Below are 72,089 nucleotides of genomic sequence, written 5' to 3' on the forward strand. Positions count from 1 at the left end.
GCGTGGTTATCAGCAAAACCGGAATGAGGCCCCATGAGTACTTTTTAGAAAGATTACTCTCTGAGAGAGAGAGAGAGAGAGAGAGAGAGAGAGAGAGAGAGAAAGAGAGAGACAGAGAGAGAGAGACAGAAAGAGAGAGAGAGAGAGAGAGAGAGAGAGTGAGAGAGAGAGAGAGAGAGAGAGAGAGAGAGAGAGAGAGAGATGATTCTATGATTTGAAGATGGGTTCCTAATATGAGATGGGTTTGCAGATTGCCACATTTGTAGAGTATATGAGTAAACAGGGCTGCCACTCTCTTACAACGCCAGCAATTGGGAGCTAGTGTAGCACAATGTCATGTATTGATTTGGAAACAGAGTTGCATTTGTGTAGCATTAAACAGGTTCAATACAAAATACTTTATATTCATTTGCTTCTATAGTCACATTACTATTATGTGCACGCATGGCTAATCCTCATCTGCGTGTTTATTTTCAGTTTAAGGTATATCAGATTCCTAAAGGTGTAGAGTAGACTGAAAAATATGAAACAGCAACAGAATATACATCTGATGTAACTATAATTTCTTAATGTTGATCTGTTCCCCATCTGTCACTTCTATGGCAGGTCAATCAAAATATAAAAAAGACCACAGTTGATGGATTACATTCTCATTGCTTTGTTTTATTAACTTCATACATCTCAAAACCATTCCAGAAGCATAACAAAAGCCCTTAGAAAGCGTACCAATGGCAAAGCCTGAGCATGCTGGTGGGCCAGTGGTTGCAGACATGTGCTGATGCATATTCACACACTCTTGAGCACAGGAGCACTGGTATTGACTAGCAGAGCACATTCAACATGAGTGTTCGAGGCTCCTCACTTCTTCCACAAGTGGGCTGAAAAGGGCAACTGTCTTCACAGATAACTCCTTTAGACTCCAACAAAACTCGCCTGAGACTGTCTACCCATCAATTACATCCTTTTGCATCCCCAGCATCTTCGGAGGGCAATATCATTACAATAGCAAGGAAAGTGCAAATAGCCCACAGGCATTCATTTTAATACGCCAGCAAATAATATTGGACATCTGGGGTATCCAATTGCAATTATGTGGTCACAAGAGATAGTACACCCACTCCTGCCTTCAGTGCAGCAATTCAATTTGCTCGCCCTGCACTTATGTTCCCCTTTTGAGAGGTCGATATTGTGGGCATACATCTGCATACTTGCTAATTTGCTAATCTGGGCAAACTGTTGTTTCCTGCCCACCCTGTAAACTGTAAGGATGGTTATGATAGGGATATTCGTGGCTTGACTCATGTGTCCAAGCAATTCCGCAACTTCCTGGTGGGAATACATTGACCAGCCTGTGGTGTTCTCCTGTCCATACCTGTGTCCAAATTGTGTATAGCAAATTGGCTCCATGTCTCCTTCCTTCCCTCAGAACAACATGCTTGAGGCCTAGCCAGAACTGGAGCACAGTGTGCCACCAGTCTTCACAATGTGGCATTCTAGCTTTACCGTAAGTTGAGGTGCTGCAAGCCAGTCTGTTAATAGCATTACCGGCAAACATCTGGGGTGGGGTGGGGGGACCAGGATCTAATGGAATGCTAATCGAATGTACCCATGTTATGAATCCTTTGCTTTGACTGCTGTCCATAACTTAAGTTCTTAATAACTGTTGCAGCTCACCCTCCTTAACGCATTATTAACACCCAGAGGGGAACCTTCAGAGAGTGCTAGCCAGTTAAAATGTTAGGCTTCTAGCCAAAAAGTGCTGATATTTTTTTGCCGAGACTAACATTCTGATCTGGCTTACGATCCTGCTATTTCTCTATGGTGATCTGCCCCCATCCGCCCTTACATGTGTCTTGTGCGACTTATGTGCTTCCTGTTCGGCTTTACTTTTTGACTTTCCTCATTCTTCTGACCCACCCATCAGGCACTAAGGATGTGAACAAAGGACGTTGTGTTGCCCTCGTGTCTGGCCACCCAGGTTTACATCACATCTTTGAATGGCATTTTCTTTTCATTTAGGCTCATTACATAACCCACTGTGAACCACCGTGGGCTTTACCGCATAATCATAACATTTACTGCAATGTTAATAGTGTTGCAAGGAATGGTGAAAGACAGCCAATCAAATTTCTCAGAACGAAGGATGAAGCTATTGTTATAGGCACTCCGAGAACTTTCTCAGAACACAGCTCCTTCAAAGCTCTGCCAATGAGCAGAGCCGCAGTCCCTGAAGGGAGGGAAAGAGAGGATGGATGGAGGGAGTGAGGGCCACAGTGCCTCACATGCATGTCATAACCCTGTATAATTAGTAACCTTGCAGGGTCAATAGAGCTAGCCCTTCTTTACTGTTCCTATGTGTCCTTGCCTCCAATTCAGACCCTTGATACAGGTAAGGAACTAACGGCCACTTACCATCATTATTGACCAGCTCCACTGACATGGTCACATTAACGTACTGCACACTTGTATAATGGTTTGAAAAAAAGCAGAATGGGATTTGTTTACTTTAAAAAATAATATGCTGAGACACAGTACTCTTGCCTCTCTTACTTTCTCGGAAGTCAGGAGCAGAATTGCGGTTCAGAACCTTGTATGAGCATTTCTATAGTCTCTGGAGGTCATTTCTAGGTGTGTAGCTCACCCCCAGAGTGCACCCAGTGCTAGCAGCTATTGTTGTTCTCCTTGCAGGTTCCAATTTTATCCGCACACTGTGGAACTGCGCTACCAGGCCTCGCTGCTGCACACCCGAGAAGAGCTGGCCATGGTGGTGGTGGGGCCTCTAAGCTTGAACGCTGCCATGCTTCTGATGGTCCTGATCAGAGGGTGCTGTCAGCTGCTATATGACTCACCCACTCCCTTCCTGTCAAAGATGATCATTGCGATGGGAGTCTGGACTGTACTTGACCCCCTGGCAGTGTTTTTAGTGGATATTCTCCTTGGGGTAAGTTGACTAAAATAACACGGACACGTGCCCTTGATATCCAGGCATTTTATTTTTCATGTTAACAGTGAATGATGTCTTGTTTCAACTTTTGTGATTAAATCCATAGTGATAGCTGCACAATTATGTCTATATATTTAGCTACAACTTGACATGTTGTAACAAAATCTGAAAAGTATTTTTTAGAGTGTATTTGTTACAATATAATTGTTTTTAAAATGTCTCTATGAGTTGAAATATTGTTTGATAAACTTAAAATTATTTAGTAAAAGCCTGACAGTATGTTTAAAAAAACATTCCTGAGCTACTTTAGAACACCGTTCAAAATGTATCTTGTTCTTGCGTTGATGTAGATTCTAATAAATATATCCCATGATTATAACATTCAAAGTAATAGTTGCAGCAATTGAACTATGTTTTCATGCTAGACCCTTTTCGGGAATGATTGCAGAACTTGCTAATGGTTTTGAAAATAGTGATTCCAAAAATGTAATGCAAAATAGTGATCCTTCACTTTACCTGTTTCACACTGCAGTGTTTTTTGTCTCTATGTTGTACCCAACAAACCTGTGCGTCTTTATCTATTTTCTCACTTCTCACTTCGCTCAATCCCTACCACATCTCTTCCTCGACTTGCAACACGTAGATTCCACTAGCGTGCAGGCCTCTGGCAGCAACACATCATGTAAGATGACCTGTTGTGGGGCAGAGGTTCTGGGCCTGTAGCACCAGGGGATTCATGTGTTTCTTTAGTAGGCCTCCACTTGTGTCTTTTAACCTTAAAATCAACCTGCGTGCATTTGCAACTTCGAAATGCCTATTTTGACTTCATGCAGATCACGTGGCTCTCTGTGTATTTGCCTAAGTCAGCAGGTTCCGAATGGGAAAAGAAGTAAGGCTGGGGAGCTAAAAAAAAGTGTCCCACAACATACAAAAGTAGTCCACACAAAGTGTCTCTCATCCTCAAATTCCATAGATTTCTGACATTTTGCAGTAGACTTACTGAGAAGATGGAGATGTTACTACACACTTTTGTTTTGATGTTGATGGGTTCAAGTGTTTACTTTATTAAGCTGCTGCAACATGCAGCAGATCAACCAAGTGTAGCACAGGTAAATGTCCCTGCTACAGAATCAGACATTGTGTGCATTTTTGTGTTTGGCAGAGCCCACTGCTCTGCTGGTAGCTACCAAGAGAAGGACTAGCTCCAACACCAAAACACAAAAATTACATTAACGATAAGCATCATATCTGTCTGATGAGCAGAGTAACCAATGTTCACTGAACAGAGGTGGCATGCAAGGTGGTCACCCGCAGAAGGGTTGTAATGCCTCTCCTTTTGTACTATGGTCGATCATGCATTGCTTTGGGAAAAGCTATGTGTCCCCTATTCATATTTTAGGATATTCCTCGGCGTATCTTTAACACTGAGAGTTTTTTTCCAGCAATAATATGTTTTTGAGACCAAATGAAAGTTCCAAGTTAGGAGTGAATTATACAGCAGTTGTGTATATTATGTGCACAAGAGTGGGTCAGAGTGCCTTGAAATGCGAACTGCTGTACCCCACATAAGTCATTAATACAATCAGGACTGGTTTTAGAACAAACCACTTCCCAGATAGGAAGCATGCTTGGGTGCCCGTCGGTCTTGCTTGCCGCCCTCCCCTTGCAGGATGTTTCTGTGTTAGGCACCCTTGTCCATGCACATTCAGTCTGGCCAGTGAAATCGTCCTCTGTATCAGCATTCACGCTAGTAAGTGAGGAGACTTGTGCAATGCATTATTTTAAAAAACTAAAAAAGAAATGGTAATGGGGGGTGGCCCGCCAATCCCAATTTTTTCACCCTTTAAAACCCATTAAAATTAAACTAAACCCTTGACCTTTAAAAAACATGCATTCAATGCATATTTCTTCGGTGCAAATGCCTTGATGGAAAGGCATTCGATGGTACTGCATTAGATGTAAAGACCAGATACCGATTACACAAACACAAAGTGCCCAGTCTTAAATATTAAAATCGGTAAAATGGGTAATATAGCTGGGTGCTAAACCTGTTGCAGTAATGTTTATGCTCCAGAAATAGCACCATGATCAGAGCCTGCTGGTCTAGGGCTTTTCACAAATAGACTTACATACTCTCCTTTTGCTGATGTTGGTTCCTTAGTTTTTTGGGACAAAATTATGACATGGCACCATTTTAGTTACTTTTTTTTCCTAATAAAGCCAGCAACCCAAAAAGAAATATCGTGAAGAAAATCAAGCTATCATGTGTTCTCCTGTAAGTTATTTTGTGTGTTGTTGCGCACTTAACTGTGCTTTAAGAGAAAGTACAAACCCTCCTGCGTCCTGTCCCCCTTGTGCATAGTGGTGGATGCAAATGTGCTTTAAGAGAAAGTACAAACCCTCCTGCGTCCTGTCCCCCTTGGGCATAGTGGTGGATGCAAATGTGCTTTAAGAGAAAGTACAAACCCTCCTGCGTCCTGTCCCCCTTGGGCATAGTGGTGGATGCAAATGTGCTTTAAGAGAAAGTACAAACCCTCCTGCGTCCTGTCCTCCTTGGGCATAGTGGTGGATGCAAAAGCCTCTTTGTTCAGTTACAGCACAGTCAAGTTGCACAGCAAAGTTGCACACAGTGGGCCAGCCACTCCAGAGTCCTGAGAGTCGGCCAGCCCATATAATAATGCAAGGCCTCAACAGCAAAATAACCCACCAGGATGCAAGTTGTAGCCCTCAACGATGCCACTGAGCATGATCTTAAAGACTAAATATCAACACAGAATAGGCTATATAATGTTGTCTCTCTCGCAGTGTTAGTAAAAGGAATATTAACAAGGCAGCCAGTCACCCTCACACACCTATGCACAATATACAATAAACCATGCACCAGCACACAGAATCATTAATACACAAAACTGCATAAAAATTTGAAGCACATATAGAAGCAGTGTCTTTTTTTTAAAACTGACATTTAGTCTCCACTTGATGGCCTGTGCCAACCCAAAGAAGGAGATCTCGAGCCAGCAGAGCCAAAAGTTGGCCTGACAGTGAGGGTGACAGATGGATGCAGAGTCCATCTCTTTTTCTAACTTACATTTTGCAGTGTCAGACGCCACCAAAGTGAACCAGTAAAGTTGGGCAGGCATAAAAATGAACACATGTAGATGAGATGTCCAGGAGTTTCACCACTGCTCATTTGCCAGACAACATGCTCTGGCTTCAAAGAGGAAAGAGGTCAGCTCTCCCTGACTTCTCTTAAGCATACCCAGGCACTGACACAGAATTATTTTGAAACAGCCCATTTCTAAGGTGTTCAGACTGGCCCATTGTAACTGGTTTTTCATTCGCCACACGGCCAAAGTGCCAGTTTGGCCTGTCCGACCCTGTAAGTCAGACACATTGTGAGCAAATTAATGCAAAAATGCTCTGCAGCAAGACCTTGGGCACGGGAGATGGGCCTTAATGAGTGCCTGACATCCTGTGAGGCACTTCCATGCGCGCAAATCTCTAGCTCATAACAGGGATTGGTATGCATGCAAGAAGAAATCTGAAGTCAGCCATCTACTCACATGCATCAGTAAGCTCATTGGCAGTCACAGGACTTAATAGTAGGGGTTAACCGAAAGTATTCGGCCGAATACCGAATAGTATCATCAAGTATTCAACCGAAGCCAGATATTAAGCTTAATAGTTATTTTATTTAATGAATCATGTTCTAAACTTAAAAAATACACTTTTTAAAAAAGAAATCACTATTTGAAATGTGTGCCTATGTTTCATTATTTCTCTTTATTTTAATAAACCTTTCATCCTCATTTAAAACACAGAAGCCAGAAAATAGCAGATTTAATAGAAGCAGGGGCTATATATATGAAAGGATGCTGCATAGGCACACCCGGTGTTTCTCAGAGTGGCAGACTTTACGAATGAAAAGTGCTAGGTTTCAGAGAACAAAATAGATAATGCAATTTTCAACTGAATTTGCAAATCACACACATTGCAACCTCTTGTGAGTGGCAAACTAGTTATGTGGAAAGTGAATATCAAACGTTCCTTCCAGTTAACATAGACATGTTTAAATGGTTTTGGGCTGCTCACGCAGGACACAAGTTGATGGTACGTGTGCACTTTCCCGGAGAAGCCTATCCAGTTGGAGCAGGGGTAATCACATGTAGGAAAGCCTGACATGTGCATGAATATGCCCAAACCCTGCAATCTCTAAGAACGCACTTGTGTGTTGGGCAGTCACTCAATTCATTTCCAGTTACCATGCTTCCTTCCTATCACACAAGGGGACAGTAGGCTCTTCAACCCACCATCCCACATCACCAGGAGATAGTGCTCTCTAGCTCTGTGTCCACACAGAAAGGTTCTCTCATGCCTTTCCAGTTTGGACAGACTGGCCTATAATAAGAGATTTCCCAATAAGCACATTCTCCTAAGAGGTCAATACAGGATGGGAAACCTCTGCCGCATCTTGTGCTGCCTGACATGTAATTGACTTGTCCCAATCATTATTGATGTAGAAGAGGTAGCCTGTTGTTTGAGGAGATTACGGATTTCTAAACATCCCCCCTCCTACCAATTTCACCAACATAGCATGCAGAGTCCCCACACCTATCTCTATATAATCCTGCTGGCTTATTGGCTCATAGGGAACACGGAGAGTTCCTCATCAGCCTCTTAGGTGGGGACAAAACAATCTATGTGACATAACTGATTACCCCAGCCTTCACGTCTCCACCACCTGATATTAATTAAAGTTTCTCCATAGGCATTTCCTCTCAGAACAAACCATGCTCACTTCTAACTCACCTTTACCACTCATCTCCAATGCACAAACATCAGTGCTTCAGTCATATATTTAATCACAAATGTTTTCTTTCAAATTTTTATTATATTCAGTTTTTCAATATTCAATCCATTTGTGTCCCTGACATAAACACTGCAATAAAATGAGTGGGCCAAGTATTCGGCTTGGGGCCACATAGCAAGAAATTATTAGTCTGGAACCGAATAGCTATTCTCAGCCAGAGTTTGGCCGAATACTTACTCGAAGCTGAGGATTGGTACACCCCTAATTAAAAGACCACTGGCAGGCATGTGTATTCAAATTCCCCTGTTCTCGAAAATGGGTGATCAGTAGCAGGAGAAAGAGTAGATGGACTGCCACAGTCGAAAGTCCATTCCTCTCTCAATCATGGATGCGCTTTCAACTATAGTTCTACTGCTGTCCATAAACAATATTGTAATTGTGTCCATTATCAACATCCTCTCCCCCCCACTTTACTCCAAATTTTAAAAACAAAAGGCGCCGTCATCTGGAATAATATCAGACAATGAATCAAGCAGGAACTTACTGGAAAGAAAAGTGTTGTGGTGGAGTAACGGTATGCCATGCAATTCCTTCAAAATATTCTGCCACATTAAAAAAAGAAAATGCTTTGAAGGAAAATAATGCAAGGGTAATGCACAACACGCCTGCTTTACTCCCAACACCTCCCATTATGAGAAACAATTCATTCGAAAAGGCAAACTAAAAAAAGGAAATGTGTTAGCAGGGTTTCATGGTGATAATTGATTCTTACACCAGATTTACAGAATTCTGTACATGGTGGACTAGGTGCAATAGGAAACATGCATTTGCGAATAAAGACTTGCACATATAGTACATGTGAACATTGTCACAGAAGCATTTCTGGCTAAACTTCCCTGCATAAAGGTATAGCTAAAATGGGTTGGCAGAATTACAAAACATCCAATGATGAAGGACCAAATGACAGTAAGAAGGTTAGGAATTTGAACAGACAGTTGCTTCACTAGGTCCCCGTGGTCATTGAGAGCTGGGGGGCTAGAACGTGCACCCCTTCTAAGGCACAGGATACATGCTTGTTTCATCCTGTATACGATTTCGCCAGTCAATTAATTAAACTCAAGAATTAAAAATGCATTGAGGGGATGAAATAGAGCAAATAGGGTTCTTGGCCAGGGTCGGACAGGGGCATAACATCTGTCCAAGCACCAATGCAAACGTGGCCCACAATCACACAATTCAGTTCATCATCATCCAAAACAGACTGTGTACTATCCAAGGGGGTGTGTTTGGGGAAATGTGTTGCAAATAATGCATTTGGAAATATATTTTCTTAGTAACGTTGGTTAAAACTACTGCAGTAACTTATGAAACTGCCCCACTCTGGCCAAAAAAGTGGCCCATACTTTAGACAAAAATGTCCCATCCTAGAATCATGGACTGACTCTTCGGGCATTGCCCTATTGTCATATAGGCCAGTCTGAGCCAGCTCTTGGGGGTGCTCTTAGGTGAACACACATGTAGCATTGATTCAGTATAGATTATCTGAAGGAGCGTCTTGAAATGGAGGACAGGCTTGCTTTAACTGTGTAGGTGTGCTTTAAACCACCAAAGCAGTGTGCCACCTGCAATTAAAGCAGTGCTGATAGGATATGGCCGCCCATCTCCTCCACCATTGATAGGGCATGTGGAGGAAATGTAACGACCCATCCTTTGCAGTTATCCAGTTAAGCATGTCCTCTGTATTTGCGGCCTGTGTGCCTCAATTAGCCCGCTCCCAATTTTAAAAACATTTGACTCAACTGTTTCGTGCTTTAGGTAATAGGGTAAGAATCTTAAGATGGCACTGTTTCTGTGGCAGTTGTTGATAGCATTTTTGTTGTTATCTGATCGATCGGTTGTATTGTTATTGTTATTTCCCTGTGTACCTACCATAATGTTCACTAAATAAACAATCATGAAAAATAACATTTTCTGGGGGGTAATGTCTTTATAATATCTCAGCAGATGGGAACACAGAGAGGGCCATGCAATGGAGAGTGGAATGAAAAGAGGAGGCAGTGCTCTTCACTTCGAAGAGTCTAATTGACAATGGAGAATGGCGGACTCTAGACACACTACACTATGCAAATACGCCACTGACACTCAAGTCAGTTAAGAATGTTAAGATGGATGTCACTGCAATAAGTACCCTTCATGGCATTCAATAAATGGCAATAGATGTATGCAGTAGTTGCCTGCTGCCTGAAATCTGTGATTTTAAACGGATAAGTCTGAAACATTCCCCAAAGTGGCTTTCAAGCCTCACACTAGCTTGTGCTAGCTTGCTGGGTTATGCTAAATATATGTAGCACATGTGGAAATCATTTTGAATGATTTCTCATTGCATCAACGTTCTGAGCGTTATCAATCGTATGACAGATCAAGTTATTTGCAAATAGCTAGATTTGTATATGTAAAACATCTGGCACATCATATATGATAAATCCAAAGCTTATTGGCCCAACAATAATTCCATCTTACTGACGCGTAGAATGAACTGAATTTGCCAGCACTGTGCCTCACCCTTCAGCCACCCTCTGCATTACCTTGATGATCAGTTTAGCGCCTAGTGCAGAGGTGCTCATCTTTCTTGCATGACTTCTGCGTGACATCATGATGGAGGCTTTACAGAAGCCCTTGTAGAGCCAATGTACAGCTCTGTCTAGCTATATTTCATTGGACTCCTAGTCAACAAACACACTTCAGTTGTTCTTGTACTACTTTTTTCTTCAGATATCATAAACATGTTGGTCCATTTCCCTCTCCTCACAATGTATTTAAAGACTCTGTACTTACTTTAAAAACAACTCCATAAACTTTCTCACTGTTGAGGTCTGGCCGATTGACTGTCACATAGACCTGATTGTTGTTATTAGTACAGGTTTTGGGATCATGCATTGCAGGGAATATTTCAGTCATCCATCAGAGCTTTTATGAGATTAACTAGGTTCTTTTAGGGCTGAGTGTACTGATTTTAAAATAACCAATTGTGCAAGTCATATGCACCCTGCACTCTTGTGTCGGTGACCGTTTCCTTTATATGATACGTAATCATTTTGTTTTTTATATATAAGATGTGCTGTAGGGATTTTGAAAGGGCAAGATGATTTTTTTCTGTCAACCTCAGGCCGAGACAGAAATATATCATTGGCCACAGGGCAATTATTCTTTTAGTGTGTGTCAGCCATCTTTGCTGACATGTGGGTAGAACAAGTTACTTACCCCTAAAGTATTGCGGAAACCTGGCTTGTAAATATTGTTATGTGATGGGATGCCATTTGGCAAGGGTGCAAAACCCCAGGCTTTTTTATTTTTATTAGATAATCCTGTTCTGGAAAGGGAGACCTGCTAAATAGACCTTCCCTTTCATTAAAAGGCCCATGTCAAAAGCATAGTGATACATGCGCCCTTCCCGCAGCAGTGTCCTGATAACTGCCCCACCTGCTCTTCAGTGGTTCAGGGCAAGTTCATTGGTCAAATGTGTATTCCGCCGAATTCCGGACAGCTGTTGTGGCCCCAAATCACGGCAGATAGAGGTTTCATTATAACTTCTGCACCTCTGATTCAAAATAGTATAAATGTTGCCTTATCAGTCTTTTATCGGAGTCCTCGCTAAGATAAAGCCATACTTGGTTATTTCAGGGTGACTGATAAGAGGACACAGTTATTAAAGTCAATACAATTTGATATCATATAAGTGTCAGCTCTGATAAGGCCAGTACACTGGCTTGTCAAAAGGGGATAGGAACCCCTCTCAGGCAGGGGTGGAATGCCTACCAGGGAGAAATCCGATGCCAGTCCTTACACTGAGGAGGATGGTGGCAGTTGAGAATACTCCATTCCCTGGCCACCTTTGTGCCCGAATGTTCTTGTGCAGTACAGGCTTGTCTCATGCCACTCCTTCAAAACAAAAGGTATTTCTATCTCTCATAGGAACAAGGTGCCAGGCCAAGGAAGCGGTGATAACTGAAACAGAGAGCAGTCACAAAGCACCACATGCTCTCCACAGCCAGAACCCGAAAATCAGTCAAGTAGGAACAACACTCTGGCAGCTCAAATAGAAGTGAATGCAGGAGTCAATATTGACAGTAAGAGTGAGGTACAGGAGGCCACAGAAGAACAGCTGAACTGAATGAAAGGCTACAGACCCCCACACAAAGACTCTACTTACCTTAGGAGGACTCGAAATAAGACCCCTATAACATGAAAATAAATACTGCACTGTCTGGCTGCCAGTACTATTCCACGGCGGGCCAGCGTGGGGGAAGAGAGTGGTGCTAAGCCCATGATATAAAATCTTTGCTGTATCTAACCTCTACTGGTTGGACAAAACAGGACCAGACTGCAAGGGGAAAGTGGAGCAATGGAAAAAAGAGGTGTAGCATAAATAGAAGGGCAGGAAGCAGGAAGATGTTGGTTGTTCAGGTGAGGACAGAAGATCAGGAGGTGGAAGATCAAGAGGCCAGCAAGAATAAGGAAGGAGCAGTAGGGTGTGGCGGTTCTTTCTTCAGAAGGTGAGGTATTGGTTAGTGGGAGCAAGTGGTACTCCATTGTGAATGAGAAAGTGTGGCAGGAGTGGTTACGAGAATGAGAGTAGACAGTGAATGCAACGTGATTGTGTGAGTGAAAGGAAGGATGTCTGAGTTGGAGGGGGGATAGAGTAGTAGTTGTAGTGTGGAGGCAGGAGTTGTAGTTTGCAGGAGGGAATTGTAGTGTGGAGGAGGGAGTTCTAGTGTGTAGGAGGGAGTTTAAGTTTGGGAGAAGGAGTGGTAGTGTGGAGGTCGCGTTGAAGTTTCGTGGAGGGAGTTGTAGTGTGGAGGAGAGAGTACTAACATCAAAGGTAGACTTATAAGGAGTGTGATATACGGGAGGGTCAGTGGAGGAAGGCAAAATGAGTAGACAGTAGACAGAATAAGGTGGGTGGAGATGTAGGAGCAAGAGAGTAGTGAGGAAACGCCATCAGGAAAGAGACAGAGAGAGAGAGAGGCAGAGAGAGAGAGAGAGAGAGAAAGAGAGAGAGAGAGAGAGAGAGAGAGAGAGAGAGAGCGAGAAAGAGAGAGGGGCCTAAGCAGGAGTGAAAGTAAGGAGACTGAATTGGGGAGAGTGTCTTTACGGCACATGTAACCCATTTCGAACTCTAGCCACTGGACAGTGTAGGGAGAGTTAGGAAGTCCCTGAATGAGTTCAGCTAGAGAAGGTGAATTGCGTTCAGGTCTGCAAGCCTAGCTTAAGTAAAGATCTAGACAGTAGGATGACATCTGCTGAATATACTAACCTGGTGTATAGGGAAGCCTGCATTAGGGAGAACTGTGCATTTGAGATGAGAGCGCCGGATAGCCATAGATTCCTCAAGAATCTAATAAAAATGTTGAATTATCTCAGAATGTTGGAGTATTCTTCAAGCCATCAGTGCCATGTGGTGTCATCTTGGGATCATGTTGACCCGACACAGAGGTAGCCCACTGCCATTTGAAATGTTGAAGGTAGCAAGAATGACAAACACATTCCTAGACCTCACAAGAGTAACACCAGAATCAAACAGGGCTGACTTATATGGGGACAAAGAAGACAGCATTCCCACACGAGGTCAAGTTGTGGTTTGGACGGATTTAAGTGTAGAGAGAATGCAGGGAACATAGAGTAGAATCATTCCAATGTCTGAGCTGGCCCACAAGCATGTCCTTTAAAGTAGAGCCATCATGATTGACCAGGACTACCAGGGAGAACTAAGAATAATAATGTTGGACCTGGGAAAGTGTAGCTATGTTGTAGGACTAGACCAACCCATCACTCAACTCATCAGTGAAAGAATACTTGTCCCAGAGATAGAGAAAGTCAAGATGCTAGAGCGCACTGAAAGGGATGGCACAGAGTTTGGCCAGATGACAGAGGCACATGACAGCAGAGGCCAGTCATCAGAACCCCTGGGACCAGCTTCCGTTGAATTTACCAAAGCACAGAGATTTGATCAATTTCTAGAACAGGCTAGAAAAAGCTAGTATCCGAAGCTGAGAGCTGAACTCTGGAGACACCACACTACATCGCCAAAATGTGCTTTTATATAGAGTGGATGTGAAGCCCAATCATTTCCAGAAGGAAGTATTGGAGTTGGCTCATGCCAACCTGATGTCAGGACATCCCAGTCTAGAAAAGACTCAGAAGACACTACTGAGCCAATTCTACTGGCCTGGAGTCTATGCTGAGATCAAACAGTTTTGAACCTACTGCCCCATCTTCCAAAAGACCACACCAGACAATGTACCCCAATCACCTCAACTGCCTCTACCATTACATAGATTGGGTTCTTCATGTGTCCTTTGAACTTTCTAAGTTCAGAAATAGATACATCTTTGCAATAGTGGATTATGCGACAGGATACCCAGAAGCATTTCCATTACGAAGCAACACCATCACAGGTACCCTGAACTTGCTCATCCCTTTCTTTTCCATAGTGGGCTTCGCAGCCAAAACTGTTATCGACCAATGGAGCAAATTCATGGCAAAACCCCTCGGCAAGATGAAGACATTAATGTAGATAAATACATTTCAAACACCTGTCTACCACTCCTAGACTAATGGCCTAGTGGAACATTTCAATCTAACCATAAAACACATCCTTAGGAAATGTTGTCCGAAGATGGAGGAAACTGGAGAGATGTATTAACCTGGGCATGTTTGCAGTACAAATACAACACAATCCTATGCAGACTTCTTCCCCCTTTAAGTTGGTCCATGGGTGAAATCCCTTAGATATATTGGACATCATTTGTGTGGAGTGGGAAGGACCTGAGAGTCGTCAGGTGTGCCAAATGGTGAAGACACATCTACAAGAAGCCCAGGTAAGATTGAATAGGGCCTACAACAAGGAAGCAAGACTTTGTGCCTTCCATAGGCGATAAGATGATGGCCCTAACCTTCACAACCCAGACAAGCATTTGACAAGATGGCACATGCCCTATTTTATTACAGAAGTGGTCTCACCATTAATCTACAAAGTAGAACAAGCCGAATACTGGAAACAATTGTGGCTGTATCGCATCAATAAATTGAAGAGTTGAGAAGAAAACAGCAATCCCCACCTATTACTATTATATGTTAACAACACAAAGGAAATGCCCTAACCCATCGAGGTATATGGACTGGTTCTGCCGGTGGGACTGACAACAGTCTAACATCAAAAATAAGACCAGCTAATTAACAGTTATGCTAAAATATTCTCCCTGAATCCTGGACGAGTTACTTTTTATTTTATTTTATTGTGCTCATCTTGCATTTCTGCTGCCAGTTTAAAAATCGAATTTAGGTGTGTGCTCGTCTTGCTATAAGTCTCAACCTCTTGAGTCAGAAAGGCGGGGGAAGACACACAATTCCTTTTTAGTCAGGCGAGAGTACATTGAAGAGAATGGACAGATAAAGAGTTTGGGGGTGTGTTAACACTTTCTCTAGCGGGTGAGTTGAGAGGTATGTCTTGCATTTCTGCTGCCAGTTTAAAAATCGAATTTAGGTGTGTGCTCATCTTGCATTAGTCTGCTGCTAGTTTAAAAAATCGAATTTAGGTGTGTGCTCATCTTGTATTTCTGCTGGCAGTTTAAAAATCGATTTTAGGTGTGTGCTCATCCTGCATTTTCTTGGTACTGCGCTGACTGGTTATCCTTTTGCCCTCTGTTCTGGTCTATTTTCTGTTTCCTCACCCCCTTCAGTTCCCACTGTTTCTTCCCAGTCCTGCTGTGTCTCCTTGTGCACCTGCTACCTCCTTGCCAATTTCCTCCAATGGACCTCAGCTGCTTTGCCCGGGTTAAGTGTACCACACTCTGTGCCCCTCACTATGGTGCTTTCTATCTCTCCTATCTTCTCTATTTCCTATCCTTCACCTCTCACTAAGTCTGGCAGGAGGAAACCTAAGATGGACACACTGGGCTCCATCCCAGGACTGCCGCTCACTGACACCTACGTCACTGCTTACGCCAGAGAGACTCTCACTAACATCCTCCTTGTCTTTCCCTCCTCCAACCTATGGACTCTTCATATGATCGCTGTGCTCTCTCCTTACTCTTCCTCACACATTAATAGTGGCACCAACTTTGAGGTCCTTTGCCTCCTTCTTTGCCTTCAGGGTCATCATAAATGTATATCAAAATGATACCATCCTGGTACAAGGGCCTCAACCAAACCTCTTACTTTTAGATATGCTTCTTCCTCGCCTTATCAACATTCCACTTTCCTCCACAGGGGCTGCTTTGCCATCTGTTTCAACAGGCGCCCAGGCTCCCTTGCCAGCTATGCACATCTTGGCTCCCACTAACCTCACCACATCTCGCACATCTGCTCCCTTGTCACTTGCAAACATACAGGCTCTCTTGCCTACACCCACTGCTCTGACAACCTTGTCAGCTTCCACCACTCTGATTCCCTTGCCAGCCACTGCTGCTACTTGTGGGGCCTCCTTCTCCCTTGTGGCCCCTCCTAACTAGCTCCCTTGCCATCTATGACTGTCCTGGCTCCCGTGCCTACACTCCCCTCCCCAACATCCTTGTCAGCCTCAGCTCCTCTGTCACTTTCTACCTCCATCTCTCAGGTACTCTCGCCGCTTACTGGGGGGACCACTATCCTCTGTACCCCCCCTCATAAGTCTTTCAAAAACAGCAATCTGCTCCATGGTTCTACGCTTAACTCTCGCTCTGCTGTCAAGGCTCCTCTGATATCTGCCACCTCCTCGAACTACTGGATCTTGATATCCTTGCTATTACTCAGACATGGTTCAAGGACAGCTCTGTTACAAGTTTTGACACACTTCTCCCTGAAGTCTAAAAGATCCTCTCTATACCCAGGCTTAATAGGCCAGGAGAGGGAGTAGCCCTGATCTTTCCAGAGTAGATCCCTGTTTCCATCATTCCCACTTAGGTCTACTCTTCCTTTGAATGTCTGGTCTGCAGGCTGTCTCTTTCTCCTGTCTCCTCTCTTACTCTGGCCACCTTCCATTGGCTGCCGGGCCAGTCCACCCTCTTCCTCTCTGAATGGGCTAACGTGGCCTCCTCTCTCCTTTCTTCCTTCCAACTCCTTCTGCTGGGGGATCTTAACATCCAATTTTGATTCTCCTGTCTCTTCAGACCCTTTCCGCAAACTTTGCTACTCTCGTTCTCTCTCCATTCTTCCTTCTGGCCCATGATAGGGGTTTTATCATAGGGCTATTACATAACCTTGGGTGGTATTTTAGTTGTGTGGCAAATTGGCGTTAAAGTGGTGGTAGTTTAGTATTGTGGAATAAAAATGGTGAGTATATTTATATTACTGCCCTATGTGATGAGACCAGCCTTTCCCGATTTGTATTTATATTGTGTCTTAGGGTTGACTGTAAGTACAAATCACTTGACCTTACACTTATAGGAACCTAATAGCATCATCTGTTATGCTGATGACTTATATACAACATCAGCCTACCATTTTTAATGGTTCTGTTCAGCTTCCAGCATGCACAGCTGAACACACACACACATGCATCACAGGTTTTCTAGCTTGCTATCTGGTCCTCCAACATTTACTTTAACTTTAGCGCAGGAAGTAAAAGTTTGACCACCATCGGTTGCACTATGACACCTTCCGATTATTCCCCTCATTCAAAGTAACCAACAGAGACAAAAAGAAATGTACCCCCATCGCTTCAGTTTTTTGTACGATTATTTTCTTTTATGCATGTAGCATTTTGAAATAGATGTTGCAATACATATATTGCACATTCAACACTTTTGTAGAAAATACATGAGCTAGATTATTCACAGTGGAAACATATTTTTTCTTACCAAAACTTGAAACACAATGTGATTACAGAGCGTACTTTCTAAGAAAAAATACACAAACATAGGTAGCACAAACCACTTTTCATTTTTTTCGCTAAGCCACAGTGTTCTCAATTACAATGTGAGAAAAAACATAATTTGTTTGAAACTAATGATCTATTTCTGGCTATCTGACTGCAAAGATAATACTCTCTCTGCACTCTCCTCACTTTACAGATACTCACTCTAAACTTCAAAGCCTCTGCGCTTTATCAGGAAAAGCCCCTCTCTGCCATGGGTTATGAGAAAAAAGAGTGTTGCCCAACTCTGCACTGCTTTTGCGCCCCCGAAGGTCAGCTCACGGCCCCAGCTGCATCTAAATCCTGGACAGCTCGGCTCTCCCCCTGTCTGCTGCTCTCCCCCTCTTCTCCGGACAGTCAGAAGCCAAAGGACTCACACCCTTTCTGCCTCCTACATTTATGAGTGGGCCCTGTCACTCAAGTTAGTTCAAAACCCTTTTGTGATGTTTTCTGTCACCCCATCTCTCTTCTAGAACCATAGCATTTCTCTGTCCAATCACCCAGTGAGGACCTACATGTAACAACTTTGCTTCCTGCACAGGACAATAGCTTTTCTGAATGGAAAACACAGTCCATTTATTTTGCATGCACGCTCAATTTTCACTGAAAAACAAATAGAATATTCCATCTGGGTCACTTTGCATTTCATTGTTAAAAGGGAACACTAATTACACTGGGTTCAATGTTATTAGTAGGGACTTTTTAATGGATTCATCTGGGTTAGTTTTTCAATGCAAAACTACACAGATGCCGAATTCACTTATAACATGAATGATTTTTACATGTGCTCAGTGCATTCAAATCAGCTGTCTTTGCATCAATTTTTCTGATTCCATTGAATGCCTAGTTCACTGCCTCCATGAGCCCAATGCATTACCTCTTAATTTGCTGTCTCCACTTGCACTAAATCATTTGCTGTCTCTTTTTGCACTTATTTCTACTGACTCCACTGAAAAAAATGCAATGTCATGTATTACTCCACATAGGAGTTTTGTAATGCCATGTGTTATTCTACACCCGACACACGCCGCTGGCGACACCTTAGATGCTCTTATCTCTACAGACATCCCTCTCGCTATACATCTCACTACCTCACTCTCCTGGACTGATCATTCTTTTCTCTCCTCCCACATGAATCTCTCTTCTCCTCAGAACAGAAATGGGGATCGTCAGGTGCACCATCTGACAAACTGGCCTGCCGCCTTCTTCAAAGGCAATATAGATTGCATTCACTCCAAAAAATGAGTCTATATTCAAGCCTGCATCTCAGTAGCTTCTAACAACATGGCTGAACTCTTCAAAGTATGCAAGGAACTCGCCAATCCTACTGCAGCCTCTTCCTCTACCGCACCTATCCAGGCCCTTTGCTCACACGTGGCTGCATATTTCACTGCCAAAACTCAGGACACCCTGTCCTCTATCTGCCCTACACCTTCACCTGCACCCACATCTCTTGTGCTCCCTTCTGAAACCCTCCCTTCTTCTCTCCTCCCTCTCCCCTGTCACACCTGAGGAGGTCTCTAGTCAAGTGTGGTCTATTAAAGCCTCCTACAAACAGGTTGACCCATGCCCTCCTAAAACCATTAAGGACAACACTGATTCTCTTGCTCCAGCCTTGGCCAACCTATGCTCTAAAAACCCTCTGCTGACTCTTCTATGGCAGGAAACTATCGCCCAATCTCTATCACTCCCTTCCTGGGAAAAATCTTGGAGGAATTAGCTTTTTCTCAGCCTACCCTCCACACTGAATCTGTTGGTTGTCTCCATGACCATCAGTCTAACGTTAGAGCATCGACAAGCACAGAAACTGCTCTTCTGAACACCGTCGAAGACCTGCTATCAAATCATGACTCTAGCTCTCCTTCTGTCCTCATTCTTCTTAATCTCTATTTTGCCTTCAACACAGTAAACTGCAACATCCTGCTCTCCCGTCTCCGTCATACACTGGGCATCACAGATCTGGCACTGATGTGGCTTGCCTACTTTCTCTCTGACCGTCCTTTCCAGGTGGAACTTGGGTCCTTTCTCTCCTCTATCACTCTACTTGTGGTGTCCCTAAGGGATCTAACCTATCCACTTGGTCTTCAATGTCTACATGGCCACCCTGGTCCACAGGATCTCTACCTTCGCCTTTAACTTTCAGTGCTATGCGGATGACACACTGCTCTCTTTCAGGCTACCCTTGGCCTCTTCCTCCTCCTCACTCATTCATTACCATCTGTCTGCAATTCAGTCTTGGTATGCTGCTAATGATCTCTGCGTCAATGCCGGTAAGACATAGATCATCCTCATTGGGACCCATGATTTTGCTTTCCCAATTTCTCACTGGCCGGCCTCCCTTGCCCCTGTGCCCCCACCTGTTAGTGTAACGCTCACCTGGTTCCCTCGGAGGCGCTGGTCTTGACTGGGCGGTGAAAACGTCTTCAACATTAGGCGTAGGATTCGTTTGGCTCCCGGATTTGACCCCTTCCTCACCGAAAGCTTGACCTGCAGAGTGAGGTGTCTGCAAGTGGAAAATCAAGGTATTAGTGGTTGGAAGGTTGGGAGAAGTTCTTAGCCCCTCTCTCCCTCTCTTCCCGTGGTACTCGGGTGATTGTTGTGCTCACCTTAAGTAAGTGAATGCTGAGCTCTCCATCCTGCGTCTTGTGCAGAGGCGCTGGATCCAGTTACTTCACTGGATGTGAGTTCCGCCTCTTGATTGCAGAGGGTAGTTGAGAGCGAAGCCGCCGTTTGCTGCACGAGCGTGACTTGTAAGTATTAAAGTTCTCTTTAGATTGCTCTCTTCAAATGTCTTTTTCCCTAATGTCTATGTCTTTTACTTTTCAGATGCTGTCGATGCCAAAGAAGATGCTCTCCCCGATTCGTGGCAGAGAGCGTAACAAGAAGATGATGAATTCGAAGGCACGTAAGTAGGAAGGCTGCTTTGGGGCCGTAGAATGCACCTTAATGTCCCCTTTTGTCTCTACAGGTGCTGCAATGCAGTGCGAGCAAGGTTGGAGCAAGCGCAACACAGGTAAGCAGTATTGTAACCAAGCGTTACTAACCAATGTTCTTTGTCTTTGCAGGCCCGATGCCGGACGAGAAATGCAGAAAAAACGTCTTGGATGCTGCTGATGGATCGGGTGAGTTGAAGCGCTAACTTTGCCTTTGTCTAACCTGTGCCTTTTGTTTTGCAGGAGCCGCTGAAGATTGAAGATTGGTTCCCAGCAGGTAATTTTCGTAATTACAGGATCCGGAGCTGAAGATTCGCTGGAGCTGACACGGTGAGCGTCCTGCTGCAGATGCAGAATAACTCGAAGCATGTGGTACCAATCGGGTGTGGTTTAAATAGCCCACAGGAGTGCTTAGGTGTCTTCTTCCACAGCAGCCTCACCCAGGTAAAAGAGTTCCTGCTTCCAGAAGGGTTCCAGCAGCAATGATCCAGGGAGTGGTGCCTGCCCCACCCAGAAGGAAAAGTAGTCCCTGCCAGAAGAGAGTAAAGCATCATCTTGCTGGTAAGTAAGCAGCATGGTCTGCTCCAGGTAGGTTCACCCAAGCACCTTTACACTTGATATGAGCCCGGCGCTTCCTGTGCCGGGACGGATCCTTACTATGAGCCTGGCACCACCGGTGCCAGGACAAGGCCCAAAAGGTCCCTATTGGGACTTGCTGGTGCCGATAAGACATGTTATGAGCCTGCTTCCAAGGATGTTGGGTAGGTCCTGACTCCTTGAAAGCAGTGGTCATGACAGTTAGTGAGGAAAAACATCTGGGGGTCATTTTTCGACTCCACTCTCTCCTTCTCTTCTCACATCTCCGACATCTCCAAAAAGTTCCACTGCCAGCTGCACCTCCTCAGAGGTATTCTACTTTTTCTCACTTTCCCCAAAAGCACATCATCTCTAGAGCTCTCGTTCTCTCTAGCCTCTTTCTAAATCTTCCTACTTCTACTCGCCATCCGATACAACTCATCCAGAAAAGAACTGCAAGACTTATCCTTGGCCTCAAGCCCAGGGACCGCATCTCTCTGGTGCTGAAAAACCTCCAGTAGTTCCCCATCGCTGCTAGGATCAATTTGAAGACCTGCTGCACAGTCCACAAGGTTTTCTGGGGCCGGGGCTTAAACTATCTACAATGCTCTCTTCTTAAATACTCTCCTTTTAGAGCCATCTGCTCTTCCTCCTCCAACTCAATGCCTGCGCATGAGCCGTTTTTCCAAGCAGAGATTTAGGGGGGACACCTTATCCTCTGCAGGTGCCTCCCTCTGGACAACCTCCCTGCCTCTCTCCGCCTTGAGCCGGAGAACTTTAAGTTCTCAAAACTCCTCAAGACCTCAATCTTATCTCCTTCTTTCTCTCTCCCTCTCCCCTGATAACCTCATCTCATTTGCTCTCCTGCCTCAGCCTCCTTCTCTTCCCTAACTCTGTTCAGTTTTTGCTGACTGGTCACCTGGGTCACCTCCAGAGCCTCACAGGACCCAGGCTCCCCCCCCCCCCAGTCTTTGCACTTGCCTTAGGGCCTCTGCACTATGTTCAGCACTACTGCACTTTCAGCTTACGTTCCATGAGAGGGATAACCTCGCAGCACTTAACCCAGGGGTGTGCTGGACTGGGCACACTTGTCCACTCCCCTTTCCCCACACGCCCACAAGTACACATGCATGACCTGAATTTACTTGGCTAGTAAGTTCTGAATTGTTCCCACTTTGTCTCCCCTCCCTAGTTTGGTTGCACCTGAATCACCTCATGCACTTGCACTAGGAGAAATGGCATCAGGCCTAGTACGCTAGTTAATTTTTTGATAGATCATTCAGAAACTTCAAGGCCTAAGAATAACTAGTGTATCCCCTTGCTCCCTTCCCGCCTTGAAGCGCTTTGAAGCACTTCACTTGTGTATAAGCGTTTTACAAATAAACAATTAGAATTACAATTGCTATGGCTGAAAATGTCAATATTTCAATATCTAAAACAAAATAATTGTTTACAATTACATTTTACAAATTTACATTAAAAACATTAGACCAATTCCATTTCTCAGACATTCGGTGTACCAAGACATTTCCTAGTTACAAATATCTAATGATTCCTCAGTGGCCATTGGTAAAACCTTTAGATACATTAAATAGTTCACCACTGCTAGAATCAAAGAAATATGTTGTCCATTAAAAATCATATTCCACAATTCATCTACGGTTAACAATCTAAAATCTGTAAAATATTGATACAAAACAAATCTACTGTGGGATAAAGGCTTTGGACAAAGTACTAACATATGTCTCAATGACTTAGTTTCATTTCTATTCTCACAAAATCAGAATGATCTCTGTTCATCAGACCAATTTAAATGAGTATCCACTACTTCGCCGAGTACTTAAAACAAAGTCTTAAAAACAGCCTATGGTATTTGTGACAGAGACATTTATGTAGACATATAGGAATATGGTTGATTGGTTTAATTACAAAATATCCAATTTTAAACAATGTATATTCATTATATTCTTTCCAAGTGTTTCTCCAGTCATAATACCATAGCTTCAATTTTGCCCGATCTGGGTTTGTCATTAACAATTCTAGCACAATATTGGCAGCTAGCATCACTCTCAAGCAATCCCTCTTTCATACTTCCAAGGACTAATCTGTTTGTTCTCCTAGCACCTGGGCAATTAATGGCAATAAGGAATCTGTGCATTGCTGGCTTAGAAGACAGTTCCTAAACAATGCCAAACTCCACCAATTAACCATAATTCTTAATGACTATAATCCCAGTTCAAACTGGATAATATGTATTGGTAAATTTTGAGGAAGGGATAAAACCCTCTTCTAGTATAAACCCTCAAATCTTTCCTAATCCAGCCTCTGTTTGCCCATATTTGTCTCTGCCCCATAAAGAACCATAGGCACTACTTTTTGCTTATATAATGTAATAACGTGCAAACAGGAGAATTTGTCACATTTCCTGTGAATAATGGAAGCTTGCACCACTGCTATCTCTATCTTGCGCCTTATATCCATTCTATATGGGACTTTGTGAGTGTTGGCATTCATATTCACTCCGAAGTATCTGTACTCATTAAGCACCCCAAGAGGTTGTTAATATATACACTACATCAGTGAGGTTTTCCTGAGCACTTTTCTTTGAGTACGGATTAAAATGTTACATTTTTTCATGTTGATAACTAAATAATTGTTCAGTACATGTTGTTCTGGAGCAGTTAATTTCCCCTGGAGCATTATCAGTGTTTTTTTTTCAAATAGAACTAAATCATCATTATATAACAGCCATGAGATCGGGTGTTCCCTAGTTTTGGAGGAAAAGAGGAGATGTTATTCAAGTGCACCCCATGTCTGTTATAAAAAAAGTTCAAAAGTGTTGGGGCCAAAATACAGCCCTGTTTTAGGGCTGACACGTAAAGTTTTATTTAGCTAGAAAGTCCTATTGACTTACTTTCTTTCACCTGTATGGAGGCATCAGTATACAACTGCAAAATCAATCCTAAAATGTATTTCGGGGAAACTGCATCTCTCATCTTTTTTCATAACAAATCTCTTGGGATTGAATCGAATGCCAAATAAAAGTCGATAAATGCCAGATATACTTGCTAGCCCGATTGGCTTACTCTTTTTTTTATTGAGGATAATATTAGCAGATTTATTGCTGTCCTCATTCCTGGCACAAATCCTGATTGACGTATATTGAAGTACTTTTTTTTAAACTCATCTCATCAGTTCTTTCAATCGTATTTGAGCAAAACATTTTCCTGGGGCGTCCAGGAGGACTATCAGTCAATACGTTTTCAGGTTCTCTCCTTTGGTGTCCCCCTTTTCGAAAATCTAAATAATCACAGATTTTTTCAAAGTTAAACGTATTCTTTTTAAAATTCATTACCTCTCTATAGATGGCGAGCAATATTTTTGCACATAATACCGGATGAGCTGTTAACATTATATTAGTCAAACCAGCGGTTCCTGGGGCTATTGAGGTAATCACAGTTTTTATTTCCAGTAAGATATCATCCTGATCAAACATCATAGCATCACATTTATCACAATCATCCTCTATCTGAGGGTCAGGCATATCCAGCCTGGCAAACAAATTTGAAAAACATGCCTCCCAAACCTCTTCTTGTATTGGTTTAATCATCTAGGGTAGCTGCAAAACATTACTCCCACTTCTAAACAATGATCAGACTTGAGCATTCTTAGAGGCTATGACGTGAAGCATTGCTTTTCCATCGTATTGGAACATTTTGGCATTATGCATTTCCAACCAATTCTTATATTTTTTTAGTCACTTTTTTTAATCAAACTCTGGAATCCTGGGAGGCCAAAATGCTCTTATCTCTTTCCTGCATGGATTTTTCTTATCTTTCACCTCCAAGTCAAAGACATGTTTATGCTTGAATAATGGTCAGGCACCCGACTGAATTTGTTGAGCAAATAAACTAAAGACATCCACATAATGAACTTCCTCACTGGCTTTGCCCCTTTCAGCCCCAGTCTGCAAGCAAGACTTCAAACTTTCTAGCCTTGCTTCTGACCATTTAAATCTATTTCTTCTCCCTCCAATCTCTAATTTATGATGATAGTATGATCCCGGGGTAGAGCTCAAGGGCGAGTCCCAAGTTAGTACTAGGAGTTTGTGATCACTGCTATGCTGGGTTTTCAATCACTGCTGAAAAATGTTTCTCGATACAAAGACGTAATCTCTGGTAACAACCTGGGATAATCATATCCAATTGGGATGAGGAAGACTATCACCTTTAGAGCTCCATTTAGCATTATAAAACCCCTAGTCTCCATTAGATTTAACCATCTTCAATGTTTCGCTCTCCAGATGTTTTGGGTTCCAACTCTCATAACCTCATAACCCCCTACCCATAACCCCCTACCCAGCATAGTCAAGGATGAGGGATGAGGATGATGCCTTCATTTCAAAAGTCAGTACCCCAGCCCCGCGCCATCCCGCAACCCCATTGCTGCCTTAATTTGTGTGTATAAGTACCCCCAGGCCCAGCGTGTGATGGGAATCTCCCGGCTCCCCTTCCTGGTCAGCCTCCCGTCCCTCCCCCACCCCTAATTGGCTGTACCTCTGCCACACCCAACTGTTCCTAATTGGTCCACCCAGGACAGCCCTCTGCGGCTAAGGGCCCAAGGCAAAGGGCGGCTAATACATTAGCGGCTCCACAAAGTGTCTGCAGGTGTCAACAGGGGAATCCAGTGAAGCCAGCAGTGGACAGACACCAACAAAACTGTAAGTGTGGCATTGGTGGGGTGTAGAGCAATAACTCTACTCCAGAAAACCCCTGCCACTCTACCTTACCTTCCCATAATGTAAACTGCCAAATAATTACACCAGGCACACCTAGAGAGAACCGAGCACCAACCTAATTCAATGCTGGACTGTAAATGTTGTCCTGCAAAACTTTCTAACATGCATGCATTAATAACTAGTGCCACTCCCAGGGAAAATAGTGTAAATTAGCAACATTGGGACGGGTGTAACAATGTTAGCATGTCCAACTCTTACCTTGAATTGTGGATAATAGCATGCATCACACTCAGACGGAATTGTGAATGTCGCCATATGCCTCTCCTAGATAGATTTATGACTGGTAGCATATCCCTCACGTAGGTGCATTGTGAATGATAGCATTGTCCCACTCTTAGTTGGAATTGCGAAAGATAGCATGTACCACATTTAGGCACAATTGTGATAAATAGCATGCGCCCTAATAGCGTCACTATGTTAAAGTGGAATCTAGAAAGTGTGCCCTAATAGCGTCACTGTGTTAAATTGGAACTTGGAAAGTGTGCCTAATAGCGTCACTGTGTTAATGTTGAACTTAGAAAGTGTGCCTAATAGCGTCACTGTGTTAATGTTGAATTCAGATGGTATTCCCAACATCATTGAGTGTGCCCTAATTAGCGTCACTGTGGTAAAGTTGAACTTAGAAAGTGTGCCCTAATAGCGTAACTGTGTTAAAGTTGAATCTAGAAAGTGGGCCTAATAGCGTCACTATGTTAAAGTTGAACTTAGAAAGTGGGCCTAATAGCATCACTGTGTTAAAGTTGAACTTAGAAAGTGTGCCCTAATAGCATCACTGTGTTAAAGTTGAACTTAGAAAGTGTGCACTAATAGCATCACTCTATTAAAGTTGAATCTAGAAAGTGTGCCTAATAGCGTCACTGTGTCAAAGTTGATTCTAGAAAGTGTGCCTAATAGCGCCACTGTGTTAATGTTGAATTTAGAAAGTACGCCCTAATAGCGTCACTGTGTTAATGTTGAAACTAGAAAGTATACCCTAATAGCGTCACTGTGTTAATGTTGAATCTAGAAAGTACACCCTAATAGCATCACTGTGTTAATGTTGAATCTACAAAGTATGCCCCATTAGCATGACTGGGTTAAAGTTGAACTTAGAAAGTGCACCCTAATAACGTCACTGTATTAAAGTTGAACTTAGAAAATGTGCCTTAATAGCATCACTGTGCTAATGTTGAATCTTGACACTAGTCCCAACATCACTGAGTGTACCCCAATAGCGTCAGTGTGTTAAAGTTGAACTTAGAAGTATGCTCTAATAGCGTCACTGTTTCAGAATTGAAATAAGTTGGTATTCCCATCATTGAATGCGCCCTAATAGCATCACTGTGTTAAAAGTTGAATTGAGAAGGTATTCCTAACATCATTGTCTGCCTGGTCGCATACACTTTACTGATTACCGCAATATCACACTACTACGCTTACTCTCTCCTATACACCACCATTCAACTAGAACACAGCAGTACTATGACACATTCGGTAAAGGTGTTCCCATAATAACATGACTCATCAAACTTCCCATCATCCTAATAAAACACAGCTAGCTAGCACACACCGGCTATTTTAGGCGTCTCCTCAGGCCTAACGCAGCCAACACTCAGTCTGGATGTCCACCCTCCAGACTGAACACATTCAACTAATCACCTCAGCACCACACCTACCGCTAAGAAGTAGCTATAACGCAACAACCACACCACAACTGCACACATACCTGGTGCGCCCAGGCACTTTATGACTCTCTCTCTCTCTCTCAACTGACTTGAACTGCAGTTCCCGAGGGCGTTCAACCTACCAGCGCTTTGAGATCATACCAATGATACATAAGGCGCTATACAAATGCAAAATAACATAACTTAACATCCAGATGTTCTTGGAGATAGCAAATTGTCTTTTGTAAGCATACATATAATATTCAAATCTCCTGCAATAAATACTGTGCTAATGTTCACATCACCCAAACATAGGTCCAACATGGATTCAACAGCCTGTATAAAACCATCATCAGTAATTGCTAAAGGATTCTGATAAACATTTAAGTTTGCATAATCCTCTATCGGCTGGTCCTTTGTCCTGGGGGATAGAAGCTTTGTACATTGAATAAATGGATTAGGGGAAGCCCATGGCTTAAATGTTAGCCCTATGTCTAACTTACAGGCTGACATCAGGCCTGTTAACCGTCTCCCCTTTACAGCTTTTATAGCTGGCATGCAGAATATAGCATGTCCCTCCCATACAGGCGGGTGAAGGAGAAAAGTTTGGTAAAGTGTTATTATTTTGTGTCAGTAATTGCTTAACGCCCTGAGTATTCCAGGAACTCATTGCCAGCTCTCTACCTCATTAGGTGGGCATCCATCTTGCAGGTAGTTTCTATCCCCTCTTAATGCACCTTGTGACCATTACCAATCTGGAGCCCAGTTTTGACCATGGCAGACTTCCCAAAGGAATTTATTCTCCAAACCAATGCTTCCAATATTGTCCTTGGGGTCGTACTACCACAAGTACAGGAGGGGGAGGAAAACCAGGGCTCAAGTCGAGGGTACACGTGGGTTTTTTCAGAGGGGAACTCAACCCCCCCCAACTAAAATGAGAAAAAACGAATGGCTTCTTTTCGTTTATAAATTAAAGCCGAATTCAGGGATCGAACCGCACCTGTCAGGTTTGCAGGCCTGACACTTCACCACTGATGAAAAATAACAGACTAATGGTGAAATATAACTAATGGTGAAATATCCCATTTCCGTATTGGCTGTGTTTATTTTATGAAAGGCAAATAACGTTCGTCCTGTGCAATTTGGGTGGTTATGCAAAGCCAATTCAATGAAATGTGCAATTTTCACCTTGATATGCAAATTTCTGGCGACGTCACATCGGATTGCGTTTGTTGATGAGTCCCCCCACTTCAATGTTTAGGACTTGAGCCCCGAGGAAAAATCCCAGTATCTTCATCAGTTTGAAACAATTCCCAAGGGGGAAGAACTTTCCCATAGTGAAATTAGAATGCCCTTCCATGAAATGGGCTTTGCCCAGTCTTCGATTGGTCGACAGTTTACATTTGTAACTGGCCATGTTCCTTTTATTTTGGATGTCCAGAAACAAGGGCATAAACCCTCACATCATGAGATGGCTCTTGCCACTGCAACCTTATTCTTTAAAGGTGGAATTACAGGTTGGGATCAAACAAGCTAACATCGATTTATTTTCCTCGTAATCCAAAGTCAGCTAGCCGGCAGGGAAATTAGATGAGTGTTGAAGAAAGGGTTAGAAGAAAGAGTGTAGGTTTGTTGACAGTACCCTGGCCCTGTCAACTCAGTCCGGGTGGGAGGCCTAGCAGGGAGAAATCCGGAGTCAGTCCTTCCACTGAGGAATATGGTTATAGATGAGAAGGCCCAAGTTCCTGTGCCCAACCTTGTGCCAATATGTTCTTATTCAATACACGCATGTCTAAAGCCATGTCTTGTAAACAAAATGCTTGCCAGAGTCATTCTCTCTTAGGAATAATATATGGGGGTGAGGAAGTGGTGAGGACTATCATAGAGTGAGTAGTCACACACCACCACACGATATACATGTGAAGAAGTCAGAGACTGAAAGCCAGCCAACCATGCACAACCCTACGGCACTTCGCACAGCCCTTAATCCAGTATCCAACATGGAGAGTAAGAGGGGGAGGAAGAAGCCACGGGAGAAGAGTTGCATGTATGGCAGGCCAAGGTACGATCCACGGCAGCAACTGCAAATAGCATTGGGCTTCAGACATCCCCCTAGACCAACATGGCCTGAAAGAGAGGCCACACAACCCCAAACAGACTCTCCTTACCTTTGAGGGACCTGGACTATGAACCCTCAGTACGAACATGGACATTGCAGCAATCTCCAGGCTGCCATTGCTATTCCGCGCACGAGGAAAGGGAGCAGGGCTCAGCCCATCACTTAACATCTTTGCTATATTCTAACCCCTATCGGATGAAGCAGACCGTACTATATTGGCCAGGGAAAGTGGAACAATGCAATCAAGAGGGGGGAGCATAAAAAGAAGGGAAGGAAGTTTTGGGTTGTTCATGTGAAGTCAGAGGAGTAGGTGGAAGACTAAGAGATCAGCAGGAGGAAGGAAGGAGCAATACAGTGTGGAGGTGATTTCTTGAGAAGGTGAACTATTTGTTAGTGAGTACAAGTGGTACTGCGTTGTGAGTGAGCAGATGTGGTTGGGGAAGGAGAGTAGAGAGTGAATGTGAAGCGATTGTGTGGAAGAAAGGAATCATGTCTGAGTAGGAGGTGGCTGGAGTGGTAGCTGTGGTGACGAGGAGGGAGTTGCAGGGTGGCAAATGGAGTTTTAGTTTGAAGCGGGATTTGTAGTTTGGAGGTGAAATTTGTAGTTTAGAGGATTGATTGATTATTTATAATGAGCTATATACAATGTTTTTCGAGGCGCAACCAGACAAGAGGGTGGGGGAAGCTAGGAAAACAAAAACAAAAAACGTTTCCTACTAGGCCTTCTGACATTCGGAATTTGCAAGTGCAACAAGAGAAGTGCAGTGTAGAGGTGAGAGGGAAGTGCCAGTCCAGGCATAAGGGCCTGTAGGAAAAGTGGTTGCCAGAGGTGGCCGGGTGTACAGAGCCGGGGAAAGCAGAGCGTGCAGGGGGAGGAAGGTCCACGAGCTACATGTGAGGTAAGGGGCTGTAAGGGATATGATGTAATGAAGATACCTTCCCACATATGAGACTGGAACATGGAGATAAGTTACGTGTTAGTGTATTCCTACGTTATAATCTGGAGATAACACTGGGACGTTCGCCCGGCAAGATGGTCAGGTTCAACTGCTGTCTCTAGAATAGAACCTGACCACACACATAACTATACATCCCAAGCGCCGAGCTCACGCTCCATACACCCAGTGACATGACCTCTGCAACCCCACGCTCCATACACCCAGTGACATCACCTCTGCAACCCCAGAACCAATTATGAAACACCTCCCTCCCTTGCCAACTGGAAAAGAGAAGCAACCTGAACCACGCACAAACTCACACTGCGTACAACGGTGACATCCCATATTCAACCCAGCAACAAAGTGCATAAAACGACTACCTGCATAAACTTGCATAACATCAAAATCACTACATTGTGTACAACGCTTCCACACCTCCAGACAACTACTACGTGCACCGAAAACACCAACAACATAAAAAAAATGGCAACTCCACCAACCCCAAGAAAGCTAAAAACAACAACTGAACTTCAACACTGAAAAACAGAAAGTGAAAGCAAAATAACCACACCACCACTACCGCCAAGGAAACACATCACAGAAACCCAGGAAACCCGAGAACACCACCAAAACGAAACCCACTGAACTTTGTGATAGAAACATCTAAGAATACCCCCAACAAAACCCCTGAAAGTTCCCCAGAACCAATTACAACAGGCTACAAGTGTGCAGGCCCAGCAGGTAAGTGCAGGGGAGGGCCCGAAAGGGCAGTGCAGGTTGAGGCAGAGAGATCCGGGGGGACCAAGTCTAGGGGTAGACTGGAAAGGGGGGGCTGGTGCCCTGAAGTCTCTTGTGGAATCAGACAGCTAGTCAAGAAAAAGACAAGGACATTAGCACGGGCAGAGGAGAGGGAAGGAAGAAGAGAAAAAGAAGATTTCAAGAAGTTTCCTGAACTTAAGGAGATCCGGTTCTAGTTTGAGAGGGGCAGGGAAAGATCTAACCCCCACTGCCTGCTTGGAAAAGCGTCTGATCTGCAGAGAGTGGAAGGATGATGGAAGGACTCTAAGAGACCAGCATATAGGGAGAGAGAGTAGGATGTAAAGAGGGCCTAGTACCTAGAAAGCCTTGTGGATGATGCAGAGAGTCTTGAACTTGATCCTCACAGCAACTGGGAGCCAGAGGAGAGATTTTAGGGCTGGAGAGATGTGATCCTTGGGCTTGAAACCAAGGATAATTCTTGCAGCCCTATTCTGGAATAGTTGAAGGGGGCGAAGGGAGGATTTAGGCAGATTGAGGAAGAGGCTGTTGCAATAGTCCAACATGGAGAGGATCAGAGTGTTGGAGACATCGAGTTTCTGGGGGAAATTGAGGAAAGGTAGAATGCATCTGAGGAGGTGCAGCTGGTCTGTCATGTAAGGAGAGAAGGTGAGAGAGGAGTCAAAGATGGCAGCAAGGTTTTTTGCCTCACAGGAGGGTGAGGGAAGTCGGCCCATGCAGGGCAGCCAGAGTGTGGGAGGGAAAGTGGGAGCAGGGGTCCCAATGCAAAGGATCTCTGTCTTACTGTCATTGAGGCAGAGATTGTTAGCAGAGCACCATGCCTGAACAGTAGACAGGCAGTTAGGAATGAGAGAGGAAGAGGAGGAGGCAGAGGAGGGAAACTTGAAGGAGAGCTTCGTATCATCTGCATAACACTGGAAGTTAGGAGAGAAGGTGTAGATCAAGTGGGCTAGTGGAGCCAGATAGATGCTGAACAGCCAAGGCCAGAGGGTAGAGCCCTGAGGGACTCCACAGGTGGAGAGTGAGATGGTGGGGAGAAAAGGTCCCAGTTTAACCTGGGGAGGTCTGTCCGAGATGAAGGAGGTCAGCCAGTCCAGAGCCAGGTCTGTGATGCCAAGGGTATCACAGAGCCGATTTATCAAGGTAGCATAATTGACTGTATCAAAGGCAGGGGAAAGGTCAGGAAGGATGAGAACAGAAGGAGAACTGGAGTTTAGATTAGAGAGCAGGTCATTGGAGGTGCTCAGGAGAGAAGTGACCATGTCTCTGGCAGCTCTGAAGTCAGACTGGTGGTCGTGGAGACAACCAAAAGATTCTGTGTGGGGGGGATACGCTCAGAGATGGCCAACTTCTCCAAGGATTTTGCCCAGGAAGGGGGTAGTTTACTAGACATGAGGGAGTTATAGTTAGGAGTGGTTAATTGTAGTGTGGAGAAAGGAGTTGTATGTTGGAGGAGGGAGTTTTAGTTTGGAGGAGGGACTTATAATGTGGAGGTTGGAGTAGTAACATCAAAGGGTGCCGTCGAGGCTTAGAATACAAAGTACCTGAGGGACAGTGTGGGAAGACAAAGGGAGCATACGAAGGAAGTCCGGTGGTGTTGGTGGAGGGGGAGAGTAGTGAGGAAAGACCATCAGGCAAGAGCGAGGAGTAAGTGGTTGTGAAAAGTAAGTAATGCAGATCTCCATAACCCCTTTAGAACACTAACTACTGGATAGTGTACAGGGAGCTAGGAAGTCCCTGATGGAGTACAGCTAGAGAAGACAATTGCTGTTAAGTCTCTGAGACTAGCATACCTATGAACCTAGACAGTAGGGTGTAATCTGAGGTATGTACTAATCTGGACAGTAGGCACATCTGGGTTATGGGGGAAGGTGCTTTTAGATGAGAGAGCAAGAGAGTCCCTTCAATAATCCAGTAAATAGCATTGAACCATCATGTAGTGTTGGAGAATTCGTTAAGCCATCTGTGACAGAGCCCAGACCAGGTATATGAGGGAAATGTGTGTTCATGGCAACATGGCTATCTCCACATCAGAGACAATAGGCAGGATGCTGTCTTCCTTTGCTTCCCCCGGATGAATGGTAGCACCTCCCCTCAGGCACCTCAGGCACCTCAGGACCTCGCATAAGATACATCCTGGTAAAGTTAATAAACACAACAAAGGCCAGACTCATACCAGAGTGCGCACACCAAAGAAATAAATGTCATTTACAGAACCTTGAATGGGCATTCTTTTATTTTGGTGTCTTTACATTTTTACTGTTTGGGTTTCTACTTTTATTAGGCCATACCCTCCTGGGGCTTTAGCCTGCTCTCTGCCCACATTGCCACAAAAAGCAAAGGAGGGGAAGCCCAACAGGCTCTGTCTGTTTTACCATTACATTTGGGATCACTGTTAGTTTATTAGTAGTATGGGTCTGAGTAGGGGGTGTCGCCACTACACTTCCTGTTATCTTTATAAAGCATTAGTAATTTCGTCACATTGCATAGCTGATTTCTGACTCCTTCTTAGACGTATAATATGTATGCTACATGCGTCTTGGAACAATCATAACATTTCAATGACATCAATATGGTTGGAAAAATGTATTTGAGTGTCTATAATGTTATCCCAAAATATGTATGGTATTAATTGACTGACCACAAAGCATGTGAAATTCATTTTTATTTAAGTGCACTCTGTGTTTGTATTATTTATACTTTTTTGAATTGCTATGGTGCCTTTGAAATGTACACATGCCTAACAGTAATACATACATGTTCATTTTAATTTTGTCTGCAAGCGAGACGGATGCTAAAAAGCAGGCGTTCACACCGTCTCTGCTTGATTTTACAATATGTGTCGGTTTGGATTCAATTCCTGGATGGAGTGGGGACAGGAAGCATGAAATCCACTCCATCTGTTTGTCCACTCTGTGCAGGAAAACCACAAGGGCCTATGGCCCACACCACATTTTGATGCGGTTGTAGAGGCTTGAATACTCCCTCTAAAAATCATGCAAAATCCATGGTGTTCCATTTTAATGCCAGCAGCTATGCAAGTGTATGAATGGCTGCTGGCATGTCTGCTTCTTTTGTTGTGGCATAAAAGCAAACCGGTCCACTGCCGCCTGGATTTCTAGGCCATTTTTTAAGCGTGGCTATAAAGTATGAGCGTCCCATGGAGAGGACTGCGGATGCAGTTGCCTGTCCATGGGATTAGCACCCAATTTACAATGAGATCCATAGTCGTTGCTGATCTTCTAACAGAGCTGTTATGACGTGTTCCAATTGGTGTAGGATGGTGGCAGTTCAAATTGTGCATTGTCCCAATTAGAAACAAACAATGCATGCTCCAAATACAATGGATGGGTGTTCTTTCATTGAAGCAAGGTCTTTTTCAATTTTCAATTAGAGATTTAGTTTATGTTTCTCTTTTCCCATTTTAGCACCTTTCCTATAACGTGGAAACCTCAGTTGCTGACGCAGCAAAACTCTATTGGCTTTTTTTCCGAACTGAGCAATCCGGACTCCCTGGCGCATTGATTACAGCACTGATCTATGCCATCATATGTATCATTTCATTTGCAGTGCTATACCTTTATCTTCTGAGGTAAGAACATCCCTTCAATTATCTCTGCTCTGCTGTTGGAATTCTCATTCGAAATGTTAGTACTGTGCCACGTCTGCACCTATGGAAGAGGTAGGATAGCAGCAGGAGGGAGATTGGACATCCCTCCTGGAACACTGTTCAGATGCCAAAGTGCCCATCAACACCTGTAATGTAGTACAATGGCATTGATAGGTGCTCCACGAGGATCTGCTTGCCTCTGCTGGTAGCAAACCCTGCATCTGCCCATACTCTGTAAGCAGAACATCTGCTGAAAGTGTCACAACGAAAACGTGAGCAGTTGAGATCACACACAGAAGCATAGAAGTTGAAAAGTACAAACGAAAAGTCACCTCAGGTGATGACACATCAAAGACCCATCAACAAAACACAGGCGTACTCTTAGACCCAAACAAGTTGCATGAGTTCAACATTCCCTGGACAATGCAGAATTGTGTAGATAAAGTAGCAATGGGCTGATTGTAAACAATTGTGTATGACCTAACTCATTATTATAAATGGAGAAACTCAAGATGTGTTGTTGCCTCTGTTAAGCTTCCACAAGTGCACCTAGTTTCCTGATGTAAGCCATGGCGTTATGGTAAGTGTCTTCAACCTGTGGCTTTCCAGATGTTTTGGAGTATGTCACCCATGATTTCTCCCCATCATTCGTTATGATGGGCATTGTAGTCCATAATATCTGGAAAGTAAAAGGTTGCAGACCGAAGCTTTAGTGGCTGTGCCTCTCAATGCTTAAGTATTGTTCCAGTCTCTTATTAAGACACACCCAAACAAACTATGCGAACACAATGCTACGAATCTATCAAACTAACTGTTGGAACATTTGTATCACTGCCGCTCTGACTTCAACATGGATTAGAGCAAACTGTAAGCTATCCTTATGGTAGTGTCTTCTGTTTTGCAACATGCTATCGTTAATTTATTTACAGCTGGCTTACGTCGAGTGAAAGCACTGATATCACCACCAAAAGACAATGGAAAATGAGCAAGGATGCATCCAGATTCCAATACGTAAGCAGGAGGTTTATGTCTGCTATGCGTAAGGATCACATAGGGTTTGCAATTGCAGGACACTGTGCCTCATATTAGTGGCATGGGGGAGTGCAACATAGCAGTAATGCTTGGGGCATTGTTCTTTTTTAACACAATTTACTTGATGCAGGGCCGGCGATATCACAAGGCAAGGTTAGGCGCTTGCCTATATGTTGAAAATGTTAGAGTGGCAAAATGCTGCGTTAACAACTCCACACTAATTACTGCCTTGCCTGTAGAGATAGCACCAGCCCTGCTGTTGTTACACTGTTTGCAGGTTGTTTTCAGGCCTGCAGCAGCAGCAGCCCAGGTGGCGCTGACTGTGAAGGTTGGCACTTGCCCTGGGGCTACTGTGCGACGCAGGACAGGTGGTCAGAGGATGGTGTTGTGCTAACTAATGCCGAGTGCCGACCAAGTACGTTACCACTGGTACCAGACCAGCGCCAATAGCAAAGCGAGACTAGAGCCAGCACAGTGCCAGGTTAAGCACCATCACCCATCCCCAGGCGCAGGTATAAAGGACAGGCTGCATGCACCCTGTATCACAGGTTTGAGGGGCACTGCCGACTGCACTGGTGAATGCACACTGTGCCCTTTAGCGGAAGTGTGAGAAGGTGCACTGTAGTCTGTGTGGCTCAGGGGCTTCAGACTATACTCCATACCCTAGTTGCCAGAAAAACCTGTATTCTCTGAAGTAGGTGTGAGGGCAATGCAGACTGCATGCTGCATAATATTATAAGGGGCAATCTGCATTCCGAAGAGCAGGTTTGTGGGGCAGAGTGTCACATCTAGTGCAGGTCTGAGGGGCAGATTACACTTTGTAGAGCAGTTGTAGGCAAGGCAGGTTGTACCCTGTGGCGTAACTGTAAGGGGTCAACTGCACTGTGCAGGGCAGATATGAGAATAAGGCTAAAGTTCATAGTAGGTGTGGAAGCAGACTGCACTCTGTAGCAAAAGTGTAAGAGCAAACTGCACTCTGTACAACCGGTTTAGGGGATAGACTACACTTGTAGTGCGGGTTTAGGGGTAGACTGCACATTGTAGCTCAGGTGTGATGCCCAGACCAGACCGGATAACATTTGCAAGGGCAGACTGCACTCAAGAGCAGAGCGAGGAGCAGATTTTGCCTCATAGAGTGGGAAGACTGCACTCTGTAGAGTAGGCATGAGTGCAGATGGCTCAAAGCGTGAGTGTGAGAGGTGTAAGTGACTTCAATCCAGCACTCCAACCAAGTCAATGCTTAGTATGGGATGCCCAATGGAAGCCCTTATTTATATAATTTTATGTCAAAGTTCTTTAAATCTGGATGATGAACCCTTATATAACGCCCCTCTCTTTGGATCTCTTCGACCTCACTGAGCCAAGAAGTAGGTTTGTTTTGCAAATTAAAAGGTTTTTTTTGAAGAATTGAACAAGATATATATCACACTTTTATGAATAGAACAATATCTGAATAGGACACTTATGAAAATTAACAGTAATCAGTAATGGGTAATATCACAATATAAACAATCTCTTTAATCACTTAGGAGTAGGACTAGAAAGGATAAGGTAGCAGAGAATACTTGGTATGGTTCAAGGAAATGCAATGATGGGAAAATGCAACACAGAAATAAACTTGATATGGTTTCAGTCAAAAGACAATATGATCACTCTTTCCCCTGGTATTACTCACTCCCCCCACTATGCAATATGAAGAGGTGGAAATGAGGGCACACAGGTTTCAGCAATATTAATCAACAATGCAGTTCAATTCCAGTCCCCCAGCAAGCATAGAGAAAACGGGTATGGTTTTAAAACGGGCAAAAATACTTTTGAATGGGATAGCAATGGATGGGAAAATATGCTAAAATTATTTTAATTCACTAAAGGAGATTCAGCACTGGTGAGAATTATTTTGGATTGGTACAGGTCAACACTAGCAATGACTCATGAATGATTATCAGATTGAAAAACAAAATTCAGCAGTTGGAAACAAGAACCAGCTATTTTGACATGGGTTGAAATGGAGCTAAATTGCAATTTGCGACAATTTTTCCGCGTGCGTGAAACGCGATTACAAAAAAACTATAAGGAATTGGAATGTTGTTTTAGGTTTGTTAGAAAGATAGGATCTTAGCTTTAAAATGACGTACGGTTCAAAAGTTACAGATGTTTTTGTGAAGGTAGAATTTTTAGAAATAAAGTCAAGATTTCAAAATGACAGATCGCTTTAAAGATTTGGAACCAATATGGACTTATACTAAGGGGCTATGAAGAAGCAAGACACTCAACGGGCAGCCAGCAGAACAGCGGCGCCACCGCTCTGATCTCTGTCCGTCAAAACACTTGTCCCTCCTCAGAAATATCAGCACAAAGATGATTATTGCTACAATTATCACAGACTTATGTGGAGGAGAGAAGAATTTAGGATAGACAAAAGAGGTTCTGTAATGCAGTTCTAGACAGGTTAAGATGGTTGGAATAAGATGACGTTAAACTAAGAGATGACTATGCAAAGTTCTAGACTTGATACTCACTCCTAGGCTTTAGAATGGAGTGGGCCTCGTCAAAGATCTGGTCATGGGTTTGGACTTCACTCGCCACCGGACAGGTCTCAGGCACTCTGGGTTCTGCTCTCAGCACTGCACGGCGGTCTGGGTGGCCTCTTGGATTGGATCTGATGGGTTCTGGATACAGCTCTGCTTTCTAGGTCTGGACCTTGGTTCTAGCACAGGGTTCTTGGCTAGAATAGCAAAACAGCTCAGCCCAGCTGTTGAAGGTGAGAGCCCCTTGGGAGTTTAGAGGTTAGAATCAGGTTGCTAGATTCTACAGGCCTGCTGAGAAGGGTTCAGCTTGTGAATTAGGCCTCTCTGCTTCAAAGTTCTAGAGTTTGGTTCTAGAGTCTGGTCTCTGGATCTATCTGGAGTTTGGAGTCTTCCTGCAGGGTTCTTCGCCAAGAATAGTTGAGTAGTGGAAAAGAGTGTGTGTCCTATCTGTCGTAGCAGTCCTTATTTATGTATTTCCAAAGTGGGTGGGGAGGCTGATTCTCTATGCCCAACCCTCTAAGGATTGGATTGGTCAAAGTATTTCCTGTCCCCTGACTGGAGAAAGGATCAGTGTGTCACCCGGTGTCATGTTTATGGCTTAGGTGAAAACACTCCCCTTTGTGTCTGTACAGCATATCTGATTTTTCATAAAACACATATTTACAATATACATGACTTGTTAATGCTATCTAAATTGCATTACAGATTGCCTAAGGTACATTTTTGTCCAACTCTTATCTTCCTATGAGCTTTGGTTCAGAAATGACCACTTTTTGCACTTTTGGTGGGTTTCCCAATACTATTTCTGCACCCATTTTTAGACATGCATTCCTATCCTCTCTGGGCATATTACTGTAATTTCTTATGTTCATAGCAACAACACAGCAGCTGCAATATGAATAAAATCTGGGGTTTGGTCTCAGAACATCACCCGGCGTCCAGCCAGCTTAGTCTTAAATCGTGAGGGAATTTTTCATTTTAAGAACCTCAAAGTTTCCCATTTTTGTCAGCTTGGTACAATTTGTTATAAGCATTTTTATAAAACATACATTTGCTTTCAATTCAGTTCACATCTCAGTCTGGTCCGCCTCCTAGAGCTGGGCTGACTCAGAGGGTCACATGTCTTGTTTCCTGCCAACACTTTGTTGACAGTTACACCCGATTTTAGCATATTCCTATTCATCCCAAAGAATCCATTGTCTTGACTGAGAGCAACAGGCCAGGGTGCCTCTGCTAGTTCCTGTTCACACCAGCCTGTCAATCTCTTGGCCAAGGGCAGGGGAAGCTTCTTTTGTCCAAGGAAAAGGTGTGAAGGGTTCTCAGGGGAAGCCAGCCTTTTGGAGTTTTAACTGCATCAGGTTACTTTCTGATCAATTCTAACATAGTTCCTTGTGAAAAAAATAAAATTTATAAACTTAAAATAAGCAACATATCCTTAAATCAAGTCTTTTTCAACATGAAATCTCTGTGTGGCACTCTTATATGGCATTATGTTGGAATTCTCTTCTTTGGCATAGTTTGGGTTCAATTGTTCAACTTTACACAAATGGTTTTAAAACGCCGGCTTTCTGGTAGAGGTGAGCAACAGTATTACACCCATTTTGACAGCTGTCTTTCCATCAAGTATCTTTAAATAGGATTTTGTTCTGAGAACATATGATTCTTGCTGACATTGTATTGATGTGGATTCTTGAGTAATGCTGTGGAACACCCAACAAAGAGGTTGGATCTTTTAGGTGATTTGTGAGCCGGATTTTGAAACAGCCCTGTGTTTCTTTTTTTCAATCAGCATTGCTATTTTCAAATGGTTTCAGGCTACTTGGTGGGTAGCCCAATGGTGTATTTGGCAGTGATCTGCTGTGCTCACTAAGATTGTTTTTCAGGTTTTCACTGCGCAATTTCTGGTGTTTTCTAGCAAGCAGCATGCTTTCCGGTGGCCATTATGATGTTTCTGCTGCCAGCAATGCACAGCGATGTTGCAGGGCTTGGATCAGTGGGTTGATACATCCCACAGAGGCACTTACTCTGAAGACCGGATGTGAGTTGTAGACTACTCTGTAGATCCGGTTGGGGACATGCTGTACTCTCTAGAGTAGATGTGAGGGCAGATGCACTCTGAAGAGCAGGTGTGAGTGGTAGACTGCACTCTGTAGAACAGGTTAGCGTGACACTTTGGACTGTAGAGCAGATGCGAGGGCACTCTTTAGAGCCGGTGTGAGGGAGGACTGTAACCTGCAGAGCACGGGGCAGGGGTAGACTACCTTGCAGAGCAGATTTGGGAACACATTGCACTCTGTAGAGCAAGTGTGGAGGCAGACTCCGTGCCATAGAATATGTCTGAGGGATAAACTGCAATTTGTACTGCAGGTGTGAGGGGCAAGCTGACATTTGTGTAGCAGAGATGGATGACACACTACACTATATTGCGCGGGCGTGAGGGGCTGGCCAGACTGCAGAGCAAGAGAGAGAGAACACATCACATTCAGTGGAGTGGGGCGAGAGTAGACACAGTCTATAGTGTAAAAGGTTGGGGTATACTTCACTATGTAAAGCCAGTGTGAGAGAAAAGAAGACTGCACTTACGAGGACATGTTTAAGGAGCACACTAGGCCGCAGAGTATTTGTGAGGGCAGCCTGCACTGTGTGAAGCAGGTGTTTGGGAACACTGCACTCTGAAGTGCAAGTATGTTGTTTTGTTTATTTGTTTCAATAGCACCTTACGCCAAGGTGCTTTATAAAATGAATGAGTTGGTACAATATAAGATCTGATAGCAGTAAACAACAGGACACAACAGAGAGAGTGTAGCAGGGAAATACTGAAAAGAATGGACATAAAGGGTCTATGAAAAGCCAAACAACATGACGAAGAGTTGCATGTGTCGGGGATTGCCTGCAGTGTGTAGAACAGTTGTGGTGGTTAGACTGCACTTTGCGGTGCAGGCATGAGGGGCAGTCCACACCCCATAGAACACATTAGAACACATAGAACACATATTACAGGATAGCCTGCACTTTGTATTGCAGATTTGAGGGGAAGACAACGTCTGGGGATCAGGTATGAAGGGCTGATTATACTCTGTGGAGCAGTTATGAGGGTAGGATGTACACCTTTCAGCAGGTTTGAGTAACAGACTGGACTCTAAAGTAGGCTTGGGACAGACTGTACTATGTAGTGTAGGGTGGAGGACAGACAGTACTCTGAAGAACAGGTCTGCGGAATAGACTGAACTCAGCATCACTTTGTATGTAAGGGGCGGGCCGGCTGTCTTATGTAGAGAAGGTGTGATGGTAGGCTGCACTCTGTGGAGCAGGTGTGAGCGTAAACTGCACTAAGTATCCTAGACTCAGGGCAGGCTGCACTCTGTAGAAGAGATATATGGGATAGACTGCACTTTGTAGTGCAGTTTGACTAATGGTGCCTACTCTGAGTATAAATTAACCCCTCATGGGCATGACCATTTTGACCTTCACCTCAGCAGATAGAGCAATGGGGGTTAGGAGCTGGTGTGACTGAGTAGTGCTGGCATGTTTGGGTAGCAACACCTTGGAGATGAGGCAGCCTGGGGGTGTGTGGATAGAGGGCAGAGCCTTCTCACACTGGCTGGACTGGATGTTCCCATGCTTCAGGCTTCTGGGAGCAGGTCATCTCTGACTGATGCTTACTGACTTCCAGGCAGGGTCTCTGGTTAGAGTAAGCCAGGGGCAGGTACCGCTATGCCACAGCCTGATGCATCTTTGGCGTATTCATAAGGCATCATTTATAATCAGGGGCAGGCAATGGCACGGTAGCGCCTAGGTTTATTGCTCTGAATAGACAGGCCCATGGGAAGCCATGACACCAGCACCTCCACCTGGGGTGCCACATGCCTTGAGATCTGGCAGGTGCCAGGGGCAGTAGATGCAAGCTTGCCTCTCGCTCAAAATGATCTGCATTTTTGTTGCACACTAAAGTGTTTGACAGGTTGTGTTTTAGATTTCCAAACAAGCCCATCCTTGTTTCCTCATTCTGGTGCCATGGAGGTAATGGGTTTACGGCAATCAGTAACAAAATTGAGGTTTGTTGAGAATGGTTAGGATCTGGAGTGGGGGGGCACCAATCTAAAAGTTTGCCTATGGTGGCAAAATTCTTTGCGCCGGCCCTGAGTTGATGTATAAGCACCTTACAAATGCACAATAAATAAATACATACATTAGTGTATTGGTACTAGGTGCAAAGATGTCTTGGTGCCTTAGAATTCATTCTGAATGTGGGCCCTCTGGCTATGTTCATTTGGGTATGGTGTGGATTTTGGGATTCAACTTTCAATCTAAATGATCATGTTTCAGGTCTCCAAGTCTCAGACTAGAAGTCTATCAGTTCAGCCCCAGGCAATGATGCAAGTGGACGTAGGTCCCAAAAAGGTTAATTAGACTGCTGACATTGCCATCCTAAGGACCTGCATGTGAAACCCACCTGCTGAGCATGCCTGGTCAGGAGGAGCTGTGCACTGGGTTGGATTCCTGGATAGCTGTGAGGATTATTGTATGTTTTACTAGCAGGTGTACCTGTGCTTCCCACAGTACTTCCTAGGGCTGAAGCTTGTAAGCTTGAAGTGCTGTACATGAATGGCTGAAGCATGTAAACTTCGTTCCGTTGAGATTGCTTACATTCATCAACTTCTGTGGGAAATGGAGTTCCTGTAATTATCATGAGAGATTTTTCACCATGTGTTGGACAACGTCATTGCTGACACTATTGAAGAGACATGCACTGTTTCCTGTCACCCGCATTACTACAAAATCACAGTTTTGTGTCACCCGCATGACTTCAAAAGTGAGTGCCGCTAATGTCAGTTACAGTGCTGATAGTGTGGACAGTTTAGGAACAATGAACTGCTAAAGTTTTCATGAACTGCTGAACTTTGGGAAAAATGAACATAGAACTACGGCAGAACTGTGGCGCAATGAGCCATATGGCAGGGGTAAGCATTGCAGATGTCTTAAATCAGAAAAAGGTATATTTTATATTTTGTACACTGTCTAGACCATGGAACCTACCCACATGCCACATTATTTCAGGTTTGTAGCATGTTGGGAAGTATGCTGGACATTTCGAACAGACACACACACACACATCCAAGCATTGCAGACTGCGTAAAAAAAGCTTTAAAAATATTAAATAGAAACATTTATGTTTTAAACTTTTTACATTGTCTATACCATGGATCCTACCCACATGCCACATTTCAGGTTTGTAGCATGTTGGGAGTATGCTGAACATTTTCAACAGAAACACACACACATATCCACAAAAGTCAAAGTGTTCCAGCGTGTCTGGTGTCGCCACAGACCCTGCTGGTTCTTTTGTTTGTGCTGTGCTGTGTCGTGGACTGAAGGATTCTACATTGCCTACATTCGCTTAGTCTGCTTTCTTCTCCCGATTTTCACAGACTTTGCTTGCTGCATTCAGACTCTCTGAGTCTGCTTTCACTGTTTGCCTATCCGGACCCCTCCCTTTGCACACGCTCGCTACCGTCAAAAACACCAGGTATAGCGAAGCGTGGCAGAGGGTTGCAGAGTGTCTGGTGTTGCCACATACCCTGCTGGTTCTTTGGCTTGTGCTGTGCTGTGCCATGGGCTGAAGGCTACTACACTCGAAGCATGGCAGAGTGTTGCAGAGTGTCTGGTGTCCAGTGGCCGATGGATGAGGCCATGCTCTTATGGAGCTCCAAACACCAGATCCAGAGTGAGCCCAGGAGTTGTCAACAAATGCAGCGGCCAGCGTCCGGATCTACTCCAGACCTCCAGGAAGGTGACCTAAAGGAACTGGTGGTGAGTAACAACCGTGTACCCAGTACAAGAACTCTGGACACTTTCCCCACACAGACATTTCAAGATGTTCTCTGGGACACAAGAATCCCATCTAGATCACCGCCACTTCCCCTTGAACTGACCCCCTCAAATGTTCAACAAACAATAGTTGTCAGTCCGGCAACTGCTGCTGCTCCCATTGCTATTGCCCCCTCACATGGGTTGACAGTGCCTTACCCTTCAGACAAATTGACTCTTAACGGGAAGGAAGCTGTTTCCCGTCCCCACACCTGCAGATAAGAGGAGATTATTATGGAGCGTACAGCTCCACAGAGGGCAGAATTAGCAATGCAAGGGTTGGAAAGTACTGCACCCTTAATGGCGCTTGGGGTTCCACTGATCTTCAAGGCACCGATTCATAATCTGTTGGACGTTATTAGTCAATGTCCTCTGTGCTTTTATCCATTGATGATGAGTGCGGGCTGTATGGTATCAAGCCTGGACTCAATGCTGCCTCTGCTGATGTCACCAATCCCATCTCTCTGTCTAAAACGGTCCATCTTGCAGAGGTCTCATCGCCCCCTAGGGCCACTATATGATCACCGGGGAGATGTGAGTTTGAAGACTCCCTTGCCTTAAGTAAGAATGCCATGATTTATCCATCTACATCAAAGAGACCGAAAGACACAGCTTTGGGCCGTTCAAAGACCCTATCTAAGCCACTCAAATTGGCTAACAAGACACACATTTTTCATCGACTCCACAAGGGTGCTACAATGTCGAGCCTAACAGTACCAGCGATGTTTACAAAAAAACCTGATCCCCCTGAGGTTGGCCTCAATGTGGGTGAAGTGTCTGATGCAGATGTTTTGGAAGGCGTGGAATTCTGAGGCAGGAATTCAAAGATTTTACCAAACTCTGAACCAGAGAAGTTCTCAGGGCCCAATAAGACTACCCTCTTTCACTTTGGAGCCAAGATTCTTGGTGCCAAGCCCAAGTTAATCCCATCTATATTTTCACAGAGTGAGCCCAATACCAATCAAGTACTGACTACTGAAACAGAAGGTCTAAGACTTTTGGACCGTGTCCCAATGCTTGGTGTAGGAACCATTCAACAAGATCTGGAGCCCAAGTCCATGGCAGACTAAGTTCCAAAGGGCTTGCCAATGGTGTTGGACGACTCATTGCCCGCCATGATGGATGATGGGTCTGATGTGTTGGCCCTGGGAGGCGCTCCCATGGTCTCTCAAAAAAAGGGTGCCTAACCATTGAAAATCAAGGAGTCAGGGTTGGTGTTGCATGGCAGCATGTTAAATCAGGAAGTCCAGGGTCCCAGTGAAGAGGGGTGTCTCCCAGTTAGTCTGGTGGATGCTGTGCTTGATTCATCCCCTCCCGAACAATCCAACCCTTGTAAACCCCATGCAATCAGCCTTCAGTGCATCTCCCAACTATCTCGGCTAACCGAAAGTCAAACTTGACCTCTTCTCTATTATGTCGACCCTTACGATAGCCTTAGCTCCGTTTACTAAATTGTACAAATAATTAGACGATACGCTAAAGGACCATTCAACGCTTTTAGCCATGACTCATTCTAAGTTGATTTTCTTGGAAGGCTTTGTCACTGGCAAGGAGGACCAAAGATCGAGAATGTATAGCCTGGAGACAAAAATACTCCCTGCTTGATTTGACGAAGGACAACCAAGCTTGCCTAAATCCAGCAAAAAATAGGCAGGATGGTTCAACGGCCCAACACAAAGCAGTATAAGTTGCATGTATTTCTACTGACCCTGTGCTCTTAAACATTAAAACTGATGAAGAAGGGGGCACCGAGAACTAGGCCTTCCCTCTATTCTCCCAACAAAAACAAGGGGGACTAAAAAAGACGGACAGTTCCAATAAGGAATGTTTGCCAGCCCAGAAAAAGGTTTCACACCCACGGTTTAACGAGGGGAGGGGAGAGGAGCTCCAAAACCTGCCCCTAGAAGGTCACTTACCAAAGAGGTAAAACAACAGTGGGTGCCTTGACTGGGATGGGGGATACACAAGGCTTTGTCGCAACTGTTCCTCCTTTAAAAACCACAACTACTGTTGGTTCTTTCCACCTATTTGCTTGAAGAGATGATAGCTGATCAGGTAAATGAAGGGCCATTGGAATCACAAATGATTAACACCAGAGCTAGTATGGCCCCTGCTGCAGTCTGTTCGTAACAGCTGGTCTCACCTCCATTCTTGTCTATGGATGAAAAGAGAAAATGACTCAGACCTAGTGATCTAGGAATGTGGACCCCTTGCTACTGTTCTCAGAGAGGCAAAGCTCCACCTCACTGATGATGCCCAACAAAGCTGAAACACTGTTGGTACTCTTGTTCAGAGGAGAATTGCCAAGCAAAGACTGATATGCAGGGATATTTCTTCTCTGTAAAAGGGACAGTGATCTAAAGACTTGATTGGGACTCTCCCAGGGGCCATCCACCCAAGAACAGGTGAAAGGGCTGTGTTCGTGCTGGTAGAGAGACTCCTAGAACCCCCTTTGTTTTGCATATTAAGTAACTTTGGGTCTCACCCTAAGTTACCAGGCAAATTCAGACTGGGAACCCTTGTTCACTGTTCTCAGAGAGGCACAGCTCCACCTCACTGATGATGCCCAACAAGGCTGAAACATGTGTATGGGTTGCTGTTTGTACTCTTGTTCAGAGAATTGCCTAGCATTTCGGTGCTGGACTGCCCCTGGGCAGGACAAAGACTGATATGCAGGAATATTTCTTCTCCGTGAAAGGGACAGTGAGCTACAGACTTGGTTGAAAATCTCCCAGCGGCCATCCACCAAGGAACAGGTCAATGGGCTGTGTCCGTGCTGGTAGAGAGCCTCCCAGAACCCCTTTGTTTTGCAAAAGAGAATGTAAGTAGAAATCAGTAAGTGTCTGGATGACCACGATGAACGCCAAAGCAGGGGGGAATATGAGAAACGAGAAGATAGTAGAAGGAACTACTCTGATTATGCACGAGTGAGACCAAAGCAGGTCAACCCCCAGATTCGCTCTCTGAAATTGGAAAGAGTCTTGGATATTGGATAACAGCCATAGTCTTGTCTTAAATCAAAGAGTTGTCTTAGAACGATTTCACTCTATCCCAAACTTGCGACAGATGCGTTCATCAGATCTACAAATAATTGAATTCTATGACGACAAACGTTTGGACTCTGTGTTCCTCCATATTTCGTCACCAGTCGTCACAAAGAAGTTGTTGGATTCAAAGTATGCTGTTGTTGGGGTTTGACTTGACACATATTGGTGGGGTGAACGAGCCCCCGATACAACAATCACAAAGTGTCTCCCCATCGATAAGTTTCAGTAATTACTCAATTCCATTTTAGGGGGCTAAAGGGCTAGCTGGGTTCAAGATTCCACCTGTATATTTGGACCCCTTGAATGTGGGAAGGGCTCCCTCCGACCCTGATTTGAAAATAAACTTTACTTTCCAGGCTAATTCCTTTATCCGTCAGGTGGGTGATGCCAACCTTAAAGACTCGGTGAGGAGGCCCAGTCTTGCAACATCGGACTGGTCCTGGTTAGCTGGTGCATTAGGGCCTTCCTCATCAAAAAGCAACAACGGAAACTTTACACATCATATTCCTCAGCAGATCCTGCCTATCTGAAACTGGCCTCCTAGAATACCAGGAGGTTTTCCCATATAGCAACCTCTGGGGAAATTGATTGGGGAGAGTATGATTTGATCAGTTTTCAAGAAGCCACCAATTTTTGATGGTTTTGAGACGTCAATTAACCCAGCTGTGAAGGGAAGTCTTGGACGTCCATCATCAGGATTGCTTACAGCAGTGAAATTGTGCAACCGTTGTAGAGGCCGACGTAGCCTCTACAACGTGACGAGAGCGGAAGGACCACGGTGAAGAGATCATGTGGTACTGGATTGGAAAGCAGAAGGAAGCTTTTCAATTGCACGCATGATGGATACTATGATCCGTAAGGTGCTGCGCCGAGAGAGAAAAGAAAAAAAAGAAACGAATATCGATTCATTGTGAGCCGTTGTGGATATTACAGACTAATGTTTATAAGGAACTGAAATGTGGGGGCACCAGCAATGTTTCCCGTTCCATCGAGTATAAAAGGTACAGTTTCCTGTTATAACTTCATAAAGCAGCAATTTTCAATGTGAAATTCATAAACTTTTATATCGGATTTTCTTGTTAAGCAATTTGAATGTTTGTTCATGAACTGCTGTCTGTTTTCAAGTGGCAATACGTGAATTCCACTTTAGTGATGGTTTAACAAATGCACATCACTGTGCTGTGGTGTTTGTTTGCACACTGTGATGCTGTGATTTTAATGCTGGTTTTGCTACCATTGACTATGCTGTATGTGCATGGAATGTGTTTGTTTGGGTGTGCCTGGCTGGGAAGGTGCAGAGTGGATGTGATAAAAGGTGGTGTGCACACAGTAATTTATACTATTCCAATACATTGTAGATGGTATGCAAAGAGAAGGTATAATCTATTAAAATAATCTATAAAATCATAATGATATGAAACCAAATAATAAAAATAAAAATAAACATGTTTAAGATGCACAGATTGCTGTGTTCATGAAATCTATGTATTGCACATTCGCTGCTCTTACAGAACCGGATGTGAAGTCCGACTTCCGGGATCCAGTGCTGTAAGACCAGAAAAGGTGCATGTTCTCAGGTTGTATCTAATACTGAGATTCGCCCATTACAATTTTTTTTTTAGCCACCCATTTGACCTGTGGGGCTTGCGTCTGCTTGAGAAACCGAAATCTTGTCTGGTTGGGAAATCGCGACTTGATCCTTTCTTCGCAACATCCCCTTTGTCCCTACAGCGAGGCTGCTTACCATAAGCTTATTAAGCCATGGTTCTAGAAGTGGTTTACAATTTTGGAAGCTATTTTGGGCAGTCCTAATATTGTAGAACTTGTTTTTTCCTGATGAAGACATAGCAAATGATCCAAAAAACGTCGAAACTGGTCGACCTGTGGGGCTTGCATCTGCTTGGGAAACCGAAATCTTGTCTTGTTGGGAAATCGTGACTTGATCCTTTCTTCGCGACATCCCCTTTGTCCCTGCAGTGAGGCTGCTTACCATAGGCTTATTGAGCCATGGTTCGAGAAGTGGTTTACAATTTTGGAAGCTACTTTGGGCAGTCCTAAGATTGTAGAACTTGTTTTTTCCTGATGGAGACGTTAACAAATGATCCAAAAAACATTGAAGCTGGTTGAAAAAATTGGGGATGTAGCCATGTTTTGAAGCCTTATTGACCCATCCCTGGAACAGACCACTTTTCTATTATAATTATAGTGGTCATGTACATTAATTGTACTTTATGGAAAATTTAAATATTGTTAGCCATGATTTCTAACAGGCTTTATCATATATCTATTCTTGTTGGACTGTATGGAATGAGCATGTATGAAGGTTGTATGTGGATGAATGAGTGCATGATTTACTGTTAATTGTATACATTGCACACTATATTCTTAATTCTTAATCTCAATTAATTTGTTTATTTAAATCTTGTATCAGGTATAATAAATAATCCTTTTGATACTTTGATAATTAAGTATATTCCTCTGGACTTCTTTTCCGAGTAAACTAGTTATACTAATACCCTAACCCAGAGTGAGGGGTTTCCCTCGCCTTTCAGAGATACACAGATATTCAGTTATATGTCATAATGGGCATTGTTGGTATTTTATATGAGTAGTGACACTGCATGTTCATGTGCCATGAAGTGATATGCGTCTGCATGAGGTGGATGTGATATAGAGATGGTTTATCTTTTAGCCAGCTCAATTAAGAGCCCAAATATGATGTATTGAAGGGCTCAAATGTGATATGTGATGCTGGGATATGGGCGATATCTATGGGGCATGCTATTAGCGCAGTTTGAGTGCGAGCTGTATGTACTATTGTGATGCATTGTGGATTGAAATGCATAAGTACGATATAATATATGAAATCAGAAAATAATAAAAGTTAGTATGTTTAACATCTTCCTAGGATTTGCAGTCTTAAGGATTGCACCAATGAACATTATGTGCCAGGGATTGGTGATTGTCTTAGGAAATGTTGCTCTGATTATTATTATTATTGTGAAATCTGTTTCAAGGGAAATAGTACATTATGAAGATATATATATACATATATATATATATATATATATATATATTTATAAATATATACATGAAATATTAGTGGAATGCTGTTTGTAAAAACAAAATGGTGTATACAACCAATGGATGAATCAGATGTGCATGTGATAGTGCATGTGAGCGCACAATTATTTTGGTGGATATAGGTGCACATTTATTGTAATGCATGGGTGTTGTGCAATCGATAGTTTGTCAATTAATGCATATGTGTGCACAATTATATTGATAGGTTTTAAAGTCCAAAAAGAAGAGTAGTCCTAAGTGGTGTGTGTTATAGATATGTATATAAATATGGATGTATATGAATACAATAGTAAACTCTTGTATATGAGAGGCCCTAGTGTGGTATACTATGCATGGGTGGTATGTGTGTTTCTGTAAATGTAGGATTTTTAGGTAATTAAATGTTTTTTTCAAATGAAATACATTACGGCATGCACAATGTTGATGGAATGCGTTGGCATTGTGCAGTGGGTGCATGTTTGTTGTTTCCGGATGAATTTTATGATGCCTGGATGAGTTATACGGATGCCCAGATGTATATTGGATGCCCGGATTAATTTTATGATGCCCAGATGGATCACATGATGCCCAGATAATTATTGAATGCCCGAATGAATCTTCTGATGCCCTCATGAAGATTATGATTCCCAAGTGAATATTGGATGACCGGATGAATCTTATGATACCTAGATGAGTATTGCGATGCTGGATGAAATTTCTGATATGCCCGGGTGAATTTTTATGAGTGCCCGGATGGATTTTGTGGTGACCCGTGTGATGCCCAGATGAATCAAGGGAAAGTACAGCCATAAAAAAAAAACAGAACTATCAGAAAGTGCTCATAAGTCTATTGATTATCTTTATGCACAAAAAGGATTGCTGTCTTTCAAGCTTGTGTCTTCCCGTATGTATATGTTTCATATGATGTGACTGGACTCTAACAGAATTACTGTAAGAACCTACTTGAAGGATACATCTACAAATAAAATAAAATGTTTAGTTTCTGACTGTTACTGAAGAAAACCATGTGGCCTAGATATGTCAGCAAAAGAAAAAAGAGTGAGCCAGACATGTGATGTCATCAGTGATGTCATCAATGACATTTGTGATGTCATCTTTGATGTCCTGGGTGTTAGTCTTAGCAGTGCACGGTGGTGGCGCGAGTTATGGTTGCTTAGCTTACCATAACTGGCGAATTTCAAGGGTTTTTCGGTTTTACTTGGAACCATAACGTTCCTTTGACAAAGTTTTTTCACTGAATTTCATAGGTTTTTAGTAGCGCAACTTTACCATAACGTCCCTTTAACAAAGTTTTTTCCCTGAATTTCATAGGTTTTTAGTAGCGCAACTTAACCATAACGTCCCTTTAACAAAGTTTTTTCATTGAATTTCATAGGTTTTTATTAGTGCAACTTAACCATAACGTCCCTGTAACACTTTTTTTTTTACTAAATTTTAAAGGTTTTTATTAGTACAACGTGACCATAACATCCTTTTCAATAGATGAAGACCACTAACATCTTATGTCCTCAAAGTGGGAATGCCGGTTGGTAAAAAAAACAAAAAGATTTTCCTTCCTACGCCGGGACGCCTGCGGCGTCTCGGTGTAGGAAGGAAAATCTTTTACCAAGATGGCCACCATGGAAAGGGAAGGCGGGGTGTATAAAGAACACAAGGGCGCATGAGCGGGATTGGGGGGCACAGGGGAGACACATGGGCATGAGCGGGGGGTGAGAGGGAACAGGGTACAAACGGGGCATGAGCAGGGGGTAGGGGGGAAAAGGAAGGAAACACAGGGCATGAGCGGTGGTGGGGGAACACGAGAGAGACACGGGGCATGAGCAGCGGGTGGGGAGGAACATGAGGGAGACACGGGGTATGAGCAGGGGGTGGGGAGGAACACGAGAGAGACACAGGGCATGAGCGGGGGGGTACAGGGCACATACGGGACATGAGCGGGGGTGGGGAGGAAAGGAGAGAGACAAAGGGCATGAGCAGGGGGTGGGGGGAACACGAGGGAGACACGGAGCATGAGCGGGGGGCGGGGGGTAACACGAGGGAAACACGGGACATGAGCGGGGGTGGGGGGAACACGAGGGAGACACGGGGCATGAGCGGGAGGTGGGGGGCAACAGGAGACAGACACGGGGCATGAGCAGGGGGTGGGGGGCAACAGGAGACAGACATGGGGCATGGGTGGGAGCAAGAGGAGACAGACACGGGGCATGAGCGGGGGGGCTGGGGGAAACAGGAGACAGACACGGGGCATGAGCGGGGGGTGGGGGGTACAGAAGACAGACACGGGGCATGAGCGGGGTAGTGGGGGGCAACAGGAGAGAGACATGGGGCATGAGCGGGGGGTGGGGGGGTACAGGAGACAGACATGGGGCATGAGCGGGGGGTGGGGGCAACAGGAGAGAGACACGGGACATGAGCGGGGGGTGGGGGGGTACAGGAGACAGACACGGGGCATGAGCGGGGGGTGGGGGGCAACAGGAGAGAGACACGGGACATGAGCGGGTGGGGGGAACAGGAGACAGACACGGGGCATGAGCAGGGGGGGCAACAGGAGACAGACATGGGGCATGAGCGGGGGGTAGGGGGGTACAGGAGACAGACATGAGCATGAGCAGGGGGTGGGGGGGTACAGGAGACAGACACGGGGCATGAGCAGGGGGTGGGGGGCAACAGGAGAGAGACACGGGGCATGAGCGGGGGTGGGAGGAACAGGAGACAGACACAGGGCATGAGAGGGGGGTGGGGGGAACAAAAGAGACAGACACGGGCATGAGCGGGGGGTGGGGGGCAACAGGAGAGAGACACAGGGCAGGAGCGGGGGTGGGGGGCAACAGGAGACAGACATGGGGCATGAGCGGGGGGTGAGGGCAACAGGAGACAGACACGGGGCATGAGAGGGGGGTGGGGGGCAACAGGAGACAGACACGGGGCATGAGCGGGGGGTGGGGGGCAACAGGAGAGAGACACGGGACATGAGCGGGTGGGGGGAACTGGAGACAGACACGGGGCATGAGCGGGGGTGGCAACAGGAGACAGACACGGGGCATGAGCTGGCGGTAGGGGGTACAGGAGACAGACATGGGGCATGAGCGGGGGGTGGGGGGCAACAGGAGAGAGACACGGGGCATGAGCGGGGGGTGGGGGAACAGGAGACAGACAAGGGGCATGAGCGGGGGGTGGGGGGAACAGGAGACAGACACGGGGCATGAGTGGGGGGTGGGGGGAACAACAGAGACAGACACAGGACAGGAGCGGGGGGTGGAGGGCAACAGGAGACAGACACGGGGCATGAGCAGGGGGTGGGGGGCAACTGGAGACAGACACGGGGGGTGAGGGGCAACAGGAGACAGACACGGGGCATGAGCGGGGGTTGGGGGGCAACAGGGGACAGACACGGGGCATGAGCGGGGGGTGGGGGGCAGCAGGAGACAGACACGGGGCATGAGCGGGGGGTGGGGGCAACAGGAGAGACACGGGGCATGAGCGGGGGGTGAGGGGCAACAGGAGACAGACACGGGGCATGAGCGGGGGCTGGGGGGCAACAGGAGACAGACACAGGGCATGAACAGGGGGTGGGGGGCAGCAGGAGACAGACACGGGGCATGAGCGGGGGGTGGGGGCAACAGGAGAGACACGGGGCATGAGCGGGGGGTGAGGGGCAACAGGAGACAGACACAGGGCATGAGCGGGGGTGGGGGGAACAGGAGACAGACACGGGGCATGAGCGAGGGGTGGGGGAACAGGAGACAGACACGGGGCATGAGCGGGGGGTGGGGAGAACAGACCCGGGGCATGAGCGGGGGGTGGGAGGAACAGGAAAAAGACACGGGGCATGAGCAGGGGGGGCGGGGGGCAACAAGAGAGAGACACGGGGCATGAGCGTGTGGGGGAAACAGGAGACAGACACGGGGCATGAGCGGGTGGGGGGAACAGGAGACAGACACGGGGTATGAGCAGGAGGGTGGAGGGCAACAGGAGATAGACACGGGGCATGAGCGGGGGGTGGGGGGGAACAGGACACAGACACGGGGCATGAGCGGGGTGTGGAAGGGAACAGGAGACAGACACGGGGCTTGAGCGGGGGGTGGGGGAAGGGAGAGAGACACACGGGGCATGAGCGGGGGTGGGGGGAGGGAGAGAGTCAAACGGGGTTGGGTGGGAGGGAGAGAGACACACGGGGCATGAGCGGTGGGCGGGAGGGAGAGAGACACACGGGGCATGAGCGGTGGGCGGGAGGGGGAGAGACACAAGGGGCAAGAGCGGGGGTGGGCGGGAGGGGGGAAGACACAAGGGGCAAGAGCGGGGGTGGGTGGGAGGGGGGAAGACACAAGGGGCAAGAGCGGGGGTGGTCGGGAGGGGGTAAAACACGGGGCAAGAGCGGGGGTGGGCGGGAGGGGGCAAGAGACACGGGGCCAAGAGCGGGGGTGGGCGGGAGGGGGCAAGAGACACGGGGCCAAGAGCGGGGGTGGGCGGGAGGGGGCAAGAGACACGGGGCCAAGAGCGGGGGTGGGCGGGGGGGGCAAGAGACACGGGGTCAAGAGCAGGGGTGGGCGGGAGGGGGAAAGAGACACGGGGCCAAGAGCGGGGGGGGGCGGGAGGGGGAAAGAGACACGGGGCCAAGAGCGGGGGTGGGCGGGAGGGGGCAAGAGACACGGAGCCAAGAGCGGGGGTGGGCGGGAGGGGGCAAGAGACACGGGGCCAAGAGCGGGGGTGGGCGGGAGGGGGCAAGAGACACGGGGCCAAGAGCGGGGGTGGGCGGGAGGGGGCAAGAGACATGGGGCCAAGAGCGGGGGTGGGCGGGAGGGGGAAAGACACATGGGCCAAGTGCGGGGGTGGGCGGGAGGGGGAAAGACACACGGGCCAAGAGCGGGGGTGGGCGGGAGGGGGAAAGACACACGGGCCAAGAGCGGGGGGTGGGGGGCAGCAGGAGACAGACACAGGGCATGAGAGGGGGGTGGGGGGCAACAGGAGACAGACACGGGCCAAGAGCGGGGGTGGGCGGGAGGGGGAAAGACACACGGGGCAAGAGCGGGGGTGGGCGGGAGGGAGACAGACACACGGGGCAAGAGCGGGAGGGGGCAGCAGGGAGACAGACACACGGGGCAAGAGCGGGGGTAGGAGGGAGGGAGATAGACACACGGGGCAAGAGCGGGGGTGGGCGGGAGGGAGACAGACACACGGGGCAAGAGCGGGGGTGGGCGGGAGGGAGACAGACACACGGGGCAAGAGCGGGGGTGGGCGGGAGGGAGACAGACACACGGGCCAAGAGCGGGGGTGGGCGGGAGGGGGAAAGACACACGGGCCAAGAGCGGGGTGGGCGGGAGGGGGACAGACACACGGGGCAAGAGCGGGGGTGGGCGGGAGGGGGAAAGACACACGGGGCAAGAGCGGGGGTGGGCGGGAGGGAGACAGACACACGGGGCAAGAGCGGGGGTGGGCGGGAGGGAGACAGACACACGGGGCAAGAGCGGGGGTGGGCGGGAGGGAGACAGACACACAGGGCAAGAGCGGTGGTGGGCGGGAGCGAGACAGACACACGGGGCAAGAGCGGGGGTGGGCGGGAGGGAGACAGACACACGGGGCAAGAGCGGGGGTGGGCGGGAGGGAGACAGACACACGGGGCAAGAGCGGGGGTGGGCGGGAGGGAGACAGACACACGGGCCAAGAGCGGGGGTGGGCGGGAGGGGGAAAGACACACGGGCCAAGAGCGGGTGTGGGCGGGAGGGGGACAGACACACGGGGCAAGAGCGGGGGTGGGCGGGAGGGGGAAAGACACACGGGGCAAGAGCGGGGGTGGGCTGGAGCGAGACAGACACACGGGGCAAGAGCGGGGGTGGGCGGGATGGAGACAGACTCACAGGGCAAGAGCGGTGGTGGGCGGGAGCGAGACAGACACACGGGGCAAGAGCGGGGGTGGGCGGGAGGGAGACAGACACACGGGGCAAGAGCGGGGGTGGGGGGGTACAGGAGACAGACACGGGGCATGAACGGGGGGTGGGGGGCAACAGGAGAGAGACACAGGGCATGAGCGGGGGGTGGGGGCAACAGGAGACAGACACGGGGCATGAGCAGGGGTGGGGGGAACAATAGAGACAGACACGGGGCATGAGCAGGGGGTGGGGGGCAACAGGAGACAGACACAGGGCATGAGCGGGGGGTGGGGGGCAACAGGAGACAGACACGGGGCATGAGCGGGGGGTGGGGGGCAACAGGAGACAGACACGGGGCATGAGCGGGGGGTGGGGGGCAACAGGAGACAGACACGGGGCATGAGCGGGGGGTGGGGGGAACAGGAGACAGACACGGAGCAGGAGCGGGGGTGGGGAGAACAGGAGACAGACACGGGGCATGAGCGGGGGTGGGGGGCAACAAGAGACAGACACAGGGCATGAGCGGGGGTGGGAGGAACAGGAGACAGACACGGGGCATGAGCGGGGGGTGGGGAGAACAGGAGACAGACACGGGCATGAGCGCGGAGGGGGGGTACAGGAGACAGACACGGGGCATGGGTGGGAGCAAGAGGAGACAGACATGGGGCATGAGCGGGGGGTGGGGGGGAACAGGAGACAGACACGGGGCATGAGCGGGGGGTGGGGGGTACAGAAGACAGACACGGGGCATGAGTGGGGTAGTGGGGGGCAACAGGAGAGAGACATGGGGCATGAGCGGGGGGTGGGAGGGGGTACAGGAGACAGACACGGGGCATGAGCAGGGGGTGGGGCAACAGAAGAGAGACACGGGGCATGAGCTGGGGTGTGGGGGGCAACAGGAGACAGACACGGGCATGAGCGCGGAGTGGGGGGGTACAGGAGACAGACACGGGGCATGTGTGGGAGCAAGAGGAGACAGACATGGGACATGAGCGGGGGGTGGGGGGAACAGGAGACAGACACGGGGCATGAGCACGGGGTGTGGGTACAGAAGAACAGAAGACAGACACGGGGCATGAGCGGGGTAGTGGGGGGCAACAGGAGAGAGACATGGGGCATGAGCGGGGGGTGGGAGGGGGTACAGGAGACAGACACGGGGCATGAGCAGGGGGTGTGGGGCAACAGAAGAGAGACACGGGGCATGAGCAGGGGGGTGGGGGGGTACAGGAGACAGACACGGGGCATGAGCGGGGGGTGGGGGCAACAGGATAGAGACACGGGACATGAGCGGGTGGGGGCAACAGGAGACAGACATGGGGCATGAGCGGGTGGGTGGGGGGTACAGGAGACAGACACGGGGCATGAGCGGGGGGTGGGGGGGAACAGGAGACAGACACGGGGCATGAGCAGCGGGGGCAACAGGAGACAGACACGGGGCATGAGCGGGGGGTGGGGGGAACAGGAGACAGACACGGAGCATGAGCGGGGGTGGGGAGAACAGGAGACAGACACGGGGCATGAGCGGGGGGCAACAAGAGACAGACACAGGGCATGAGCGGGGGTGGGAGGAACAGGAGACAGACACGGGGCATGAGCGGGGGGCGGGAAGAACAGGAAACAGACACGGGGCATGAGCGAGGGGGTGGGGGGCAACAGGAGACAGACACCGGGCATGAGCGGGGGTGTGGGGGGCAACAGGAGACAGACACGGGCATGAGCGTGGAGTGGGGGGGTACAGGAGACAGACACAGGGCATGGGTGGGAGCAAGAGGAGACAGACACGGGGCATGAGCGGGGGGTGGGGGAACAGGAGACAGACACGGGGCATGAGCGGGGGGTGGGGGTACAGAAGACAGACACGGGGCATGAGCGGGGTAGTGGAGGGCAACAGGAGAGAGACATGGGGCATGAGCGGGGGGTGGGAGGGGGTACAGGAGACAGACACGGGGCATGAGCAGGCGGTGGGGGGCAACAGGAGACAGACACGGGGCATGAGCGGGGGGGTGGGGGGGTACAGGTGACAGACACGAGCATGAGCGGGGGGGTACAGGAGACAGACACGGGGCATGAGCAGGGGGTGGGGGCAACAGGAGAGAGACACGGGGCATGAGCAGGGGGCAGGGGGAACAAAAGAGACAGACACGGGGCATGAGCAGGGGGTGGGGGGCAACAGGAGAGAGACACGGGGCAGGAGAGGGGGGTGGGGGGCAACAGGAGACAGACACGGGGCATGAGCGGGGGGTGAGGGCAACAGGAGACAGACATGGGGCATGAGCGGGGGGTGGGGAGAACAGGAGACAGACACGGGGCATGAGAGGGGGTGGGGGGCAACAGGAGACAGACACGGGGCATGAGCGGGAGGTAGGTGGGGGGTACAGGAGACAGACACGGGGCATGAGCAGGGGGTGTGGGGAACAGGAGACAGACACGTGGCATGAGCGGGGGGTGGGGGGAACAACAGAGAGACATGGGGCAGGAGCGGGGGGTGGGCGGCAACAGGAGACAGACACGGGGCAGGAGCGGGGGGTGGGGGGAACAACAGAGAGACACGGGGCAGGAGCGGGGGGTGGAGGGCAACAGGAGACAGACACAGGGCATGAGCGGGGGGTGGGGGGCAACAGGAGACAGACACGGGGCATGAGCGGGGGTGGGGGGAACAACAGAGAGACACGGGGCAGGAGCGGGCGGTGGGGGGCAACAGGAGACAGACACGGGGCATGAGCAGGGGTGGGCAGGAGGGGAAAAGAAACACGGGGCAAGAGCGGGGGGTGGGCGGGAGGGGGAAAGACACACGGGACAAGAGCGGGGGTGGGCGGGAGATGGAAAGACACACGGGGCAAGAGCGGGGGTGGGCGGGGAGGGGAAGACACACGGGGCAAGAGCGGGGGTGGGCGGGAGGGGGAAGACACACGGGGCAAGAGCGGGGGTGGGTGGGAGGGGGAAGACACATGGGGCAAGAGCGGGGGTGGGCGGGAGGGGGAAGACACATGGGGCAAGAGCGGGGGTGGGTGGGAGGGGGAAGACACACGGGGCAAGAGCAGGGGTGGACGGCAGGGGGAAAGACACACGGGGCAAAAGCGGGGGTGGGCGGGAGGGGGAAAGACACACGGGGCAAGAGCGGGGGTGGGCGGGAGGGGGAAAGACACACGGGGCAAGAGCGGGAAAGACACACGGGGCAAGAGCGGGAAAGACACACGGGGCAAGAGCGGGAAAGATGCACGGGGCAAGAGCGGGAAAGACACACGGGGCAAGAGCGGGAAAGAGACACGGGGCAAGAGCGGGAAAGACACACGGGGCAAGAGCGGGAAAGACACACGGGGCAAGAGCGGGGGTGGGCAGGAGGGGGAAAAACACACAGGGCAAGAGCAGGGGTGGGCGGGAGGGGGAAGACACACGGGGCAAGAGCGGGGGTGGGCGGGAGGGGGAAAGACACACGGGGCAAGAGCGGGGGTGGGCGGGAGGGGGAAAGACGCATGGGGCAAGAGCGGGGGTTGGGGGGGAGACAGACACACGGGGCAAGAGCGGGGTTGGGGGGGAGGGAGACAGACACACGAGGCATGAGCGGGGGGGTGGGCGGGAGGGGGAGAGACACACAAGGCATGAGCGGGGGGTGGGCGGGAGGTGGAGAGACACACGAGGCATGAGCGGGGTTGGGCGGGAGGGGGAGAGACACACGAGGCATGAGCGGGGGGTGGGCGGGAGGAGGAGAGACACACGGGGCATGAGCGGAGGGTGGGCAGGAGGGGGAGAGACACACGGACATAAGCGGGGGGTGGGCGGGGGGTGGTGAGAGACATACGGACATGAGCGGGGGTGGGCGGCGGGTGGGGAGAGACATACGGACATGAGCGGGCGGCGGGCGGCGGGTGGGGAGAGACAACACGGACATGAGCGGGCGGCGGGTGGGGAGAGACAACACGGACATGAGCGGGGGTGGGCGGCGGGTGGGGAGAGACAACACGGACATGAGCGGGCGGCGGGTGGGGAGAGACAACACGGACATGAGCGGGCAGCGGGTGGGGAGAGACAACACGGACATGAGCGGGCGGCGGGTGGGGAGAGACAACACGGACATGAGCGGGGCATGAGCGGGGGATGGGCGTAAGGGAGAAAGACACACGGGGCAAGAGGTGGGTGGAACAGGAGACAGACACGGGCATGAGCGGGGGTGGGGGACTTACTGTGCAGGCGGGATACAAAGCCTCTCATGCGAGGAACAAAGATGGCGGGCGTCTCTGAAGCCAGACGCACTGCACGCTTCCACGCATCCAATGAGAGAGCATGTCAGATGTCCGCGGACATCACACAAGCTGCTGGCCCAATCACCGTCCTGTCCGCGGAGCGAACTGGGAAGTGTGTCCGCGAAGCGAACACAGATATCACTAATTTTTTTCACTTACATTTTTGTCATTTTTTTAAAAACTACTGGACGGATTTACACCAAATAAAGCAAAGCACGCTTTCGGGACCAAGCCGCCGCTCCTGCCGCTAATTTGGTGTAAATCCGTCCAGCGGTTTGGGCTGTAGGCGTGAGCAAAGTTTTTTCACATTATGTCTATGGGAAAAAAAAAAGTTTTGGGACCCCCCCTATAACTTTGCCCCCCCGGACGAATCCTCACCAAACTTTGCAAAAAAAAATCAGAGTGACCCAACTACTTTTTTTTGCAAAGTTTGGTGAGGATCCGTCCAGGGAGAGCGAAGTTATAAGCCACCCAAAAAGTGCTGTTCCTATGGAAACAGCAACTTAACCATAACTACATGGCCACTACCGTGGCCATGTAATATTGCTATTAATTTTATGCAATGAAATGTTGACACTGTATGTTCATGAAGTATAGTAATGTAATGCAAACTGTCATGTTATGAAATTTTGAGATGTGATATGATTTATAATGGGCATTGGTGATAAGTTTCCAGTAGTGACACTGAGTGTTCAAGTGTCATGAAGTCTTATAGTGGCTGTGTAGTTATGGTTCAGTCGCTGTTTCCATAGGAAGAGCCCTTTTTGGGTGGCTTATAACTTTGCTCTCCCTGGATGAATTCTCACCAAACTTTGCAAATAAAGTATATGGGTCACTCTGAATTCTTTTGCAAAGTTTGGTGAGGTTTGGTCTGGGGGGGGCAAAGTTATAAGGGGGGGTCCCAAAACTTGTTTTTTTCCCATAGACTGAATGGGGAAAAAACTTTGCTCACGTCTACAGCCCAAACCGCTGGATGGATTTTCACCAAATTTGGACCAGGAGCAGCGGCTTGGTCCCAAAAGCATGCTTTTGCAAATTTGGTGAACATCCGTCCAGTAGTTTTTTATAAAAGGAGCAAAAAATAGGTTACAAAAAATTAGTGATATCTATTTTCGGTCCGCGGACACACATCCCTGTTCGCTCCGCGGACAGTGTCCTGATTGGTCAATCAGCTTGCGTCATGTCCGCGGACATGCAACGTGTTCGTTGATTGGACGGTGAAGAGCGTGAAGCACGTCAGATTTTCGGGAACGCCCGCCATCTTGGATTCGCAGACGTCCGCGGACAGCGCGGTGAAACTTTTTTGAAAAATACTATTTAGTAGAGTATGTTGTTGTGTGAAAGTGTTTGGGAGGGTGGGGAGTAAGGGATGGGTTAAATGTTTTATTTATTTAGGTGGTAGACCCCCCTGTTGTGTTTGCTTTGTCCGCGGACAACGCAGATGTTCTAAATAAACGAAATGGGGGTGTTCTGAGGACACTACGCCTGTCCGTATTGTTTGCAAGCAAGCTGAAAGTGTTCTAAGAACACTGGCGGTGTTCTGAAGTGTTCAAAAATAAACAAAATGGGTGTGTTCTGAGGATGGTAAGCCTGTTCATTTTGTTCGCAGGAAAGTTGCATCTGTTGTAAGAACACATCATTTGTCCTGGGATGTTCGTCAATACATAAAATGGGGGTGTCCTAAGGACGGTATGCCTGTCCGTTCTGTTCACAAGCAATTTCAAATTGTTCTAAGAACACATGTTCGCAAGCATGTTCAAAGTGTTCTTAGAACACATTATGTGTCCTGGGATGTTTGTAAATAAACGAAATGAGGGTGTCCTGAGGATGCTATGTCTGTCCGTACTGTTCGTAGGCAAGTTGAAACTGTTCTAAGGACACTCATGATGTCCGCGGACATTAAAAGTGTCCATGTGGCATAGTGGAAATGTTTGGCTCTATGGGTGTGATATGCTCCATATTGCCATGCTCCCAAGACTCTATGCCCTGTCCACAACTACCGCAGCATATCACACCCATAGTGGTTTATAACTTTGGGATCCAAGAACAAATTTATAAGCAACAAAGTTATAAGCTACTATGGGTGTGATATGCTGTGGCAGTTGTGGGCAGGGTCTATAGTCTTGGGTGCATGGACAAGATCAAATTTATAGGCAGCAAAGTTATAAGTCACTATGGGTGTGATTTGCTGTGATGGTTGTACTTAATATAATATACTTACTGTTTGGTTTAGTAACTGGAGTACATGTATTTTGTTTATTTCTGTGATAAAAGAAAAGATCATGTTAGTATTGGTATTTTGTAACAACTTATAACATTGAAAAACCAATTTTACCCTCATATTTAGTAGATTACAAACCAGTGTACTGTGCAATTTGCTCAGTTTCTGTGTTCGTTGCTAAAATCATTGGGTCTGTGGGAGAAAAAAAATCCATGTTGGATTAAAAAAAATTTTTTTTTGTTATGCTGCAGTCTATTTGTTTGTTTTCAGTGTTCACTTGTTGTTTCTGTCTAATGCTCTATATATTGGCTTGTTGCAGATTTTTGGAACAGTTAGATACCTGTTGACATATTCTAACAGTCTATTTTGTGTTGTAATGAAGTGGTATTGATTTATCTATTTGGATATTGTAAAATTTTGGGTTGGCATATTGTAACAGTTTATAGTTTTCTAATAGAATTTTAGTTAATGTTTAAGCACAGTTTAGTTAATAATTTTTGGTTTTAAGAAATTATAATGAAGTGGTATTGATTATCTGTTCGGATATTGTAAAATTTTGGGGTAGTTAGATACCATTTGGCGTATTCTAACTGTCTATTTTTTGTTATAGTGTCGTGGTATTGATTTATCTGTTTGGTTATTGAAAATCTTGGGGTAGTTAGATACCAGTTGGTGTATTCTAACTGTTTATTTTTTTATATAATTTAGTGGTATTCATTTAACTGTTTAGTTGTTTTAGAATCTTGGGGCAGTTATATAGCTGTTGGCATATTGTAACAGTTGTTAGTTTTCTAATAACAGTTTAGTTAATTTTTAAGTACAGTTTAGTTAATAAATGTTGGTTTTAAGAAGATTAAATAAGCGTTTGTAAGATTTGCAGGTAATCTCTGCTTCAGAGTAATGGTACTATGATTACATTCAAACCATCCACAATTCTTTTTTTATATATGCAGTATAGTGACCTGGTTTGGTTGTGGCTCCTGTGTGGTAGATTATACCTATTGTTGTGAAGGTTTTATTACCAAGTGATACTTGACCATATCTGAATCCAGTCAGCTTGCAGTTGTTTTTGGTACCATCTGCATTGTCACATAGAAGCATTAGTATTACGTATTTACTATGTGTTTGTATTAGTAAGGTGGAGCGATTATCCGAATTGCAGGTAGTACATAATCTACCATGGTTTGCATTTTGTACAAGTTGCTGAAATGGAACGGATTCACAATTAGGTATTGATACATACACAAACCGCTCATTGGGGATTTGTTCTTGTGTTACATTGTTGCACAGAGTGCATGTATGTTTCCACATGTATGAAATCTGGAAGATTTCATTTATAGGTATGTTTTTGTTTTCCAGTACTTGTAGTAAGTACATTAGAAATTCTTGTGGATCTTCCTGTGAATTTATAGTGAATTTCACCATTCTAGCACAGTAGTCCAATTGTTGTCTTATTCCATAAACACTATACGTGTTGTCAGGATTGTTTGTTGCGTTTCTATGAAGTACTAACATTTGCAAACACAATTGGTCTGTACTGTTTAAGAAAATGTTGTCAACTATTGGTGGTAATTGAAATAGAATATTCATTGCTACATTTGCATAGCAACTTACACCATTTACATTCAAAAGTTTAAATGGACCAGGTAGTTCTATATCTGAGTGCTTTTTTTGGAGTTTGTCTTCCTTCTTTGAAGAAGTACCTGGTTTACTTTACCTAATAGGTTCTTTTTTGATTGTGGTACTTGATGAAGTATTAGTTTCTTTTAATCTCTTTGGAGGATTTGCAGTGACATCCTGTTGCATGTCTGTTTGATTTAGTTTTCTTTTAGAACGTTTTATTTTTTGTGGAATAGGACATGTTTTAGATGGGGAGTGTATAGTGAACAAAGTCTATTGTATTCTGAAATGCAGGGAATATCAGCGTTTACTTTACTTCCATCAAAGTTGATTAGAAATAGACAGTCAAGTGTACGTAAGCATGATAGTGCTACGTAGCTCATGTCTTCTTTAAAGACTGTGTTACCAATGTCTATCAATGCTTTGTCTAGGGTAAGACCTTGTGATTTATGAATGGTGACTGCATATGCAAGAGTTAGAGAAAATTGTTCTCTTCATACATACATGTCTTTGAAGAGAAGGAATCTAGCTGTTGAGTGTCCTATCCTTTTCACTTCTGAAAGTTTGTCAAAGAGAATATTGACAAACTGAATGTTGTTGTCACATGGGTATGTTTGAAAGCCAAAAACTGTACCCAGTGCTCCCTTAACTAGTCCTTGATCCACGTCAAGGTTACGTTTAAGCATTACTCTGAAATTTAAGGATAATTTTAATATGTTTTCCAATCCAGCTGTGTTGGAGATTGAATTTTCTAAACTATTTAGTCTCGTTGTGGCTTGTTCACACATGGGTATTGTCATACCATGTATGTCTAGTTTGTCTGTGGCCCTAATTTCAATTATTGGTTGCATTTATTTTTTAACATTGTTTCATTAAATTTGAAACAGCTTGCAAGAGTTGGCATTAAGGCCATACAATTGACATTTTTGTGGGCAAATTGTTCCATAACATCCGTAGCAAATGCATTATGGCCATAAAGTGCATGAATGTGCCGGGTTTTCAATATTGCTTGTGCTTCTTGAGATAATATACCAACTCTAATACTTTTTAAGATGTTGGCATAAGTGAGATCTGCTGATTGCCGCATGTTTTCTGTTAATTCTCTGTATTGGAAATGTTGCCAAAGGTTGACATTTCCAATGCTGCCAACAGTTTTACGGCAGAGTTTGTGTCCTAAGGTTTTAAAAATAGTCTCACCTTTCACTGGTGTCAATTGAAGAAGAGCTCTGAAAACAATAATGCGTTTTCCTCCAAAGAGCTCTTCGTAGTTTGTTTTGAGTACTTCTTGTAATCTGAGGTGAATCAAGGCTAACATTTGGTTGGAGACCATGCTCACTTCATCTATTATTAGCATTTTAATTTGTTTTAATACTCTGCATCGTTCCATTGCAGCTTCTGTAGAAAGTTTGTAATAGTCTAATTTATTTTGGTGTTCTACTGGCAGGAGTAGTAATCGGTGTAAAGTGACACAGCCTATGTTGTAGGCAGCTAAACCTGTGGGGGCAGTGACAACAGCTGACAGTTTGATGTTTTTCAATTGTTGAAGGAATTTACTGATGATTTCGATTAAGAATGTTTTGCCAGAACCAGCTTCACCACTGACGTACAGTAGTATAGGTTTGTAATTTTGGCAGATGCATTCTTTGTTTTCATGTTGTACACCATGTGCAATTTCTTTTGTTACTTCTTCAAAAATGGTACGTTGTTCATTGTTTAGTTTTGATTGTAGTATAGTTAAGTCTTCTTTAGCTTCTTACTAATACATGATGTTTTCTACTTCTGTCATAGCTAATTCTGCCTCATTTGTTATTAGTGGCTCTCCCAGTGGTTCTTGGCTTCCTATTACAGAAGGTTGACAACTGTCAGGAGTGTCCTTATCTAGTTGGGCCTGCAGTTCTTCTTCATGTTATTGTTCATTGTGCAACATTGTTTTGTACTGTATAAAGTTTACATCAGTTATAGTGCTTTGCTTTGCTTTGAAAGCGTCTTCATAGGAGTCATAGTTATCTAATATTTCTTCTTCTTTTCTCCATGGTTTAAAGAGTTGTAGCAGGGACATGTAATATAGTTCTTTATGTTGAGGAGTCTTTAATGACAATTTGATATGATTAATTAAATTTGGTTTGGTGAGTTTTACTAAGCTGCTTTCACAATTTGTCACTCTGTATTTACCTTTTTTTCATCAGGTTTTATATTATTTTGGTATGTGAGGTTTTGGGCTATGTGTTACAGACACATGGTTTCCAAAGTGGTACTTCTGTTTGGGTAGTATGTGTCCAGAAAATTGTTTTTTAAAATGTCTTGGCTTTTGGGATCATGTTTGGCTATTGTTTCTATATCTTCGTATGATTTTAGAACTCTTTTTCTAGATTTAGCAGGACCAAGACTTAGCCATACTATATTTTCAGATTGTCCATACAAAGCAGTACCAGTAAAACAAATTGCTGCTTCATAGGAGCCACATTCTCTATGGGAGAACATTTTTATGCCCAAGCTGTATAATTTTTGAGGTCTTGTAGCTCTGTTTCTTCTGCTTTGGTTAAGTATGCTGTAACATATTGTGCAACTGCAGTGAAATTGTCTGCAATGTACTGCACATTTATGTTTGCATTCCATAAGTGGGCAATGATTGCATTGTAATCATTGATATATTTTTCTTCGTCTGTTCTTTTTATGTAATATGTATTTTTAGGTGATTTTCCTTTAACACTATGTCTAGTTAACTGGAGGGTCAGCTCATGGAGAAGTGGGAGGACTTTAGAGCTAATAACACTTGAAACAAAAGGGATGCCGTCCTACCACTTACTTTTGGCCACTTTACATATACATTTTTGTAGAGGCTGAGTTATTCAGCATGCTTGGTATGACAGAAGCCATTGCATTAAGCTAACTCATACACAATAGAGAAGACGAGCAGTTAAGCCCTAAAGGTTATACTGTAGCTTTTTATTTAGCCAGTGTTAGTAGGTGCAGCGTAAGTCTCTGCGTTAAGTTTAGAATGACTTTTTTTTAGTTTTTTGTGTACATATAAATCAAAGCACATTCATTTTGTTCAACAAATGCATCAAGGAAAAGTAGCAAATGCTTAAGAGGAAATGAACGGACAAAACATATAAAAACATAATCAGGCTTAGTAATTTGCAGAGCCATATGATCATTGGTGGTTGGCCTAAATGTGCAATGTGTACAAATAAACATAGTATAGAATTTTAACACAAGGCAACCAACTATATAGAGTGTACAGAGTCAAAATCATGAATCGAAAAAAGTCATTTTTTCTGACGCTGGATATAATGTTGTTGACTCATAGAAAAAGGGACCTAGTCAACACTATGTCTAACTGAAGACATGAAGTTGTTCACTTGACCTGTTTTTGTTACTGGTCTAGGGAAACCAAAGCGGAATTTGGTGTAGTATTTCCCTTTGGTTTTGTATTTGCAACGACAATATTTGCCACATTTGTGTCTTTGAAATTGTCAAATTTGTGCTTGAAGATCACTATTGGTTGCTTCTGATGGAATTTGACAAGTGACATATTTTTCAATAAACTGTAAAACAGTGGCGTCACTGTCTTGGCCAAATTTAGGAGCATCTTTAATCCAAAAAAGCATGTGGATATGTAGTGCTCCTCTGGCTTGGTATTCTTTTCTCCAAAAGAAGTGTTGCACTTCTCCAAGGGGAGGAGCAGTTTTATTACAAATAAAGTGTAGCATTGCAATGAAGCGATGGTGAAAATATCTTGAAACATTAACAGGATCTAGAGAACAAAGTTCTTCAAGTGTTAGTATATCTATGTTTGTTTTGTTTTTGTTTGATATACGTTGGAAATCATGTAAATCTTCCCATGCATATTCTGCGCAACTTAATGTAACAAACCAAGTTGGTGGGCCAAGGTTTCTTATCATACAACGTACGCCTCTGTGACGTCAAAAGCAGTTTTTTTTAGTACCATGCATATTTGCTAATATATTTGTAATATTTGATTGTAAAACCTCATCTTTTTATTGCACTTTTTGTAATAATTGTGTAGCTGACATATTTTGAAAGTGGGATCCTGATTTTAATGTGTGTGTGTGCAACTTCGTAACATAAAGTTGCTAGTTCACTTTCAAAGAGTGGGTGGAATATGTATTCCACATTTTGTCTAAATCTGGGATCTTCAGAATGCATCCGTAATGAGCGATATTCTGATGCTGTTATTTGAATAGGTCTATCATCGTACTCCTTTGCAGGAGGAAAAAGTAGAGGAAAAGCATGTGCTTCTATACTTTTTTCCCATATGCTGATTGGTGATCCTTTTGTTTGACGCATTTGGTATGTTTCTAGTGCATCTTCTACGGTGTCATTAGTATGCAATGGGTGAATTGTATAATGGTCTAAAGTATTGCATATTGTAGCCGGATCTAGGAGCTCAAATTGACCAGCTTCTTGTGTCTCTTGAATTATTTCAGTGGTATCCTTCAAGTTTTCTTCAATATTAACTTCTTTGTACTATTCATTATTGTCTTTTAGATATTGCAAAGCTTGTCTAACTTTATGTAAATCTACCAGTTGTTGCCAATTTATTTTGTCTTTTGTAGGTACACCATTTACTAAGATAATTAAAGATTTCTCCATTGGACGTTACACTCCTAGAGTGTGAACATTTTCTTTTAGATCTAATGGTAAATACACTACTTTTCCACGAATACCTTTCACTAATTCAGAGGGAGGTAATTTAGCTGTTTTTGGTTAAAGGCGTATTATTGCTCGGTGCTCTGTTTGAATTATGATGCTCTCATATAAATTGAGTTATTGTAGGGGTTTTGGCAGTGAAAATAATTCCAAATTATTTGTGATAGCAAGTGAAGGAGTTTGGTTGGTGTCAAGTTTTGTAGTGCAGTAACTGCAAAGTATTGAGCGGTCAGTTATTTCTTATATGTTTTCTGCTATAAGGTAGAGAGCTGATTCAAACCATTTAGAATCTTCATTGTTTTCTATTTTATATGTTAGGTCTACAGTTTTTGTGTTACTTTTATAGAAAGTTCTACGACAACATACACACAAATGGTTTGGTATTTCAGCAGATGTAGTTTTACATTTCAGTATTTCTTTTTTGTATGTGTGTAGTAGAAGGTTGCCATGCATAGAATTATTGCTAATTTGCTTTAAAGCTATTTCATTCTGCAAGTGGCTTTCACTTGCAAAATATTTTTTTCTGGATATCGCCGATTTCTTCAAGTAGGTCTTTTGCTGTACCATGTAGAAGAATGTTAATTAAATTGGCTAGTGCTAAAGTAGGACTTTTAGCATAGTACAGTTTATAGACTAGATTTCTTATAGTTGAATGACGTGTTGATATCATTTTGATATAATGGAAGGTGGTTTTGCAAGTATGTCCTGACATGCAGGCCAATGAATGTCCTTGTAGTCCTGTGTACTTGCGCACTGGACAGGTATCCATATTTTGCAGTAGTTTAATTTTCATTTTGTCTTTGCCTTTCACATATTGATTGAGGAATTGGCGTAAAGACTTGAAAGATTCTTTGGGAATGTTACACATTGACGTGCATGGCCATTTGTATACTAGACGTTCTGATTGAGTTGAATGGAGAGGTAATTCTAAGTTTTCTGGGGATATTTTTGTAAGCAGTATTTCTTGTTCCATTATGGTATTATTAACTTTTTCATAACCTCGTCCACTGCTATGTATGGCAATTGTATTTGTTTTCTTTTGTTTGTATGCTTCTTCATTAAAGTATGGTTCTGTGCTCATAGTGTGACTCCATTCACTTCCACAGATACTTAAGAAGTTATTTCTGTTGACATTTAGTTTATTGAGAAGTCTTTTTTGTAATTTAGTCAATAGTTTTGTTAGTGGTTTCATTTTGTTTAACACTAAAATAAACAACTTTCTTTTGAGAAGGATTGCACTGTCTATCAACGCTTCTAAGATTAATTTCCTACGATAGGTTTTAAGGGTTGAGTTTGATTTCTTTTCTGTCTTTATAAGATTTTGCAGTACTTTGTGATGGAACATTTTTGCTAAAATACTTTTTTTGGTATGCTTAGTTTGCACTATATCAAAATTTTTAGGAGCAGTTTTATCTGTAGTGGTAGCTGATTTTTTGTTAATTGTTTTGTGGTTTGTTTTACATTTTGATAGAGGAGGCAAAGTTTCTGTACTTGAAGCTTGTTTTGTTTCGCTAAGTGACTGTATTAGCTGTTTTGTTTTAACTTATTTTTACAAATTCTGCTAGAGATGGATGCTTGTTTTGGACACTTCTATTTTCATTTGCTCTGTTTCTGCATTGCTTTCTATGGACTTTCTTTAGGGTCTGTTGAAAAAATAAAGAAGGTATGGGTTGGGGTGTTCTTAATGTATGTGTGCTGTTTGCATGAGTGTGTGAGTAAGATAATAAAGATGTATGTAATGGTGTGTGATTGTGCATTGGGCAAGTACAACTAGTTGGGATGGCTAGTCTTGAAATTATGTGCTACTAAACAGGGGTTCAGATGATAGTAGAAAGTAAGCTCGTGGTGTGGAGAAGTAGACATAATAAATCTAATGGTATACAATTAAAACCGTTGTTTGTTCTATAATATCAAAATTCTACGGGTTGAGTTTGTGTGTCGAAAACTAAGAAATTGTTTGTCATTCTCCCTGTAAATCTCTATTTAAGAAATGGGGATTTGTAGACAGAATGGTGCACTATCTCTATTTTTAGACATGAAATGGCATGAATCAACCTTACAGTGTGTTTGAATAATAGTACAAATAATATGGTGGTATTCAACTTACTTTTTTTCTGAAATGAGCAGGTTTCTTCTTAATTGTTATTTGTACTTCAAATTCGGCTGCTTCTTTTCAGGAGAATGCTCTTCACTGCAATTGTAAAGGAAACAAATAAGGAATTTTGTTTGTATATAGCATTGTTTTTAATTTAGACATTGATTTTTTTAATTGACATTGACCTTCAGCGCCTTCCTTAAAATCATGAAAACTATCTTTTTCACATAAGATGTGTCGCACCAGTTGAATACATATCATATATTCTTAATGCATAAACTGTATTGTAATGACTTACTGTACCAACCAAAATATCATTTGTATGCCTTGTGGTATTCATAATGTACCACTGAATACCACTATTTTTGTAACTAAGCTCTTGTAAGTAACAGCACCTCAATGACATGGGCTGCTTGCGCAGTATATAAATATAAGTAAATAAATGTTACATTTTTGTACAAGTATTGTTGTTTGATTTTTGAACATACTGTGTGCATGCAATTTTGTTTGAGTATGTTAACTCTTCATATTGTACTTTATGTTAGTTCAACATGCTTTGAAAATATGTGTGTGTAAAAATACATTAAATAGCAGATAGATTTGGAAGTGACAGTTGATTTTAGGAGATGGAAAAATGGCAGTAAATTCATTTTATAGATTATAAAGCTAAAAGTCAGTTAATCTGTTTATATGAATCTATAAAAATTGTACATGTACTATATAGAAAATATGCATACCTGTAGTTTGTGTTCATGCACATGGATATGCATGC

Source organism: Ambystoma mexicanum, chromosome 5p (genome assembly GCF_040938575.1).
Source record: "Ambystoma mexicanum isolate Mex_15411 chromosome 5p, UKY_AmexF1_1, whole genome shotgun sequence".
NCBI lineage: Eukaryota > Metazoa > Chordata > Amphibia > Caudata > Ambystomatidae > Ambystoma > Ambystoma mexicanum.